We start from the raw sequence: 72,089 nt of genomic DNA on the forward strand, positions 1-72,089 counted from the left end.
TTATGTGTGGTGCTAAATCCCTATGCAAGGTCTCTTTCTCTGTCTCTGTCTCACCCACACACACACATACAGACAGACAGACAGAAACACACATACACACACTCTGATTGCTACAGCGGGTTGGCGAGCTGCTCTCGGGCATCTCCAGAATCCCCAATTATCGCAGGATGCAGCATCAATTTAAGTGCTAATTGTCTGCGTAATGAGAGCGGCTGGCTCGCACCCGGGCGGTGCGTCCATGCCCCCCTCACAGCGCCGGATGTTCCATCCTGCCCAACGGAGCGCCGGTCCGCTAATTAAATAAGTGCATGCGCCGCGGCATTCTCATCTGATTCACACGATGGAGATTAATCGTCTGATGAATATGTTTGACTGATACCACTATTTTCTCATTTCAATGGCTGACCCGCAGCTACGCGGATATTCTCTGTTTCCTGCTATGTCTCTGTCAGTTGCCCTTTCTTGTGTTGTTCGCCGTCTGTCTTGTTGAAACATGGTGTTCTTTGAAAGACTTTAGGCCTACTATTGAAAGAGGGAGTGATAGGGAGTCGATGTCCTCATTACATGAATTCACGTGATCAAAAAAGAAAGCGGCAAGAAATGTGCATCGCGAGAGGCTATGAGCACAATTGTAGAACACTGAAGAAGCTTCGATGGGAAAATAGCTCTTACTTGAGCCAGGCATTTCTCCAAATAACATTCACTAATTTGTGTTTAATGATGTTCCATATTTATTGTAAAACGGTTATTCCAAATTCACTGTTGGTCAGATAACGCAGACGTCTACAGGATAGCCCTAACCCTACATATTTATATTTGTTCAATGTTGGCCTATTGTGCGCAATGGCTTCTGATCTAGGCTATCGTTGATTTTGTGATGTAGGCCTATAGGAATATGAATAAATGATACAAATGAGAATATGTTTTCAATTCCTCTTATGCATAAAAATACTTATTTTAGGGTACATGCAACCTATTCCTTAAAAAAAAAGATCTTGTCACATGTGGCCAGAGAATGTGGGTTATAGGCAGCCTACAATTATCTTTGACGATCTCAACGTGTCAAAACATTTTACTCAAATCTAGTATCAAAATGCGTAGATGTATCATATATGGGTTGTGGCATATACTACATCATATCACGTAGGCCTAAAATAAAGTGTTACGAAACTATTTTTATAATTCAAAACATAGCTGCTTTTTCAATTTGTTTTGAACAGCGCAACATGTCAGTCAGAACGTGGATGAACGACTAATTCTGCAGCGAGACTGTGAGAGCTTGTTGTGTCAGTGCAGTGTCTACAGTTCACGGCTGATGTAACACTGCAGCGTTAAACAACAATAACTAGATTGCCTTTTAGAGAGCAATGCAACCTGAAAGTTGAATTATCAGCATCCGATCCGTGGTCGCGTAATTTGGTGAAATTAATAAATAATTGGCAAAACAATATGCCAAAACTTGCTCCATAACATATATAGTGTTTACTTTATCGATATATCCATTCTTTCAAATGGATTTGAAGACGTGGAGGAGACCTAATGTTAAATTGTTTTGTTGTCTGAAACCGTTTAATCGGCAGCACATTTCCTCATTTATCGGAGGTTAACTGCGTAATTTTGCTATTTCGTGCGCAACGTGCAACTGGGATTATTTTCTCTCCCTCTCGCGCGCCGCAGGTGGATTTCGCATTTAAAACTGGACACCCCATAACCAAAGCCAAGCGCGATGTCTATCCGTGATGAGGATAATAAGATTGAGAAATAGGCGGTCAGAATTAATTTAATTTGGGCCTCAAGTGTGTGTGTGTGTGTGTGTGTGTGTGTGTGTGTGTGTGTGTGTGTGTGTGTGTGTGTGTGTGTGTGTGTGTGTGTGTGTGTGTGTGTGTGTGTGTGTGTGTGTGTGTGTGTGTGTGTGTGTGTGTGTGTGTGTGTGTGTGTGTGTGAGAGAGAGAGAGAGAGAGAGAGAGAGAGAGAGAGAGAGAGAGAGAGAGAGAGAGAGAGAGAGAAACAGAGAGCATGGTTATAGGACGTTTTGAGCAACTTGTTTGTTTCAATTTATTCAAGTAATTTAGCTTCTAAGGTTTGTGAGATTTGTTGTTTCAATGATGCTACTAAGAAAACATTACTAATTCGACTTTACATGTTAGTAATTTAGCAGAGCGACTTTTACAGTTACATTTGAGTTATTTAGCAGATGCTGTTAGCCAGAGCTACCAGGGTTAAATCCACTGCGCAATGGCCTTTCTAGGGAGTTTTTCCTAGCCAACGTGCTTTTACACCTGCATTGTTTGCTGTTTGGGGTTTTAGGATGGGTTTCTGTACAGCACTTTGAGATATCAGCTGATGTACGAAGGGCTATATAAATACATTTGATTTGATTTGAATGGCACACCTAGTCGGCATGGGGCTTCTGGCCCAACTCTCTCAACCACTAGGCAACCTGCCGCCCAGTTAGTGCGTTCCTCTTAAAGTAGCTACAACCACGTATCACAGTCATATTTACATTTACATTTAAGTCATTTAGCAGACACTCTTATCCAGAGCGACTTACAAATTGGTGCATTCACCTTATGACATCCAGTGGAACAACCACTTTACAATAGTGCATCTAAATATTTTAAGGGGGGGTGAGAAGGATTACTTTATCCTATCCTAGGTATTCCTTAAAGAGGTGGGGTTTTAGGTGTCTCCGGAAGGTGGTGATTGACTCCGCTGTCCTGGCGTCGTGAGGGAGTTTGTTCCACCATTGGGGAGCCAGAGCAGTGAACAGTTTTGACTGGGCTGAGCGGGAACTGTACTTCCTCAGTGGTAGGGAGGCGAGCAGGCCAGAGGTGGATGAACGCAGTGCCCTTATTTGGGTGTAGGGCCTGATCAGAGCCTGGAGGTACTGAGGTGCCGTTCCCCTCACAGCTCCGTAGGCAAGCACCATGGTCTTGTAGCGGATGCGAGCTTCAACTGGAAGCCAGTGGAGAGAGCGGAGGAGCGGGGTGACGTGAGAGAACTTGGGAAGGTTGAACACTAGACGGGCTGCGGCGTTCTGGATGAGTTGTAGGGGTTTAATGGCACAGGCAGGGAGCCCAGCCAACAGCGAGTTGCAGTAATCCAGACGGGAGATGACAAGTGCCTGGATTAGGATTTGCGCCGCTTCCTGTGTGAGGCAGGGTCGTACTCTGCGGATGTTGTAGAGCATGAACCTACAGGAACGGGCCACCGCCTTGATGTTAGTTGAGAACGACAGGGTGTTGTCCAGGATCACACCAAGGTTCTTAGCGCTCTGGGAGGAGGACACAATGGAGTTGTCAACCGTGATGGCGAGATCATGGAACGGGCAGTCCTTCCCCGGGAGGAAGAGCAGCTCCGTCTTGCCGAAGTTCAGCTTGAGGTGGTGATCCGTCATCCACACTGATATGTCTGCCAGACAAGCAGAGATGCGATTCGCCACCTGGTCATCAGAAAGGGGAAAGGAGAAGATTAATTGTGTGTCATCATTAATTGTAATTAATTATTATTAATTGTAATTAATAATAATTAATAATGGTATTATTGCTTGTAATACTGCTTATGTTGACATATACTGACAGTGTTGTAGCAGCAGCCCGGGGGCTGTATTTCATGACAGAGACACCGATTGCATAATATAATTATACAGAACGCGTTGCAATAAGTAAACACATTCAAGCTTTGAGATCCAGAGTAAAATAATCTATGCGTTGACAAATCAATATTTTTCTGTTATTAGATTAAGACTACATATCGCTGATATCCAGTCGTGGATTAACGAATTAATATGTTTTTTAAAGGAATGTATAAATCAATAATAGACATACTGTAGACTACAGGCCTAGTACAACTACAACACCATAGAAATGTAGCCTATAATAACATTTACATGTACATTTTAGTCATTTAGCAGCGCTCTTACCTAGAGCGTCCTACAGTATGAGTGCGTACATGTTCGTACTTTTCCTATAACATGTAGTCTTACACAACGTTTAAAATGCCAGTAGCATAAAACAAACAGATTTTGAAATAATAATTTTAAACGATTTGGCTAATAAAAAAACATGAATTAATGGCCATATGATTCAATTCCGGTAAATGAATACTCTTGGATTTGTGTAAAAAGATAAGTAATAACCTAAGGTAAAACAGACAAGAACGATTGGCGCTATATCACTCCATGCACAGGCTACTACGCCCATAATAAAAGGTACAAGCAAAAGGTTGCGGGGCAGACAAATCAATTCAGAGACAAATCAATTCAGAAAATATATATTCTGTAATGTCTTGGCTATGGGCGTATTATTGATCAATTGTATTAAAGTAATTTGGTATGGCACAGCTGCCTATACAAAGGACACTCAATATGTGACAAAAGGAGGGAGATGAACTGTTATATAGGCGTAAATACAACCAGATTTCGAACTAAGCAGTCCACTCAACAACATAGACATAAAATATATGATTTTTTTTTAAAGTCTACAATGCATATGTGCATTGGTGAAGTTCAGAATGATTCTGGTTGGTTTAGCTATGTAAATCACACCCCCGTTAGCGTAGACTCATTTTCCCATGGATAGCCAATTGTGTTTAGATGTATGATGAATGCATACAAGCTCGCCAGACAAAACAGTCAGGTCCGGCCACGGTTTCCTCCAGGTTCGGCTAAATCTGTGTCAGACGTGAAAGTTTCACCCAAAAACCACTTTCACTACGGGTTCCTGTGTATTTCTTTCAAGACTGTCCAATGAGAAAGTCGGTCTCGATACATGCTGACCAATAAGAGCGCGAGTGGCAGTGGGCTGGTCCTGAGCAGCTCGAGAGCGAGATTGAGATAGTTTGGAGACGAAGTCTGGATACGAATTCCACTCGTCTTGCGTCCCTAATTTAGAGAAGTGTATGCGTGGAATTCCGCGAGGAACTGAGACTAAACTAACTGTCTCGAGTGGTGAACTCGCTTCAGGACAGGTGAACTCGCTTCAGGACAGGTAAAATCCCCCGCGGGCAGCGCGAGAGTAGTGAAAGTTAGAGGATCTTTTTATTCGATGAGGTAAGTAGAAAAAAACATCGACAAAATGGGCTAAAATATTTCAATTTTCTATAGGCCTGGTCATTGTAGTAGAATTATCATTCGTTTGTTTCTGATGTATTATTACATATTATTTGTTGCAATATATAATGTATAATTTGTTATCTATTATTGATATTATTAGGCAATTAGTATTATTATTATTTGTTATTATTATTAAACTATATGCTCAAACAGCCACATTGTAATAAAGCAATAATAAAGCCATATTGTCACATGGATAATCCATTTGATTTATTTTTGAAAATAGCCTACATGTTTCCATAGTTTGAAAGTAGGCGTTTTGGTATGACAATGCATTTTGTTGATCAAAAATATATTGGTAAGCCTTTAATGATAGTATGGCTTGTGCTATGCCCTGTGTTTTTCAGTGCATGGAGAAATGACAGTATCAGTTTACACCGTGGACAGGCCCCTTACCATTCTGAGGGAGAATTTATGTCGTGTGCTTTCAAGACATTCTTAATTTACACGAGAAGAACACGGGATATCAACTTATCCATTCGGCGCATGTTTCGGTGTAGGAATTCGGGAACCGTCTGAAGTGCATTGGAAGTGCTGCTCTCATTTCACTTGACCGTGGCCACAGCGCGCGTTTTACGGGTGTTAGTTGAAAAGCCAAAATCATGACAAATAGACGAAACGGAAATCGTTCTATATTCTGGGTTTGATGGACCGACATGACAGTAAAGGAATGATAGCCTAACATTTAACGAAAGGAGGGGCAGAGAGAGAGAACACACAATGAAGGAGAAATCCAAAACTGCTGCAAGGACTAGACGGGAAAAGGAGAACAGCGAATTCTATGAACTGGCCAAAATGTTACCTTTACCCTCGGCTATCACGTCTCAGCTGGACAAAGCGTCTATAATAAGACTGACAACAAGTTATCTGAAGATGAGAATTGTCTTCCCTCAGGGTAAGTATATTTTAAGTTTTCACAATCCAGTCTTCTCTTATATAGGCTATGCCATATGCCATGTATCTGTAGACTATACTTATTTGTATTTTTCTGTGGGCCCATCTCTTATCTGTTTTTTTGTTTGTTTTTTATTTATTCACCTGCATTTTCCTACTGATTAGGTAGTCTATTGTAATTGTATATTATGGCTATTGTGCATAGGTTTATTATGCTACGTTATAGCCTACAACAGCTGTTAATAGGCTATATTGTGTAATTAGATTTATTATATTTATATATTATTATATTTATATTGCGATGACACCTAGCAGCTGCTGTCTTTCTGTTGCAGTCATTGCTGATGTTGTTTTTATCTTATTAGCCTTTTGATATGTTTTTTTTTCATCTACCAGTTATTGCTACAATAGGCTACCATGTTGCTACAGTAGGCTAGTGTAATTTCATGCGTGCGTGTGCGTGCATGCGGATGGTCGTCGCAGATCCACGCCTCGGCGTGCCTACATTTAGGCCATTTTCGGGGTCAGGGGATCAAAATGCGTCGAAGGCGATTAGCCACCATCTTCCCTCGATCTCAACAGGCTGCTATGCTGTGTGACTGACAATGACGGCCGCGTCAATTATAAAACGCCCTGCGTGCCACTGGCATCTGATCACCTGAGGCGCGAAACAGCGGGAGAAGACCTAATTGATCCACTCAGGTCGCTTTCGATTTTTCCAGATAAAAAATGTATAGGCTTCTGGGGTGTGATCTCTTCATACTTCTATTCAGTCATACTCATATCTGTTTTTATCACACACGATAGCCTACTCATAGTCAGATGTACTCCATGATCAAAACCCGGAAGTGCAATTTAAATGCTGGTAAAGCCTAAAGTGCACATTACTGCTGCAAGCACTCAGAGATGCATCTTGGAGGGCATTGTTATGTTCCTTCACTCATTCACAAAGATTGTTCAAAGGTCGGTCTACCACCCCAACATATGAAAATGCACGTTTGACTTATTTCATCCTAGTCAATTGTCAACGACATGGGCTAATTAATAGCCTAATGCATGGCTGGCTACTACTGCCAGCATTTATTTGATCTCCTGGTAGGCCTACTTATGCTACAACATTTCCACAATCAAAATATATGATCTACATTAGTCATTTTATTTTCTAATGGTCTGTTGCTTGGTAAACATGCCTGGGCGAAAATAAATAATAATAGCAAGAACGACATAACAACAGACATAAAGTCAGCAATGGAATAATTATACAGACAGAAAAAGTAGGACTACTAAACAACGGGAAGTAGAAAGTCATAATAAACCCTATGGCCTCAGCAAAATCGACAGAAAATAACTAGATTGAACAACAATAACTAGCAATGGATTCTGATTCACACACAATGTTTGGAGAAGGGGAGACTTGTGTCCTGAGAGGAGTGACTGAGTGTGAGTGAGTACAACAGAGCGGCGTATGTCTGTCTGGGGAAATGAGGGCTGAGAGAGAGCGGCGTGTTGTAATCCAATCATTGCAGCAGGCTCAACCTATACCCCGCCCGTTCCGGTGTTTGGAGGATATGTTGCAATTGCTGTTGTTTGGCCGGAGAAGAAGTCGAGAGGAGCCAACATATTCAAATGATGATTTATATATTTTCATGAACCCTTGTGTGGTGTTCATGTTTTTGTTATTCTCCCAATGTTCGCAGGTCTGATGGACCCGCAACATTATTGGGTTTTTAAAACAATACAGCCATAACAATTAACGTAAAAAATACTTAATACTTCAATGTTGATTTACATCAGTTAGAAGCAATATAGATAGCATACATGGTTAATATTTGCCATTTACCTCTGCTCGATCACCTTTATCAATAAAAGCGCTATTCATTTTATAATCAAGACATGGGTAAAATAAATCATGCTTATCTTGAAGAAATATAAATGACAAGGTTTTCATCAATATAGATGTTTATAAAAAATTGTACATGCAGTATTTTATGGAAATGATAAATGAACCCTGTTGAACACAAAATAAGGCCGGTCTATACACCACATGAGGGACAGAGTTTTACTGTGTGTGTGTTGCACATTTATTTCTTGCACTTGATGCATGTGTACTGTGTCTTCCTGTCCTTCTTGTGTTCACACACATCGCAGTGCTTCTTCTTGTTGCTACCGGCTGCAATTATATATTGATGAAAACACTTAGTTCAGGAATTTTACTAATATCTCACTCACATATACAATTACAGCAGGCCAAAGTAGGAGAGTCAGACACACACACACATGCAACAATATCATTCACACTTACTTCCGGTATTGGAGTTGTTGGTTCTGTGGGTCGGGCGGATGCGGCACCAGCATCTTCCTCCTGAATCCTCCTCACGAAGGCTGCAGAAGCTGGAGTACTTAGGATATGTTGCCTCCTCTGGATTTGAGGTCTTAACAAAGCCTTGGCTCTTTCTCGTGGAGCTGGGCGTCTCCTCTGGAACCTCCGTCTGTTCCAATCTGGGTTTAACGCCATCCAGATGACAAACGCGTTTTACACTGAGATGTCCAAGATGTTGAAGCATAGCATACGGTTCTTCTTTTTCAGCTGTAGCCAGTCACCAGCTTCTCTAAATTGTCCACCCCTCCTTTTGTGGCATTGTAATCCATTATGATTTCTGTTTTTTTAATGTTCCTGTCCACAGATTCTCCCATCCCTATGCAGCGTACTCAAGAGTACCATATTTTTGCCTTTCTTGGCACGTAGGACACTAGGGACGTGTCGGCTGTGAACACAAACTTAAGAGGAATTGAAAGGCCTGTTCCGTGTTTTCAACAGCGGAGGAGGGAGCTCTGGCTTGTTTTTTCATACTGTTCATACCATCATCAGCTTCCTCTTGAGGAGCTCCTGTCCAAGCTTGTGCAAAGTAAAACAGTTATTGCATGTGATGTTGTGGCCACGGAGTCTCTGTGTCACTTCCAGGAAAACCCGCATCCCTTGGTTCTTCTCAGGGGCTCCTCCATCTACACTGGCAAGTTCCACGCATATGAGGAAGCAGCATCACAGGCAGCCCAGATCTTGATTCCATATTTTGCATATTTATACGGCATGTACTGCCTGAAGGGGCAGCTGCCCCTAAATGGCATAAGCTGCTGTGTTGGGTCCAGGGTTGTAAAACAGGGAAAGGCAGTCCACCCACTTGTCCCATACTGACCTGATTGCAGTTAGCTTGTCTCTCTGCACTGACCTGATTGCAGTTAGCTTGTCTCTCTGCTGCGGAGATGGTCTGGTGTCTTGGTTATTGAGGCGGATAATCTTGGAAATAATGTGGAAGTTTTCCCAGAGAACTTGTTGCACGGAAAGGTTCCCTGCCAGTTTCTGCATCCCACAGGGATTCTGTGGATTCCCCATTTGATCTGAGAACACCAGCAAGGATAATAACCCTGAAGTATCCAAGTAAATTAGTTTGGATCTCTGCAAAAACACACCTTCCCTCCAAATCAGTGCAGTCCAGAATTATTTTCTGTATGGTGTCTGGGATGAAAAGTTCAAAAGAAGACTTTATGTCCTCCATATTAGTGACAGCCATCTGCGTCGGCCTTGGTTGCATCCGTATCACGTTGGCATTCATGCGGGGTGGCTCATTCCTTGGGCAAGAAGACCATTAAATGTCTCTTTTTTCTTTTACATCCAAATGTCTCCTCCTGCAGGCTGCTGATGAGCTGGTTGCTGACTGGCTGGTCCTGGGGCTGGCTGAGTGTCAATCTCATCCTATTCTTCCATAACACTGTCAGACTATGAATTGACAGACATAGGACCCTCCTATTCTGAAATTCTTCATCTTCCACACTAGCTCAATGAAAATGCGTTCTTTTACAAGTTCTTCACAGAAAATGAGCCAAGGCCAATGAGTCTCAGGTTGAATTTTTTTTTTTCATTGTATAATTTTTCTTCTAGTAAGTAACCTTTGAAAATGTGTCCCACAGATCCGAACACCACACAGGGTTTAAGAATGTTATTTTCAGGAATCTCTTGACACTATTTCATCCTTCCACAAGATGTCGTCCTGACACGAATCTAGGGTTGTTACCCAAGCAGGCTGGTTGTTCGTTCTATCAGTTCTGTTGGCAGAGACATTAGTTTTGTATCTTTAGACACCACCCAGTAGTTGGTTTTAAATGTCTACTGACTTACTGGCTGGCAACCCCTTACTTGCTAGCTAGCCAACTACGGCTAACATATAGTCGGGTCAAACAGTCAAACAGTGCAGCCATAATAACTACAAAGTAGCTGTATTTGCATTTGTTTCAGCTGTTTTCTAGTGACATTTATTTGGATTCATGCAAAACAATGAGCTAATGATGGTCGATTTCACCTGACATAGAAAATGTGCTCTCTCGCCAGGACACCGTTGTTCAGAGGAGCTAGCCAACAACACAGCTAACACAATCACTTCAAACTGAAGCAGGACATAACTAGCTGCACTTCATTTAGTTGTACCTGTTTTCTATGCTGATTCGTGATTTTGACTGGCTGAGAAAAGCTGCCTGCCTGTCTGTCTCATAGCCTACTATGCAACAGCTGGAGATCAAATTTGAATATTGAAACAATGTTGCAAATGTCGGAGAGACAGACAGCAAGGTTTATACAAATCTCTGCTGTTGAAAACAAAATGTTAGTCGAAAAGAAATGTGAGATAATGTCTAGATGCTTTTTATAGTGGAGATCAAGTCCATTAATTGCCTGGCTGGGCTGATTAAACAGTGGATTGCACAGTCAGATAGAACAGAGTAGGCTTTTTAATGTCATATATTTAGCCAGTGGTAACTTGTGGCATAGACACCGGCAGGAATGCGGTTTTAATCAATCAGCATTCAGGATTAGACACACCCATTGTGTCATGTTTTGTCATTGGTTATCATGTCTTGTCTCTGTGCTTCCCTTCTATTCGTTTCCCTCTGCTGGTCTTATTAGGTTCTTTCCCTCTTTCTATCCCTCTCTTCCCCTCCCTCTCTCTCTCGCTCGCTCTCTCTCCCTATCGTTACGTTCCTGCTCCCAGCTGTTCCTCATTCTCCTTAACTACCTCATTTACTCTTTTCACACCTGTCCCCTATTTTGCCCTCTGATTAGAGCCACTATTTCTCCCTCTGTTTTCCGCTTCTGTCCTTGTCGGATCCTTGTATGATGTTCGCTGTTCTGTGTCCTTGTCTCGCCCTGTCGTGTTTTATCTTCTTCAGATGCTGCGTATGAGCAGGTGTCTTAGTCTGCTACGGTCGGTGCCTTCCCGAAGCAACCTGCAGTCTATGGTCGAGTCTCCAGTCAGTCCTCGCAACTGCGAGTGGATTTAAGTTTTTCCTGTTTTGTTTTCTCCTTGATATATCCAGGATTATTACTTTTGTCATTTACTGGAATAAAGACTCTGTTTTCGTTAAGTCGCTTTTGGGTCCTCATTCACCAGCATAACACATTGTATAAACAGACAGAAGAACTAGCCAAAAGTTGTTTAGAGAACATGGATCTTCACTTTGTTTGAGTGAAAGAGAGATGAGTACTGGCTGCTGAAAATGACTTTTTTCAGATCACAAATAATTACAAAAAATGATTGTGTCATGTCATAATCCTATTTGGAAAATTCTCCATATAGTTACATACTAGTTTTGTTCAAGTACTGGGCACACCCCTACTATCAATCAAGTTATAGTAACTAGCTTGTCTAACTATCTTAACTGCCATGCCTGCTGGCAAGGTTGGTAGACTTTAGAAAATAAGCAATTACTAAATGTAGGCTACTGAATAAGACTCACCATTTTAGCAGGGATGCAGAGGGCATATTTAGTTTCTTAAAGAAAGAGCACCACCATTCAGGAGGATACAGACAGCTCAAGTGGTATGCTTAGATATGCAGAAAAATAAACACATTTTTGACATAGAATTAAGCATAATAATTATGGCTCCAGGCTGCAGGAAAAAGCTCTTTCAGATGTTTAAAAAATGCTTAAAAATGCTTAAAATCCCCCCCAGCAATCCTCACATAATTTGCTCCCCCTAAGATGTCTGGGGTTCATGACATTCCTGTGACTGGCATGGTGAATAATACGTGTATTTGCGTATTTGCTAAACATCTATTGGTTATCTAGGTCTTCACTTTATCTAAACCATAAAGTTTCCCAGTGTTGTGTTTAGGTAAGCTCATGGCAAATGCAAGGAATGACATTGCAAGAATCTAAAAAAAAAGTTGTAAAAAATAAAAAATAGCTTATAGGCCTGTAGCATCTGCCATATCATGTTATGACAGTGTTATCGCAGGTCACCTAAACGGAACAGACACATTGAATTGTTTTCACTTTACGTACACAATTACCGGTGCAAGTTGCAAGAAATCACGAGGTAGGCTACTTAGATGTGATGATACACAGGGACTAATGAGGACTGATGATTACAAAATTATAATAGGCCTATGCTAATTAATTGTATGACAAAGGCCTACTGATACAAAAACCAACACCATTATTTGGAATGCTTTCTCTGGGCTATTTCTAACTTTGCACTACTGTGTTTGCATAAGCCTATAAGCTATCAGCCATTATGTATTAGAAATCTCTGATTATTGCTAATCAGAATCATCTACAATACATTTTTATTGTGACCAAGTAATTGTGCACATTATAATCAATCAGATTATTCTACATCATATCGGACTCTGTACCTGTATTTGAAATAGCAAACATTATATTTGATTACCATTTGTGATTATAAATGAGCCTACATTGTAAAACATTTCCCGTTGATTTTACAGTAACTTACTGGTGACCAGTTACATGTAAGTTACTGTAAAAAGCAACGGTATATTGTTTTTTTCTGGTTTACTGTTGCATTAATTGACTTGCAGTGTCAATAATGCTTATCAAGTTGTTTTATGGTAACAAATACTCTTACCGTGAAGCCTTCTTTGCATATTTCCCAGTGTGCCTTGCCTTTTGGGAGAATTGTACAGTCACCTACCATCCATGGCTGTTAGTGACAGAGACATGGTTCCATCATTTTCAGTCCTGTGGCTTTCACCAAGTGAGTTCCTAGGCGAATGTTATCATGACAATTAAACAATTTTTGACAATACATTATATATCTCATAATAACTTATTTTGATGTCTAGTTTTATCCTAATACAGCTGCCTGAAACTCGTGGTTTACAGGCCACATTAGGCCTGCAAGTAGTTGCAAAATTCCACTCTTTCCCAAAATTCCCAAAAATCCTGGTCGAACGATTCTGGATTTCCTGCTTATTCCTTCCTGTTTCCAAGACACTTCCAACTGGGATTTCTGGAAAATATGGGAATTTTGGGAAGGTTACAAGTATTTTGCAACCCTACCTGCAAGTCACATTATGCTGGGTTGCAGAGTAATGTGTAATTTCTATTGGAATCCAGCCAGAGTTAGGATATCCAACCACTGGAATTTTCATTCACCCACAATTTGCATTGAGATTGTCTGTCACGGTTCAGGATATTGGGAGTAGACTATCTAAACCATTTAAACTGGAACAACCATTTCAATAACGGATGCAAAAAAAATCTAACTAACTAATTGGATTAGTTTAGATTTGTATTTAATTTAACTTTGTGTAGAATGCGTTTAATCAATGAATCAATGTACATGCAAAAACATAGATAAAAAATAAACGATTTAAACAAATCTACCTGCAGTAGAGCATGCTGGGAAGTATGATACAAATTATTTCTAAGACTGCATGGTACCAATTATAATACTGTAGTCTTTTTATGGTACCAAATTATCTTACTGTATTTTTTTTAAACTGTTGTTTTACAGTAGCTTACAATTTTACGGTACCAAAAGTTATAGTATTTAATTGACGGTACCTTTACTGGTATTTAATATATTGACAGGGGTGTGGGAGGGGAGGGAGAAAGTTGTTCGAACTCAGACAAAATTGTTGCAATTCGCCTAATTTCCACAAGGGGCCTGCGTTTTACAAGTAGCTCCTATTTTTTGGGTGCTTGTTTTACCTTTTATGATGGAAAATGATTTATTTTTATGATGTGCCTGATTGTATATTTTATTCTATAATATAAAACAGCATGGCCACAAACAAAGCAATGGATATAAATAACGAAACAGGTACCAATTATCTAAGAATATTGGTATATAGTTGTAATATTTATTTGCTCAAACGTTTTCTCACTTGCTTTTGATTTTGTTGCCCTGTGCTTTTAGTGTGGAATTCTATTTTGAATATTATAAGTACAGTAAGTTACCTGCTATAGTGTACGGTAAAGTCCGAAATGAATTTTTCCCAAAATACAATGTTGTTTATGGTATTCTACTGTATTCAATTTATACAGTATGTTTCTATTCACTATATATTAATTTACTAGGGCAATTACATTTGTATTTTTTTTTACAGTGTACCCATCCTTTAGAAAATCATTATTACGGAAATATGCCTAACTATTTCTTCAGCAGTTGACATAAGTTATCAATTGCTTGTAGAAAACATAGCTGAAAAGTAGCCAATATAGGCACAGGATGAATTATTTTGGACAACTATTGACATGAATTGGCTAAATAAACATTTTGATTAGGCTTGTCTTGAATTTGATGAATGTTTTGGTATATTTTGTATTTATTTTGTATTTAACCTTTATTTAAAAAGTCAGTTAAGAACAAATTCGTATTTACAATGACGGCCTAGGAACAGTGGGTTAACTGCCGTGTTCAGGGGCCTAAGCACTAGACGTTCTTTATGAAAAAAGAAAATGTGCCCAATTAAAAGTCAAAAATGTGTCTAAAAACAGAGAAAGCCCTAAACCGTTGTCCGCCCAAACTAATGTTAGGCCTAATAGTCAACAGAATAATATTTGTTTAGGCCTACCTGTAATGGGTTATTGAAACTGGGGAACAGCTCAGCCTGTCTGAAACCTCGTAATCATCTGAAAAAATATCCCTAGAGCAGAGATGTGAGATGTTAACCCACCGGGCACACACTGGTTGTTTCCAAGTAATTTCAATGAATTGACGTCTGTGCCCAGTGGGAAGTTTCTCTGCTCACATCGACTATTCTATGGTTCAGGGCACTTGACGTCCGTTAAGTAGCACTTCAAACGCCAGGTGCATCTATTCTTTGCCTATTAAGCCTATTTGTAAGACATGTAGGCTAGTCTTATAGTGCTCATTGAGTCCGCGGTTTCGCTTCTCGAATACATCAGACAAATTAGTAACCTGTACATATTGTGATCCCTGGGATATAGTAGCTGAGTTGAATTGCGAGAAAAACAGCCTCTCATCCATGATTGCAGCGGCTAGCAATTTGAATATGACGCATGCAACGAAGGGACAGACATGCACTATCATACTATCTTATATAATCCTTACATTCATGTCAACATGTTTTAAATAATGTGTCTATAAAGCAGGCCTACTTTCGACTGGTCATGTTTTGGAGCTAAAATTAACAGTAAATTGCCAGACAAAAAATATACGTTTTTGCTAAAAGAATAGCATGACCTAATTGCGAAAATATCAAATAGCCTATAGGCCTTGCGTAAAAGAAAAAGGAAACAAATATATAAAATAGGCTATACTCTCCTTGTCCATTATTATAGGCCTAAATCACTGCGTCAAGCTCATTGCAAACCAACGCTGCATGTTGTTTTCAGAGGGAGGCTACTTTGCATGCGTGCAGAATGTCAAATATGTTTTCCACGGCACCTGGGTTAATTTGACTTCTAAACAAATAAGGAGATGAGCTGTGCAAAAGCTATTTCAAATGTTGACCAAATAATTTGTGTATTGTTGTTGAGCTGTGTAATCGCGAAGGTATCGTTTGGACAATATTGAAATGTGAAATGGTGGTGGGTTATTCGAGTCTTTACTCAGACACTGATTGTTTTTGTACGATTAGCATTTTCTATCTGGCATGGCGTTGCGAGAAGAGCCGCTTGTATTTATTTGCATTATCGTGTTTTGTTGGTTCCGTTGAGGATGTCATATGTGTCATGCATTTAAAGTTTTGATGTTCACTCAATTTGTAACAACTTTCTGCAGCATTTTGTTCATCGTACTTTAAAAAAAAATTGGGACACACATTAGCTGTGTGTATTATTATTATTATTATTATTATTATTATTATTATTATTATTATTATTATTATTATTATTATTAATATTATTATTATTATTATTAAAATATATAGGCGTAGGCCGACAGAGAGAACTGGCGTAATAAAAACCAGCATAAAGAAACATTGTCACATGCGTTACGTGTATTATTGCACGACTATATGGTTTGCGAAAAGGAGCTGATATACATACTGGTGCTCTGTTTCAGGTTTGGGTGAAGCTTGGGGTCACACGAGTCGAACGAAAACTTTGGACAATGTCGGACGTGAGCTGGGATCCCATCTTCTCCAGGTAATTCAGGAAGCTTAGTCTACCAATTTAATAGAACATTCACTGCAAAATATGATGGTTTAAATAGCCTACTAGTAATGAAAATAATAATTCTTAAGATGTATGTAGACATGTTGCATTTGATTTGATAGGTTGGATCCCACATCCTCCAGGTAATTTAGAAAGCTTACTAATTTATATTTTCAAAATTACTGTGAAATATTATATTACAAAAAATAATGATTCTCAAAATGTAGCCTATATATGTCTGCCTAGTCATGTTCTGTTACATTTAGTTTGATATTTGATCTCACGAATCTGACTGTAATGCATTGAGTGCTCTTGAATAGGCCTCATATTTCTTTGATCTATGCATTAATTTATGCATTTTTTTCTCCAGACATTGGACGGCTTCATCTTTGTAGTGGCGCCAGACGGAAAGATCATGTACATATCTGAGACAGCATCAGTCCATCTGGGACTCTCTCAGGTCAGCACCTGGTCATAGCCTATTAATCTTAGCCTATTTAGTGTTTTTGTTTTTTCAAGTTTTATTTGGTCGAGTGAGTGGAGTCTTTTTATTTACTATGCATAAGGCTTAAGAGCTCGTGATATCCATATTGCAAATGTCGATATTTGATATTATGGAATTATGTTTGAATGGTTGAGTGATTAATACTGTTTAATTACCGAGGTAATTCTTAACAGGTAGAGCTGACCGGGAACAGTATTTACGAATATGTCCACCCCGCCGACCACGACGAAATGACTGCCGTTCTCACCCCACATCAGCCCTACCACTCACATTTCGCCCAAGGTAGGCTATATGAATATAGGCCCAACTTGGAGAGAATAAAACCCCATATAGAATACATTTTTGTACGTTGGATAATAGACTGATATTTTCAGTCTCCTCTTCCAGAATATGAGATGGAGCGCTCTTTCTTCTTGAGGATGAAATGTGTGCTGGCAAAGAGAAACGCCGGCCTCACCAGTGGTGGATATAAGGTAGACGATTTGCAATGGAAGTATATAGCCTAATGCTGCTTGAAAGTACTATCTATGTTGTATACACATTCTATTGATTTAATAAATGCCAAATTAATTATAACTTAATTAAGCGTAAAGATAGGTATAAGTATAATTTATGGAAATGTTTAAACATTTACAGTGAGCGTAAAAAAAATGACATAAAAAGACTGGACAAAATAGCAACAAACCCCCCCCCCCCCCCCCCAGGTGATCCACTGCAGCGGTTACCTAAAGATCCGTCAGTACAGCCTGGACATGTTGTCTTTCGACGGCTGCTACCAGAACGTGGGCCTGGTGGCAGTGGGACACTCTTTGCCTCCCAGCGCCGTGACAGAGATCAAGCTGCACAGCAACATGTTCATGTTCAGAGCCAGCCTCGACATGAAGCTAATCTTCCTCGACTCGAGGTAGGTCTACAGCAAAACATACAAATAAAGAATGGGTTGAAGGATAGGATATGGAGAAGAATAACTGAATTACATAGTCCTACAGCAGGTGTTTTGATGAGCCAGCCATGACATAAACCAGCTAAAGTCGTTTTTTTGATGTTTTTTCCACTAGTGCTCGGTGACAGTTGTTAAATGACTATTAAGTCCCCAACCTAATGGAACAAAACAGTATTGAATTCACAAACATGAAATGCTACAATATATTCCATTATTTATGGAGTTATAATGGCTTACTGCATCTAAAAAGTATAATGTCTTATTGTTTTAAAGTGGAATCCTGGACCTCAAGCCACTGGGGTCCACTTTACAGAACATTCTGTTCCTTCTCAGCATGAAAACAAGTTTGGATCCAATAGAACTCTGAGCATATAATGATACATGGAGGGAGAACAGCATGAACTTCAATAAATTAAAGTCCATGGCTGAAAGAGAGGACAAAAACATTTGCCTTCTCACCCCTTCCTCCCTTCTTCCCTCCCTCCTCCTCTCCCTAGGGTGGCAGAGCTGACTGGTTACGAGCCCCAGGACCTCATTGAGAAGACCCTGTACCACCACGTCCACAGCTGTGACACCTTCCACCTGCGTTGTGCCCACCACCTGTGTGAGTTAGTTACAGTAGGTTGGGCCCTGCCTCGTCAGACTACCTTTTGCTGGACTTTTGGCTCTTTTCCTTAACTTTATCCCACACATTGAAATACATTTTTATCAAAGGACACAACTATAAACTACACCAGACCTTGACCTCTAACACACATACAGTATTAGCTAGCTGTGCATTTCAACACTCCAGAGGAAATCATAACTTGAGATCCACACCACATGTGGTACTCTGACTTAAAGGGTATTGATTCAAAGTTAGGATTCAGTCCTTTAGAACACACACCAGAATGCTGGTCAGCAGAGTGCAACTGAGTGCCTCAGACCAGAATATCGGCCATCATTATCAATACATTTTCCAACGGTTCGACATGTGGAATCGAGGACAACAGCCACCGCTCGTTGGCACACAGCAGGTGGTCTCTGTAACACACCATGGGGACAGCAAGCGATGGGACGGCCCCCTGCCGCACTCAGTTGTCAATCATTCATTTAGAATGACCCATTATAGGTCAAAACAATCCAAACTAAAATATGTCTCCTCTTCTCCTATCTTCTCCCTCCTCCCCAACTCCCACCCCTTCCATCTCCTCTCCTTTGATCCTCACAGTGCTGGTGAAGGGCCAGGTGACCACTAAGTACTACCGTTTCCTAGCCAAACAGGGAGGCTGGGTGTGGGTGCAAAGCTACGCCACCATTGTCCACAACAGCCGCTCCTCCAGACCCCACTGCATCGTCAGCGTCAACTACGTTCTTACGTGAGTCTCATTCTGTTCAATTCAACTCTATTCAATTCAGTTCCATTCAAATCGATTCAAGCTACTCCATTTCTCTACTTCATCAACATCTGAAGTTGTGGAGGACTAAATATATAAATATATCATCATCATCATCATCATCATTATTATTATTATTATTAATTCAATTGAATTTGATTTGAGTTTATGAAACCCCTCGGGGCAATTAGAATGGCATTGTCAGAGCAGAAGCAACAGATAATTGAATGAATAAACATAACTATCTCCACATACAAAACATGACCTTCTCGTGGCCTGTGATATTAGTGAAATACTGACCTCGTCCCCAGGCTATTGCTGACAGTGCATATAACTATTCAAAGCTGGCCTTAGTGGGAGTCTATTACTAAATAAAGTATTTGTCACACAGGCATAATCATGTCTGGAACGGAAAATCTGGAATGGTATCGAACTCATCAAACACGTGGTTTCCATGTGGTTGATACCTTTACATTGACTCCATTCCAGCCATTATTATGAGCCGTCTTCCCCTTAGCAGCCTTCTGTGATTTGTCATCATTCCTTTTTTGCGAATCACACCGAGGCGTGGCTCTGCGCTTGTGGTGTGCTAGCGTACAGGGAGGGGTAGGGGGAAGGTGTTGTGGGAGATGATTGTTTGGTAGATTAAGCCAAATTAGCCAATGCCTATGCGAGGGAAGGTTCTCCCGACCTTTTTGTATTGGCTAATGTAGGCCAAGTTTGACACATTGGTCCACCAGACAAGTGTCTGGGAATGAGATCAGTGAAATACCAACAAACTTTGTTCATGACCCCAGCTAGACTGATAGTGGGTAGGGCTGTGTGTACCTCTCACATTCTCAGTTTGTTCCCTTTATGGCCACCTCTATTGCTACACCCTACTTTACACAGAACATGTTTTTTCGGGTGCGATAAGACCTTTGAGACCAGTGAGATAAACATTGGGGGGAAATACCTACTTTCATTATTGACCTGGTGTCTAAGGAAAGAAAATCTATATGACAGTAAACCGGAAATCGATAGCCATCTCATACATGCTGCCCGTGTTGGATTTTCATTGTTAGGTTTGGATGATCCAGACCAAGCTCTTTAATCTCTCTCTCTCTGTGTGTGTGTGTGTGTGTGTGTGTGTGTGTGTGTGTGTGTGTGTGTGTGTGTGTGTGTGTGTGTGTGTGTGTGTGTGTGTGTGTGTGTGTGTGTGTGTGTGTGTGTGTGTGTGTGTGTGTGTGTGTGTGTGTGTGTGTGTGTGTGTGTGTATTCATTTAAGCCGTCTGCATTTCAGCTCTTGTGTATTTACTATTGTTATGTATTTACCGCAAACCCCAACACACTCAGAAATAAACTCAATAAGGAGTGAGGCTTCTCTAGTGTATTCATACTGCATGTTTAGCTTATATTCAGGATGAAACACGTTTAGCTTGTATTCAGGATGAAACACGTTTAGCTTGTATTCTGGATGAAACACGTTTAGTTTGTATTCTGGATGAAACAGGTTTAGCTTGTATTCTGGATGAAACACGTTTAGCTTGTATTCAGGATGAAACACGTTTAGCTTGTATTCAGGGTGAAACACGTTTAGTTTGTATTCAGGATGAAACACGTTTAGTTTGTATTCAGGATGAAACACGTTTAGTTTGTATGCAGGATGAAACACGTTTAGCTTGTATGCAGGATGAAACACTGAGTTACACTTGGGTTCTCCCTCTAAAAATGGTCTAAAGGTAATACAGATTAATGTGTTTTTGCGGCAGATGGAACACTTTTTCCCCCTCAGCACTGGTTTGATTGAACCCTGTGAGATACACCAACATACAGTAAATAAACATCAAATACCTTTCAAATACTGCTGAATTTTACAATGCATACTAGACCAGCAAAGCCATTTCATCACCTTAACCTACAGCATTTTATTCCATCAGTTCACATCGTTCCATTAATAAATCATGATTCTGGGATGGAGAGCCAGTGGCTTATTTCAGATGGGAGGTGGTCTGACTTTGACCCCCATGTGGAATTCAGCTAACACAGCTGAGTTTGCACAAAAGCCTATATCAGCACTATTGGCTCTCGCATAGGTCACCAAGAGAACACATAGGATGGAGAACCAGTCACTGCTACTGTACCTGCAAGAGCAATAACCATGTTTGTGTTTCAATTAACACTCTATAGTGCACTACTTTTGACCATGGCCCATAGGGCTCTGGTCAAACGTAGTGTACTATGTAGGGAATAGTGTGCAATTTGGGATGCCCCCTATGTCTCACAAAACACTGACTATCCAAATATTGCCTTTCCCATTGCAAGGTGCCACACACTTAAAGAGCGGGTCATATTAAGAAACATACTACAGCAACTGGTTGAGTGGGGTCAGAGACAGGGAACAGGGGTTTAAAATGCCACGTGCTGGTATTACATACTGCTGATGTGATGAGTTAAGAACAGGGTCATGTTTGCAGAGAGTTTGACACAGGAACCGCTTCATGACGTTGAAGTCTGATAGAGTTCATTCCCAGGACAGTGGGTTAGAATGCTAAGGTGGTAGATGCATTATATGATATGTACATACAGGTGACAAATGAATAGTCAATGTTATGTTATTCAATCTGGGAGGGGGTTGTGTGTGTGTGTGTGTGTGTCGGGGTACATTTTCACCTCAAGAGAATGTAAGATGAGACTGAGGGAGTAGATTCACAACAGGCATGGTGTTGACATTATGGGAATGGTTGTAATTTGTGTGTGAGTGTGAGTGCGTGTGTTCTGACAATGTTTGTGCAGTAGAAATTAATTATTAACTTTGATTCGGGTGTTGGTTGTGTTTCTCAAAAAAGGAGGGTTAATCTCTCAACCTAGTTTATCTTATATAACCTACTCATTTCTAATTGTCATCTCATTAATAAATTAATCAAAACTCCAAAGAAGGTGTTGGTGAATTATGTCTCTCTCACTATCAATAGTAAATATTGGCAGAGACAATGGTATATATATATATATATATATATATATATATACATACACAGTGCCTTGCGAAAGTATTCAGCCCCCTTGAACTTTGCGACCTTTTGCCACATTTCAGGCTTCAAACATAAAGATATAAAACTGTATTTTTTTGTGAAGAATCAACAACAAGTGGGACACAATCATGAAGAGGAACGGCATTTATTGGATATTTCAAACTTTTTTAACAAATCAAAAACTGAAAAATTGGGCGTACAAAATTATTCAGCCCCCTTAAGTTAATACTTTGTAGCGCCACCTTTTGCTGCGATTACAGCTGTAAGTCGCTTGGGGTATGTCTCTATCAGTTTTGCACATCGAGAGACTGAAATTCTTTCCCATTCCTCCTTGCAAAACAGCTCGAGCTCAGTGAGGTTGGATGGAGAGCATTTGTAAACAGCAGTTTTCAGTTCTTTCCACAGATTCTCGATTGGATTCAGGTCTGGACTTTGACTTGGCCATTCTAACACCTGGATATGCTTATTTTTGAACCATTCCATTGTAGATTTTGCTTTATGTTTTGGATCATTGTCTTGTTGGAAGACAAATCTCCGTCCCAGTCTCAGGTCTTTTGCAGACTCCATCAGGTTTTCTTCCAGAATGGTCCTGTATTTGGCTCCATCCATCTTCCCATCAATTTTAACCATCTTCCCTGTCCCTGCTGAAGAAAAGCAGGCCCAAACCATGATGCTGCCACCACCATGTTTGACAGTGGGGATGGTGTTCAGGGTGATGAGCTGTGTTGCTTTTACGCCAAACATAACGTTTAGCATTGTTGCCAAAAAGTTCAATTTTGGTTTCATCTGACCAGAGCACCTTCTTCCACATGTTTGGTGTGTCTCCCAGGTGGCTTGTGGCAAACTTTAAACAACACTTTTTATGGATATCTTTAAGAAATGGCTTTCTTCTTGCCACTCTTCCATAAAGGCCAGATTTGTGTAATATACGACTGATTGTTGTCCTATGGACAGAGTGTCCCACCTCAGCTGTAGATATCTGCAGTTCATCCAAAGTGATCATGGGTCTCTTGGCTGCATCTAAGATCAGTCTTCTCTGGAGAGAGTTTGCTGCACTGAAAGTAAAGGGGCTGAATAATTTTGCACACCCAATTTTGCACACCCAATTTTTCAGTTTTTGATTTGTTGAAATATCCAATAAATGTTGTTCCACTTCATGATTGTGTCCAACTTGTTGTTGATTCTTCACAAAAAATACATTTTTATATCTTTGTTTGAAGCCTGAAATGTGGCAAAAGGTCGCAAAGTTCAAGGGGGCCGAATACTTTCGCAAGACACTGTATATATATATATATATATATATATATATTGGAGAAATTACTTATTGTACATAATTTTATATACTGTATTGCCACAATTCTGTGAAATAACATGTTTTAAATGTGCTCACTACGTGTGCAAGTCACACCTCTGTGAAACCCTGATGAACGTCTATTGAGCAAAATGTTGGTTGAGGGATCCATTGAATTGTTCATGGAGTATTCTGGATTACTATTGTGCCAGAGTTCCATCTTTTTTTGCTAATGTGCTCGCTCTCATCTGTGTCTGTGTGTGTAGAGATACTGAGTATAAGGGAATGCAGCTGTCCTTGGACCAGATGACCCCTAGCAAGCCAGCGTTCCACTACAGCAGCCCCCCGAGTCGTACAGAGGAGAGGAAGGGGACCAAGTCCCGTATGACACACACCAAGGCCAAAATCAGAGTGTCTCCCTACCCACAGCAGGTAAGACACTTGGTACCGGTGTGGTGTACACAGTGATACGATTAGAACAGGTCTGATTATTTCACCCTTAGCCACAAACTCTCTTAAGCCCGGTTCAGGTACAAGAGCCGACATAAAGCGAGACGGTGCCTCTTTACAATGACGTGATACATATTTGATACAAATTTGACACTTGTTCTAGGCAAGGTGTTGTAACAAACTAGTATCCTGAAATACATACACCAGAAATATGTTAAGAAGGCAGACTTTGTGACTTGACAGACCAGAATACATGACTCGTGTGCAACATTCTTCATCAATAATCAGTATAATGTGTCTTTAAGGTAAACATCACAGAAGATGGAGAGGGTGTAACACCACCTTCTACTACTTTAAAACGTAGTTGAAACCTTGTACATTCCAAGTTCCAGTTTCCAAACATGTTCAACTTTTCTCCAGTTTTCAGCCTTTCACCCCGAGCGTTCCGAGTCCGACCAGGACAGCCAATGGGGAGGCAGCCCTCTGACAGAATCTGCCTCCCCTCAGCTGCTGGACCAAGGTGAGGGAGCGGAGGGCGGGGCCTGTGCCTACAGACTCTACCCAGACTCCGGCTCCCTCTGCTATGGCCTGGCTCTCTCCGAGGAGGACCTTACGCACAGCCACACCCACTCCCACCATCCTGCCACTGCCTGCGACAGCGGTGCCCACTGCCAGGCTGGCCGTTACTTCCTGGGCGCTGCTCCCCAATCTGGACGGGAGGCCTGGTGGGACGCAACACGCTCCGTCCTCTCCCTGCCCAAGTCGTCTTTGGATAATGGCGAGGGCTACGACCTCACTTCCTACCACAGCGTGGTCCATGGTGAGGCGTTAGGGTCACAGCCATCTGGTTAGAAAATCATCAAACATCACTTTTCCCTGGTAGCTCCTTTATTAAATAGGCCAAGGGCATTATGGACCATGGGAAGTTGTTTACACTGTTTCTCGCCAGTATGCTGATTGTTACCGTCTGTTTGCAATAATTTGCCACTGTTCAAGAAAACCTATTTCATCTTTCATGTCCTCAAACTGAGAGACAACTCCCAAAGATGCTGCTGCCAGGAATGTACTGTCTATTAGGGATTTACATGACTTGTTCAGTTGTATGCACATTATCAAATATCATTTCACGCTTACTGTGCAAACAATAGTTGAAACCAGCTAGGTCATGTGGATGAATGAATATAATGACAAAATGTAGTCCTCCATTCCAGTCCTATTTTAAGTTTGCATTAAAAACCCCTAGAGTCGATGTCTGCGCACAAGTGGAAAACAAATTAGCATAATACAATCTATCAGTTTAAGATGGAGGTATCTGCATTGGATGTGTCTCAATCCACCGCATCTGCCCGATGTCGCACTTCCGCATCTGCGGTGAAAGGTGACAGAGCCAGAGTCAGATCCTGAGACATCCTGACAATCGGTCTGCTCCCAAAATCGTCTGCAGCATCCGAACGGTTTGGCCTACAAAACCCTCACAAACACAAGGGTGTTCTCCATTTTGTTCTACGACCCCCACAAGCGTCTTGGGACTCGTCTGAAGTCGGTACAGCCGATCTGCCAACTTCTGTCTGTAGCGTCCGTGCAGTTTGGGCTCCACACTAATATGACACATTTTGGAAAGGTGAGACTCTCACAAACATGTACATGTGGGTTGTTTTGCTCGAGGACGACTCGTCACGAGACTCATCTGAAGGTCCCCCCAGTGGAGTGCCAAAAATAATGGGTTAAATACATGTAAAAAAAATCTTCCTGATCTTTCTTAAATCTCTCAGAACAACCTTCCTTTAGATTTCTTTGGTGGGACTATCTGTTGTTTCATGTAGTGAATCTGTTATTCAATGCGTTTTTATGGGCTAATAGCAGTAAGGTCCATTTCATCAAATCATTTATTTAGATTTTTCGGGGATACATCAAGTGGCCTTAACATTCTAAATCAAATAGCTAAATGATCCTCCGTCTTAAAACAATTCCATATAGCTTAGGCAGGGGTTAGACTGTTATGGGTTAATTGCAGTCATAGGCACTAACTCACATGATTATTACATAAATATGCAATAAATCCATGTACTGTGAAAATCATATGTACATTTGAGTTTGGGATGGCTCTAAGAGTTTTGTTGATTAAATGGTGGTATTATTATTGCATACATTTTGAGATTTTAACCTTGGATTTCCAAACGTTGCCACTTTGTCTAACAGGAAGGGGTAACTGGGACGAAGAGAGCGTGGTCAGCTCACCAGAAGGGGGCGGAGGCTCCACCAGTGACTCGGGCGAGCGCTGCCGCGATGGCACTGGCAGTGACCATTTCCGGGCGAGTCCTCAGGAGCCCAGCAAGATGGAGACTCTGATCCATGCCACGCAGCACATGATTAAGGAGGAGGAGAGCCGTTTGCAGTTGCGCAAGGGGCCACTGGACGCCCTGGGCCCAGTGGGGGGCCCCTCCAACAACAGCCCCTGCTCCTTCACCCCCTCTACCCTGCCCCTCCCTCAGGCCGCCATGCCTGGCGTGGTGTGCCGCGGCCCGGGGGTCGCCAACGGCATAAACCTCACCCTCACCTCCGAGCGCCTCTATCCCCGCGTTGATGGCGGCAAGGTTTTGGATTCCCACGGCAACATCGACAACAACATAGCCAGTCCGGCGTCTCTGCCGCGCCTCAGCAGCCCCAGCACCGATGGTATCCCCAGGTCAGGCCTGTCTGTCTCAAAAGACTACCTGCAGGGTCAGACAGACGTCTCACCCCACCACCACCCTCTAGGGCAGCAGGGGAGCCCACTGCCTTACCAGGCCCAGGAGATGCAGCCCCTGGACAGGCATGCTGCCTATGCCCTGACCGGCTACTCCCAGGTGCACCTGTATGACGCAGAGAGCCTGAGGAACTACTCGGGGCTGGGCTGCGGAGGGGCTCAGTACGACATGGTGCCCCACATGAGGATGCAGGCCGACCAGATGCAAGGACACAAGGGCACATCAGTGATCATCACCAATGGGAGCTGACCATACATAACGGACAGATCCATCCTAGTGTCTCAATGATGGAGTGTGTATGTGGGACTTATGAACTGAATCCTCCTCATACAGTTCGGTCTTTTCTTTTTGTTTATTTTTTGCGCCTAACATAGGACTTAGGATATTCCCCATAACACCGGTCTGCTCTGTTACACTTCACTGTGCCCTTGAGAGCCCAGACCCAGCAAGCAAAGCTGGTTGCAATGATGTCAGGCTGGCAGCTTTTGTTATGCCTTAGTCAAGTTGTATACTGATAATAAAAAGGTAATTCTTTCAATGCCTTTTTACCGACCAGAAAAATATGTCTTGACCTGGTTGTAACCTACTGAAATTGTAACCAAAATATGACATCATTAAAAAGACATCGTAACTTGTCATCTTGTTATCTGACGTCTACAAACCACTTTACAACCAGAAACTAATTATGACGTTTCATTCCAAATATTGCCCTCTGGACAATTGAATTCCTACCCCTGCATTGAACTGAGACGCTGCAGAATGACTATTCAAGTTCTCAGTGAGTTTTCAGCTTGGTTAAAGATAAACCCAATGTTTTAGGCCCAACATAGTCATGCACCAGTAAGTAGGTCTATCGGAGTGAACTCTCACATTTTCTCATGGTAGTAGACAATATGCAATTCAATTGCATTTACCCCCTTGACCTCAACTGAGTTAGTATTGCTTAACTTTCTCAGAAATACTTCAAAATTGTATTTTTTTGTTAATGAAATGCCAATGTTTTTCCATATTTATTAATTGTGTTGAATAAAATTATTTTTATTTAATCTCATTTTTTCAAAGTACAACATTTGGTGGCAGGGTTGCTTTAGTTTCAAAGTCTGCATTATCTGTGTACCCCTTTGAAGGATTATATATTATTTGCCCAATTTCCCCTGTTAGTAGAAGTTCTAAAAGGATACTGTGAGATTCTGGCAATGAAGCAGTTTTTCTGCTTACCCCTAGGTGTATGCTAGTGTATGCTACTGTACCTGTAGACTTCCAGTCATTGCGCTAGTTAGCATTGGCTCGAGAAACTACCTCTAACTTCCTTCTTACTGCACGCAGAGGCATACAAATTGTATACACAATTTCATCTGACTCTGGGTAAGTCAAAGAATTCATAGACAGAATCTCACAGTATTCCTTTCAGGCATGACATCAATGTGTATAACTTTAAACCTCTGGTGCTTCTTCATGTGTTTCAATTGAGAAAATAATATTGTTCCGTTTCACTTTTCCTTTCCGAAAATATGTAAAGTATCTCTTGTCTAATTTTATTTATGAAGTAAATATGTTCAGAAATTGCTTTCTTTTTTTGGACAACAGGTCATAAGAGTATTTATTAACTGGGGATAAAACATATTTTGATTCTAAATACAGGTGCAATCAAACCCTCTTTGATGTTGTGATTTTAATTTAGCCTTTAATGTGTGGGAGGACTCGGTTTGATCAAACGAGTGGATACAATTTGTTAAATTGTGCGTTGTGCGGCTCTAAAAGTAACACTTGAAGCTACAGTTATTTTGGTTGTAATTTGTTCCAGTTGACAGTTGGCCTCATATCACTCCATCACAGCACACAGCCTGTGTTACTCACTTCTGCTTTAAAACCTCTGATGTACCCATCCCGTTAGCAGGATCATTTTCGTCAACATCAGCTGAATTGCAGAGCACCAAATTCAAATTAAATTACAAAAAATATTAAATTTTCATGAAATCATAAGTGCAATATAGCAAAACACAGCTTAGCTTGTTGTTAATCCACCTGGCGTGTCAGATTTAAATAAAGCTTTTCGGCGAAAGCATACCAAGTGTTTATGTAAGGACATCGATCTCAGCAGACAAAACATTACAAACAGCTAGCAGCCAAGTAGATTGGTCACGAAAGTCAGAAAAGAAATAAACTGAATCGCTTACCTTTGATGATCTTCGGATGTTTGCACTCACGAGACCCAGTTACACAATAAATGTTCCTTTTGTTCCATAAAGATTATTTTTATATCCAAAATATCTCCATTTGGTTGGCGCGTTATGTTCAGAAATCCACAGGCTCGAGCTGTCACGACATCGCAGACGGAAATTCCAAATAGTATCCGTAATGTTTGTAGAGACATGTCAAACATTTTTTTATAATCAATTCTCAGGTTGTTTTTATAATATATAATCGATAATATTTAAACCGGGACTGTAGCTTCTTCACTCTGTTGGCGCATGCAAAACGCTGCTGGCACCCAGCCATCCAATGAAGTGATGGGATCTTTCTCGATCATTTTTCAAAATAAAAAGCCTGAAACTATGTCGAAAGACTGTTCACACCATGGGGTGGAGGAAAAGGAATCTGGTTGATATCCCTTTAAATGGAGCGACGGCATGCTATGGAACAGAGAGCTTTCAGGAAAAACAACACTTCCGGGTTGGATTTTCCTCAGGTTTCTCATACAATATCAGTTCTGTTATACTCATAGACAATAATTTGACAGTTTTGGAAACTTTAGAGTGTTTTCTATCCTAATCGGACAATTACATGCATATTCTAGATTTTGGTCTGGAGAATTAGGCAGTTTAATTTGGGTACATTTTTCATCCAAACATCAAAATACTGCCCCCTACACTCAAGAGGTTAAAATGTTCTTGCCTTTTCCTCTCACTTACAATAAGACAGTGCCAGGAGTATAAAAGGCAATGCATATGGTATGTTCCTGCCATAGGGTTCATTCTGACTTGCACATTTAAACACTTTGACCTCACTTCAGCTGTAATAGTCCTCTGATGATTTTCTAATGTACTTAAGTTATTCAGATGTAGTCGTCCACTGGCCTGCCTGATTTAAAGGCCTCCTGACTCTGCCTGGCCCCTGAGAGTGGAGCTCCCATCACGCACTCTTGACGTTTGCATGTGATGGGCTGCCAGGGACTGCATGTGTCCCCCGCCAGCCAGCACTGATGTTCCAGGATGTAGAGTGTTTACACCGCTCTCTGTTGTCATCTCCAGATGAAGGCATAAGAAAGAGTGTGTGTGTGTGTGTGTGAGTTCATGTGTGTTTTCTAATGTATCTAAAGGGGGGTTAGGGCTGCAGTCCACTGGCCCCTTGCCTGAAGTGCATTTGAGGCATTCACATGCAGAGCAGGCCTCAACTCCAGCCAAATACTGGGGCCATCGCCCAGAGCCAACACTGCTCCATTAATAACCCATCTACAACCCGAACAGCCACCTCTATCCTCCACACTTCTTTGACATATTCAAACAGCATATCAAATCCATCGGAGCCAAGGACTGATTGTAAATGAACATTTTTTTAAATGTCATTTTAGCGACTAGATAACAACCAAAATATGACATTGCCAGGCATCTCGAATTTATCAAAATAAATATACTGTAGAACTTCAATTAACACAGTCTCAAATAGCTGCCTGTCCCTTTTAATAGCCAGGGAATGGCACACATTTAAAATAAACATCTATTTCAAATAAACGCTGGGTCAAAATTAATTGTTTACAAGGTTAACATGAATGGTTTATGAGGTTTAATCATTAGATTTTATCACCAGTAAGAAACTGTCAGCCATTGGCTGCTAACAGCTGAGAACTGCTAACTAACTGACAAGCACATAAACAGTCAACAACTTCAGAAATATAGGCCCTTTAGTGGCAAAAGTAAGAACTGCTGAAAATGCAGAGCCAAAGCGCAGAAAAAAATATTATGTCAAGGAAAAGTCTTCTTTTTTTTTTTAAATAGTTTTTTCCATCCACAGTTTTTATGCTAGTAAAGTCATTCTGTATAAAAAACAACAACAAGACAGCTGTGATGGAAACACGAAGTTTCTGTTAAATTGTATATATGTCGACAAATCAGTTGTTAAAATGAATTATGCGAGAAACAGCAGTGGAAACGCCTTGATGCGCAAATATTTTTTACAATAAACATCACATTGATGTAAAACGTAAGAGTCATGCAATGATATGGTGTGTGGTCCTTCCACTAAGACTCGAGAAACTATGCCGTTTATGGGCTACAGACTAAATAAATTCTAATGAATTTCATAGGTTGATGAAAGTGCACAGTGACCTTGATTCTCCTTTTCAATGAATATCAAGGGTCTTATTGCGGTGACATGATGATCAATGTTTTACTGCCATTTGACCCCCCAAAATCATCTCGCTATTATCCATAATAATATCATCATGTAGACTTTCCTATCGGCACAACCTACCCATACTGTATCTGCCAGCTGTTGGCTAGAGCGCACGTACCAAGACCAGAATAGGCACATTTGCTATTTAACACAACAGTTTTGTGACAAAATTATCAGTAGAGTTGAAAATGCGATGGAAACACATTGCACTTTTGATTTGTAGTCAGCACATGAAAACTTAAGCGAAAAGTACATTTGTGTACTATGTCATCGGCATTGATTTTTATCCGCACTGATTTTCGTTTGATGAAAACACCACTGGTGGGAAAATGTGCATATTTTCTTTAAGCGGGTTTTTCAATATTTACATGAAAATCTGTCTCCAATTGGATGGAAACCTAGCCATAGAGGCATACTAAGGCAAGAGAAACGTGACACAGTATGCAAATGATAACACATTATTGCAGGAAATGACGAAATGTATTAAAATGCTGGAAGTGAATCCTGGAATTAAACAATTAACTATGCAAATGTGCAAAAGCTGTGTGCATTAAGGACATAGACGCCTGGCTCAAACAGAAGCCTGTCTCTAATAAGCGCCTGGGCTATTAATTTAAGTTTTACGGTATATTTAGTTGGTTGTATTAAAGGTATCTAAAGTCACTTCAACCAGAAAACCAAATTCCAACAAGAAAATGACATCATAATCCCCGATAACAAATATTTATCACATGAAACCAGAAGATCCATTTGTTCTTCTCGTGTTCTCACACATCACAATGGAGTACAAATAATAATAAAAAACACAACCACAACACTGCTAAATGAAATAATTAATCTAAAACAAAAGCATTGTTGTGAATTAAAACCCTGCAGTGTTTACATCAAGAGGGGCAAAACTGAGCGTGCCCCGATTGTGTTAGCGAGGCAGCTAAGTGTGACATGCTTTCCTATGGGAAAGGCTAACAGCTGATAAAGACCCAGACATAACTGCATAGCATGTGCTGTGGTACATATGCCATTAAGTATTTTATGGAAAACTACATTCAAACCACAGCAGAGAGAGTTTCAACTTCTTCCTCTGAAATAGAGGTTGGGAAACGATAGAGGAGAAAGGAATAATCGCCACAGGGTGAGGGAGTGCACAGCACACGGCCGAGCCCAGACAAACCCAACCGTCCACTTGATTGATTTCAGGTCGGGGATAAAAGCACGATTGCATATTCATACCTCAATGAAAGGGTTACTCTAGCGTTTTCTCTGTAATTCAACCTGGCGTCTGGTAAAGCTGCATGCTTTTTGCACATCTTTATTTACCAGGCACAGACCAGCGCTGATATGAAAATGTTTCAGTATCTTAAAGACTACATATGATTAGAATGAAAACACTGCAATGTTGCATCTTTCATCTCTGTGCTGTTTACTATTGGAAAATACCACTAACTCTATCTCATTGAAAAAATGTATGTGTGTGTGTGTGTGTGTGTGTGTGTGTGTGTGTGTGTGTGTGTGTGTGTGTGTGTGTGTGTGTGTGTGTGTGTGTGTGTGTGTGTGTGTGTGTGTGTGTGTGTGTGTGTGTGTGTGTGTGTGTGTGTGTGTGTGTGTGTGTGTACATATGTTCATGTGTGTATGTGCTTGGAGTGCGCTTACTTTAAGACATGAGCAATGACTATCCTGCTGTGAGTAAATCAGGTTTTCTGAAGTTAAAGAATGATGGCTCGTAATGGTTTTATTCCAGGATAAAAACATCACCTCTGATTAGGAGAGACGACCCATCCAGAACCTTAATTCCTGGCCGATTTGCCATCCGTTGACAGGGAAAGTGTGCTTCTAGAACATTTGGTAACCCTTTATGAAGAGTTTCAAGAATACGCATGAGTAAACTATTAATAAATAGTGGTCATTTTAAAAATATTTAACCTTTATTTAACTGGGGAAGCCAGTTAAGAAAAAAATCTTATTTACAATGATGGCCAACACCGGCCAAACCCGGATGAGGACAATTGTGCGCCGCCCTATGGGACTCCCAGTCACAGCCAGTTGTGATACAGCCTGGATTTGAACCAGGGTGTCTGTAGAGATGCCTCTTGCACTGAGATGCAGTGCCTTAGACCGCTGCGCCACTCGGGAGCCCCCCCATTGCTCCTGCAGAGTAGGTTACATACAATTAACAAATTAGTATTTTATGATTTATGGAATGTATAAATAAGCATTATTCATAGAACGCAAATTTGTAGCATTCTTTTAACATTTTCTTAATATTTTCTTAAGCATGTAACCAAAACATTCTAGAGCTTTAGACTAAATTTGCACTATACCATCCACATAGGTGTACATAATATGTTGCACTTATAGATGTATATATATGTTATATAATCATGAACTTTACAGGTATATATTGAAAGGAGACACAACTAAGTCACTGCAGTGATTTTCAAACCTCTCCTCGGGGACCCCAGACATTTCATAATTTGTTGTAGCCCTGAGCGAGCTCACCTGGTTCACCTCGTCAAAGGCTTGATAATTAGTTGACAAGTTGAATCTGGTGTGCTAGCTCTAGAATAGTTATACTACATGGAATAGCTGGGGAATGAAGACTTGGATGCAGTGGAATGAAGACTTGGGAAAACACCCTAGACCAACTAGTTAGAGACACCTTATTAATCTCCAAGCCAGACCTCAATGCACTTGAGCCCATTAGATGTTCTGATTGGCTGGACCAGGAGATTGGGGTCATAATTGGTCAATCTGATTGGGTGACCGTGAGCCAGGAGACTGAGGTCAGGAGGACTGGTTCAAGGTGCGGTGGTCACAGAGGTTTCTATTTGTGTCTAAGTGCTGGAGCACTGTAACAGGAACTGGTGCATGACAGCATGGAGGAGCACTTCCTTTACACACTCTCTACATGCTGATTGGATTATTTTTATCCTACGTGACCTATCCAACACACAATTATACCCTGTTCTTCACTGTTCTTTCACAAACACTAACACATGTGCACGCATGCACCCACACAATCCCTTTTCCAAAACACACCCACACAAACACCATCACTCAGATGGTGTGTGTGTGTGAGTCATAATGCTCCCCAATCACGTGAATTCCTTTGTTCCTGATTTCACGCTATGTTTGCACACAGCTTGAGCCGGACTGGTGTCATCACTCCTCTGCCTTTCACTCCTGCCAAATCTCTCTCACACACACACACACACACACACACACACACACACACACACACACACACACACACACACACACACACACACACACACACACACACACACACACACACACACACACACACACACACACACACACACACACACACACACACACACACACACACACACACACAGATCCCTGGCAACTCTTCCTGGTTTTGTGCCACATGTTGTTTCCTTGTTTGTGTCCTACTCTAACACATGTTGTGGTGGTTTTCTTGTTTCTTTGTTTGTTTGCTTTTCAGTCTATTCTTGGTCCATTCTTGGTTCATTAACATCTCAATGTGAGGAAATGAATGAATCTGAACAATAGAGAGAATAAAGTACACGGCACGGGTCAAAGTTTTGATTTATGACCCTGTGTCCATGATGTGGTCCTTCTGTAGCTCAGTTGGTAGAGCATGGCGCTTGTAACGCCAGGGTAGTGGGTTCGATCCCCGGGACCACCCATACGTAGAATGTATGCACACATGACTGTAAGTCGCTTTGGATAAAAGCGTCTGCTAAATGGCATATATTATTATTATATATTATACATTTACATTTACATTTAAGTCATTTAGCAGACGCTCTTATCCAGAGCGACTTACAAATTGGTGCATTCACCTTATGACATCCAGTGGAACAACCACTTTACAATAGTGCATCTAAATATTTTAAGGGGGGGGGGGGTGAGAAGGATTACTTTATCCTATCCTAGGTATTCCTTAAAGAGGTGGGGTTTCAGGTGTCTCCGGAAGGTGGTGATTGACTCCGCTGTCCTGGCGTCGTGAGGGAGTTTGTTCCACCATTGGGGAGCCAGAGCAGCGAACAGTTTTGACTGGGCTGAGCGGGAACTGTACTTCCTCAGTGGTAGGGAGGCGAGCAGGCCAGAGGTGGATGAACGCAGTGCCCTTATTTGGGTGTAGGGCCTGATCAGAGCCTGGAGGTACTGAGGTGCCGTTCCCCTCACAGCTCCGTAGGCAAGCACCATGATCTTGTAGCGCATGACGTGTACATGTCCAAATATGGGCCTCCGGCCAGGCCATCCTGTTCCTGTGGTCACGTGTTAGAGGGTGTGTTATTTTATATCTATATTGCATCATTTGAAGTAGTCATGCTGATTGATGTCTAGGGACCTGGTTGAACTGGAGGGGGGGGGGTTCAGTGTTTGAACGTGTATGGCCCCCACCCCCAGTTTTATTGCCCTTATGGTTGATATCTGATGAAGCAGGAATGTCCGGGGTATTGGCTGTGGCAGACACATTATAAATAAATGTCCAGAACAAGGCGTGCGATCCCAGAACAGTAAACAATATTTTTAAACATTAATTTTGCGATCAGTGGCAAAGCTGTGATGACTGTAACAACGGAAGCAGGACCGCGGCTGAAACATAGAGAAAGGGCCAAGTATAATGCCGCAATATACGATGCTCCAAAACAGCGGTTTCTAAGTGTGTATAGAAACCAGATACCGCCCGCAACTGCGCTGAAAGATCAAGTGCTGATGTCTAATGGAGAGCAATGGGGGTATCTGTTCGATTACTTGGCCTGTAGCGTTAACCTCTATATGGTAGCCGAAGGAGAAGAATATACCGACCAGACATTAGGAGTGGACTATGGTGTTGAAGACTGATCGGTTTTTCGCCAGGTTTTGTGTCCCGAACTGAGACTTATCACCAAGGGGTATAGCTTGTTCACAGGCTATGAGACCCGTTGGGAAGGTACCCCTGACTCCTCAAGAAGAGTATTTCACAGGGTGAAAACACAAAGAAAGAATGGACTTCCATGTGGCTGCGTGGAGTTCTATATCAGCAACGAGGAAATCCGCAACCAAAACATTCGTGATGGAGGCCTGGCCGGGGGATTTTAGGTTGCGCATGCTTATTCCTTTTAAAAGTTGGGATTTAATGGAATTGAAAATGTTAGAGTTGTTGGACGCTCTGTTTGTACAGAGCCAACAGCGACAGAGCATTGTTCGCCTTTAGAAGTGCATAATATATACGAATCCCGAGGATTATGATTCAAAGGAGCCCCAAGAAGGTACATCGTCAGAAGGGTCACCCCCCGAAGAAAACAAAGTATGCGGCTGCGTTAACCACGCCCTGATATCCCGAGGGCTGGTTCAACAATAAAAGGAGGGTCCTTAAAACATACAGTTCTACACTTATGCATTAACCATGGATATTCCTACCGCATTCCAGAACTCCGAAACGTCATGGGGGCCCGACCCTAAGGATTGTATGCCTCACAGCCCAACATTCTACTCCCCCCCTGGCAAGACCCACGACACCCCCTACATGTACACAGCCTGAGGACGTGTTTGATGGGGTGGTCAGTACTATTTTTGTGGACACCATCAAGGCCTCTGTAGCCACGCTTTTAGATGTGGTGATTGGAGAATATATACGAGAAAAATGCATCGGTTGTGAGATCATACACCCCAGCCAGCGCAGGCATCCGTGCCTATGACCCCCCAAGATACTACTTCTCCAACCATTTTGAGGCGCTGGTGAAAAGACTTTGGTCCTGCAGGTTTATACCATCGCTGGTCAGAGCCCTGGAGTCTATGGGCCTTGTGCCGTCTATCCCCAGAGTTTACGGGGTAACCAAGGCTTTCCTACATGAATTGAAGGAGGCGATCTACATCCACGAGAAACTCAAAGAAATCTGACACACCCTGGTGGACGATAACAAATACAGAGAGGCTGTGGTGGCTGATGTGATGACTTTCTGGCTCAATAAACCCCAAGAGACCGAGTGACATTTTTGTTATTTAGATGTAAAGCAATGGGTATCTATGTGTATATGATGTTAGGGAGAATAAATATTTTTTTTCTGTTGAGAGAACTTACAAATGTTATGCATCAAATTATTGAAAATAAAGTGAACAATGTAGCGTTCTACACAACACACAATGCCTGGGTTAATGTAGAGCGTGTGCTGAAAATGGAACAAATCATGAATCATGTACGACATGCGGGCGAGAGTCTACAATGGACACAATTTGTATCCCGTCTTGGTGGTGATTCTGAAGAACTAGAAAAAACATCTGCATGGTTTGTTCCCCCTTCGCCGTAAGAAAAAAAAAAATTCATTGTGGGGGACTTGGTGCGTATATCCAAGTTGAGGGGTGTTTTTGACAAAAAATATGAGCAAGGCTACAGCGATGAGTTGTTCATGGTTTACCGAATGTCTGCCGTGCATACCCCCGGTCTACACATTAAAAGATTAAGACGGGGAACTTAGAGGGATCTTTTTATGAGAAGGAATTACAGAAGGTACAGATGGGTAAAGACAAAGTCTTTCACGTGGAGGAGATTCTAGATCAAAAGAGAGGAAAGGGTAAAAAATGAGTCAAAAATGGGTGCTGGTCCGCTGGAAAAACTGGCCCCAAAAGTTCAACAGTTGGGTATTAGAGCACGATGTGGTGGAGGCATCGGGGGTTAATTTAAACCCACATGCATGATAAAATACATAATAATTTGTGTGTACACCGGAGTGCATCATGGAACACAGCGGCTTCTACCTGACTCTCCCCAGTAATGCGTCCGCACATATATATCGTAATAATCAGAGTTCGAATTATACAACCAATTTTCCAAAGCCTATAGAGTTATCAGAGGCCTGGGTAGTAGGTCTCAGTGAGATTACATACCCCCATAGCCACGCTTTTTATTTAAAAAGTGTCTGTATCTCCGGCAGTTCGTCTGGGTCACTCACAGGCTTTGATGAAAGGAAATGCCCTTTACCTTCTCCAAAGAATTACCATGAAAACCTTTAGCATACCTGTGGGCAGCCGAATCTGCAGTCAAGAAAACCTATTTCTAGGCCCTTTACCATGATACGTGGTTATAGGTTTGGTTGATCACGCCTCCAATACGGGCAGCTTAAATAAAAACCCATTTAATTTTCTACACTTCAATGCAGAGTATGTAGCTCTGTGTCAGGACGGACGTCAGGTCCCTGCTAAGGCTTTCAACTGCAATTTAATAACAACATATCTGTGTGAGAATTTTACAATCTATTCCTGGCTACCGGGAGGCATCTAAAAGATCTCTCTTTACCTATTGACAGAAATGATTTTGCAGAGGGTTACACAATGTATGCTTTCAATTTATCACCTGATGATGACACCTCAGGAAATCTTTCGGTGGTGTCCCAAGGTAACCTCAGGCTGGAAATGCGTTTCCGTACACCTTTAGCCTGTACCGTTAGCATGATTGTTTATGCATGCTCTGATTCAATCTTGGAAGTGAATAGCCGAAGACAGGTTTTAGTAGATTATTATTAAGGATCATTGAACAAAGACATGAATACCCAAGAGTTGGAAGGGCTCATGAGCCAACTGATTGGAAAACAATTTTGTGGAGTGTTGGCTTGTGATGAATTACCTATGGAGGAATGGACGGAGCGGCCTGCCATGTTTATTGTCAATACCCATCCTAAACACATGCCGGGTGAACATTGGCTAGCTGTGACATTAGAAGAGGAAGGAGGAAGAAAAATCTAAACTTTTTTTGATTCCTATGGCTTTCCCCCCAGTTTTTCACATTTCCCAAAATCTATTAAAATAATTTTTGACCAAAAACTGCTCAAAGATATACTACAACATCAAACAAGTGCAAGATAACCTTTCCAATACATGCGGTCACCACTGTGTATTCTACCTATGCCAAAGAGCCTGGGGAGTTTCTTTTGAAGATGTTATGTCTCTTTATAAGGATGATTTAAGAAGTAATGATAACGTTGTAGCTTGTTTTGCTAGAAAATATCAAAAGTGTTCAAATGTGTATCCTTTAAGACTGTAATCAAGGCGTATGCTCACGTCAAATGTTTCAAGAATGCCACAAATGTTAAATTGCTTAATGTTTCAAATAAAATGTATTGAATTTAATCATAGTCATTCAAAAGTCATTCAAAAGTCTAACCACCCAGAGAGATCGGGATTAGGGAAAGGTCCGGTGGCGTTCAGGGGGGGTAAATGGGTTATCATCATTCATTTCATAGGGATGCGGGGGGGGGGGCATCTTTAGGGGTGCTGTATCTCGTTGAAGGTTTTTGTTTTAAAGAGTGAATCTGTTGACTAAGCTTATAGTTGGGTACACCCAAGAGGGGAATGTTGAGGATGGCCAGGGCCTTAAGAAACTGAAGCCACCCTGGAGGTCTTCTGTCATCAGCAACCTTGTGGGCTGATGTGGTACTTTTAAGCAAGTCAAGCATATGTGAACCCTTGACAACAGTACCCTGAAGGATAAACTCTCCTTTGTCGTTCCAAGTAGCTGCCCCATTTGAGTCTTTTATCTTGTTCATAATGTATCTAATATTTTTCCTGTTACGTGCCGGAACATGGGTTAACAAGTCATGCATAACTTTATCTTCAACAGGCATTTGATCTTCAGACGGTAAGCTCACAGGTACAGGCATTACAGGGGCTTGGCTCTCGCTAGGCTCGTCATCTTTTAAAGGGTCCTGTAGGGAAATAGTTAAATGGCCGGTCTCTCTCTCCCCTTGTTTCACCAAGGCCAAATACCTTTGCAAGAGGTTTGTCCTTCACGGCCTTATACAAATCATTTCCCGCTGTTTGTCTGATATTTTCAGGACCCTGCACTTGTTTTTAAGTCTATCCAACTCTTGTTGTGGCACCAGATACATTTTATTGGCCATCACCCTCTGTGTTCAACCCCCACGTCTGGCAGCAATGAGATCTGAAGAACAGTGACCCAAGATGGCCTTCCGTTCATTAGATGTAGCCCCGACTAGGCTTCTCATGAGGGGCAGGTTTCTTTTTAAAAACGCAGAGACATAGAGGTTATTTTTTAGGAATGTACGCAGCCGGCCACTCCCACGGGAACAGACCTATTCGTAACCTCAGGTTTCTGGAGTATTTGCTTTTAAATCCACGATTAAATAAGAAAATGGCGCTTTGGTAGCATCCTCATAGCTTTCCATAAAGTAGGATTTCCTTCCCGGGTACATCTGCTGAGCTAGAGTGTTAGTTTGTAGTTTGTTTCTAGGATTTTTGAACAAAACCATGTAATTGGCGTTCAAACTGATGGTGCGGATATTTTTACCTTGGTGAAACACATTCTGCACCAAGTGAAGCACGGACAGGTTTCTATGATGAGTATATTGGGTAAACGCTCAGGCAATTTCGGGATGTTCGCTACCTGCAAATAGCATATCGTCCAAAACCAGCAGATTGTTTTTATGAGGAGATAAAAGTTCATCAGACAGGGATTCAGGTATTCCTTTAACAAACTTGATTTTTATTGTCTTCAACAATTCATCATACAGAGGTTGATAACAAGAATAACACCACACAACATTATCAGGCTTTTGAGATAACACATGTTCAGAATTCTCTAAAATACTTTTTACAAAACAAGTTTTACCACTATTAGACGGCCCTGTGATTAAGGCCGAAAATGGTAGTTGCAACCGGGGGTCAAAACCTTCTACAGCAGTCATTATATCTTAAGCTTTAATGACACACTGCGGCTTGTAGCATAAGTCAGTAGCCAAAGGGCAATGTGGTCCCGTCAGGCAAAAGCACTCTCTTGTCATAGACAACCCTGAATCTTTTAATGAGTGGGGCATTCCTCAGATGGAAGCCCTTTTTATCCCTAACAATCTTTTTGTAGGAGCTTAAAATCTCCAAGTCACTATTCCTGTCATTTAGGAACCCCTCGACCAAGTATGTGATTGATTCCAAGTTTACACGCGGGGCATTTTCATAGTTTTGAGTCACGCCTTTGGCTTTCAACACCACGTGATTCTTTTTAGTCCTAAAAGCATAGCTTTTGGGACCACAGGAAGACCGTTCTGTGACATGGTCACCCTCTTCGAGTTCACTCGTTAAGCCACCCAGATAGTTGCTGAGTGGGGGGCTCCAATCCCCCTGTTTGCTTACATAGACCACAGAGTCTGTGTCGTGGTAAAGAACCCGCCTCTGAAGCTGCTCCATGAGTGTGTACAGTTCAAGTCGGCCATAGGCCGTGGTAAATGCTGCAAGAAACACATTTACATTACCCGGGGGTAGAACCCACTTCTTGTTATGTCACCATTGCACCAAGGCAATGTCTTGACTCAAGAATGAAAAATGTGAAATTTCGTATTGGTCCGAAAAAACAAATTCCCTAAATTCTTCGGGGTCTTTAATAATCGACGTTGTTAGCATATTACATCTCCGATAATTTGCCCCAAAGCGAATTTAAGTACAGTTGACACATTTTGTTTGGTTTTGTTGACCTCTATTCTGTCAGGGTCAAGAAGTATGCCTTCTTTGTCGTGATAGTCTTGAATGTACCCGTCTTTGCTCTCTTGATCTGTGACCGATGCAGGATAGCCTGAAGCCATTTGCTTGCATCTCAAGAAGGTCTTGATGTACTCTTTAAAAAGAGTGTCTGATTTCTTGGAAAAGTTCCACACTTCAAAGATTTTGGCCATACAATATCTCTAAAGCATCTCTAAAGCCTTAGAGAATTCAACTGTGACCCAAACCCCTGTCAGGGCTCTTTCTTGATCTGAGTGATCACATGGGGTTTGTTGTTTGTTTTCACTGCAGGTGCGACAAAGGGGAAATACATTTTTTCCTTGAGGGCCCCTGTAAGGCAACACTGGTATAAACAAACCCCTAGCAGGGTAGACAGTTGCTTTGATCAGACCAAAATAGTTTTGAGGTAAGTCAAAATCACGATGAATAATTTCCGGATGCCCCATAGGATAGCATGAGGAACTCATAGAATGAGGATAAAGGGATGTAAAATCTACATATCCTATTGTCTCGTCGGGTTGCGCTACATACCGCAAGGTCAAAGCATTGGTGCGGCCGCCATACAAGGCCTGTCGGGGTTCCAGGGGTTCTGGGGTGTCATAGCTGGAAAGGAAGGCTTGAACATGAGGATCAGACTTTTTGAGGGCGTCCCAGTCATGCTCCCACAAAACCTCCACTTTTAGCCCGTAAGTAGCCTGTAAAGAATCCAATTTGTCTTGAAACTCTTGGTACATTTCCCCAAAAGTATTTTGGGTTAGGACACACATGGCCTGGGGCACAAAGCAAGATTTACAACCATGGAAGAAACAACCATTGTACTCATACACGGTCTCAACCCCGTCAATCTGGGTGTAGCCATCTACATGGTAAGAGCCAAACGCCTTCTCCCCCCGATTCAAAGCATGTTGAATAAAAATGTCTTTATCTTGGGCCACATACTCCAACCATTGAATGAGTATGACTTGAATTGGCGTCGGTAGTTGTCAGGCGAGGGGATAGCTATAGAGAATGTAGGCAGATAGTGTGTACGATAGGTTTTCATGCATGTCGATGCAATAGTTGTACAACTCCAGGGGTCAATGCCTGCATCTTTGATTACCTCTTCTCTGAATCAGAGGCATCCTTCATGAAGTATAACCACATCATTGTCACAGTATGATTCCATCTCTTTATGGAAATCAAAGGTGCCATGTCTTAATGTCTCGTTCCACGTCATGAATCTCACACGCTCTTTGGGAGACATTTGATCACACCCGTACATTTCTGGGATATGATCCGACATAATGTAGATTCTCCTCAGATGTGAAGAAGTGGGGGAACCAGCCTTTCAGAGTTTTCAAAACCCAAGGCCTCTGGCATTTGAGCCAATCGCATGGGTAAGAAGCTTAAACTGTCAATGTATCTCTGGTTGAAGGCTGGGTCTACAAAACACAATATTTTACTACCTTGAGCTATGACACTGGGTGCCACGCCTTGCTGTATCAAGGGGTTCAAAAGAAGGTAAGAGTCGTAGGCTCTAGCATTGTGTGCTATAAACGTGACGTTTCTGTACTGTGGTTTTCTAAAGTGTTTTAGAAAGAATAGTGCACAATTGGATCCTTCTGCCGACCACTTTTCCCCCTTGAAAGTCATGGTAGATACAAAAATAGGTAAATGAACCCCCGATTGCTGATTTGTCTCAACATCATAGAACACATATTTCTCTGAATGTTCATCTTCTGCCAAAGGCTGAATATAACACTCGTGTGGCACTTCTTGAACCACTTCAGCGTCTCTGCTTTTCAAAGGCCCTTTACAGATTGGACATTGTATGATTCCACACACATGCAGTTTAGGGCTATCTATTTTAAGGTTGTAATTGCAATGACATTTTGGGCATTTCTTGTTAATGTCACAAATGCTTACAGATTTACATGCCTTGGGATGTCATGTTTCAATTTTGTGTTTTTTTGTAACAGTAGGTCGAACGATGGCAATCCTCACAGGGTGTCAAGTTTAAGGGTTGCATTGGGCAATCTGCATCCTGACATACTGAACAGTTATAACGGCATGAGTGCCCCCCCTTTCGGGTGTAGCCGGTATGGCAGGATGGACACACATATGGTGCGCCTATGAACGCTGTGATGTTGGTAACGGCGTAGTAATGTTCGTTTTGCACATAAAAGTACAGAATCTGAGGATGCGATTGGGGGTTGTTTTGGAACTTCAAGAGGGCTGCATTAGCTCTACTGTGGTACAAAACCACAATCTTGATATTCAGAAAGTTTTCAAATTTGACTATGTCAGAGAAAGCCACAGCATCCTGTATACCGAGACCCACGGCCGTTTGGAGCTCTCTAGCCTTTTGCAATGCCGTCAGATCAGTACATCCAGGGTTAAGTAAATGCGCTAGGCCTATTGCAAAACATAGCTTATTATCGGGATTGTGAACGTTTATGAGGTAGGCTCTTTTATTGCTGATGATTTCTGACTGCATTAGACGATCAAGCTTCCTTCTCTGCCCACCACCACCCTGGGGTTGACGTATTATTTGCACTACAAGCTCGAGGGTCCGATCTGCTATGACGGCTAAATTTGACTGAACAAGGCGTTCTAGCAGCGCGATAAATTGTTCAAGATCTGCTACGTCATTGGGTAAATTAAGAGAAACTGTGTTATGCAGGCCATCTCCACAAATCTCCAACTGTAAGATATCAATTGGTTCGCCATAATCTCTTGCCGTGTCTAACAGATCGTTCAGAGTGTCAATTATCATTACGTAAAACACAGCATAGTCAAGATTCTGATTCGCCCATAGGAAATTGAAAAACTGTCGAATCTCTGTATTGTTGAATTTATTCCGGTACACAACCCGGACACGTCTTATCAATACCATCTCCCTCCAGATTTATTAGACAATTTTCCAATTCCCCAAAAACATCATGTGGCGTTTCAGACTCCACGGACATTGGCGTTAACGGTTGGGATGTCGCTGTTGGTGTAGCGGGTGCCGAAAATGTCTGACTCTCGTTCATCCGATTAATTAAGGTTATGAGGGCTTCGGGAATCTGTGATAACAGGTTTTCATCGGGCGTCCCTGACTCGTTCATACGTTTAATAATTTCTAGGAGTTCTGGCGGTATCTGTGCTAAGAGGCTTTCAACTGTCTCAACTTGTTTCTGTGGTTCTGGCATTTAGATAATTAAGGATGTGCGTTTTTGGGTATTTCTGGAATGATCCGTGTTACATATGATTTTAGCGCCTGTATTTGCGTTTAAAAAAATAGGTTTGCTGTTTAACATGCATGGAATTGTTCTATGCCAGAATAACATATCGTCTCGGTACTGTCTCTCAATTTAAATCCCCAGTCGTTTGTATAGCAAAACGTTCCTCGATTTCAAAGCCCTGGAAGATAATGTGAAAAACCTTGCTTGTTCTATTTCAGATCCTGATGTTGATGCCATAGAATTGTCGGGGTCAAGAAGGTTGGCCGCATCACAGAATAACTGGTCGTCAACCTCTGAAATGTCATTAAAAACCGGGATATCTTCCTCTTTGGTTGTTTCATTGGGCATGTTCGGTGAGCCGGAATCGCCCAACTCTAGATGCATGTGGCCTTCTGATTAGAGATATCAATGTTTAACCCCTGGGAGTCGGCAGTTATCTGGACATGCCGTATGCATGATAGTGCAAACATTGGTTTTAAACGATTCTCTACAGATAGAATGCTTGGGTCCCCTGTTGAACACACACACCCCCTTTGTTTTTGAAACGCACACACACTCCTGCTGCTCCGTCACACGCACACGCACGCCCCCTGATTTTCCGTGTATTTTTCCTTCACGACAGAGCGGGGTGATGATGTAAAATACATTTTCCCATCATTAAAGGGTGAGATACAGTTTTTAAATTCCTTTTATTGAATTCCAAAATATTTCGTACAACCTTTAAGACATGTTAGAATTAATTACCAAATTTGACTAATCTTTAAACATGCATCACAAGTGTTTTATGTAAAAACCTTGGAGGCCTGCAGTTGTACATTATTACAAACTTTAATAACCAGTAATGTTTATAACATACCATTGTAGGAAAGACTATAAAATACATGCTTTTTTTCAGACATTACATTTCTCTGCGGCAGACCCTGGCGTGAGAGAAAAGACAGCTTCCCCTTTCGTTAAAGGGTGAGATACATTTTCAAAACCAATGATTTAATTCAGAATATTTAGTACATACATTTTAACACACGTTATATATATTTTTTTTTACTATTTCTTACAGATAAAGGGTCCGGTTAGCCCTGACCATTATCCGTTTCCGGATCACTCCAGGGAAAGATCCGCCTTCGGCCTTGTGGGTCCTGGGTATGTCTCAATGATAACCTCGGCTATCGCCGTAATTGTTCACGATTTTCGAAAAGACTTTCCAGCTTATTCATCAGTGTTCGGAAAATATGATAATTGCGCCATTTAAAACTGAACATTGTTGTAAAGTAGTTTACATCCTTGCATGCTTTGGAAAATACATATGAACTGACAGTTTGTCGCATTTGCACTATCAAATTGTTCACATGCTAAAATTGTCACTCTGGAGTTAGGGGTGTACGCCATTGAAACGATTCTTAGGGCCATCAGATCACTTCGTCCGCAGACCAGTTCTTCCAACGCATATCCGGGTAGACTTGAAGCACTCAGGGCCTGTTCAATTTGACACAGCACGAGTCTTATTTTAAGCCATTCTCTCATCCTTAGCGCTGGAGAAAAACGCTCGGGTTCTGCCAAATAAAGGGGTTTGGGGCCGCTGTCTGTGAATCTCTTAACCGTAGATTCCTCAGGTTGGAATATGTAAGACATATGTCCCTCACTCGTACCCAAAACTCCTTTAAAACATTCTGGAGCCTCACGCAAAACATCCTCCAGGCTTTTGTCATTGGGTTCATGACATGAGCTGCAGAGCACCCCGAGAATTGGCCTAGGAGACATATTTTTATGTTTAATATTCTGGGCTCTGTTTTAAAAATTGCATGCTTTGTTCTGGACATTTATTTATAATGCGTCTGCCACAGCCAATACCCCGGACATTCCTGCTTCATCAGATAACAACCATAAGGGCAATAAAACTTGGGGTGGGGGCCATACACGTTCGAAAGTTCAAATACTGAACACCCCCCAGTTCAACCAGGTCCCTAGACATCAATCAGCATGACTACTTCAAAGGATGCAATATAGATATAAAATAACACACCCTCTAACACGTGACCACAGGAACAGGATGGCCTGGCCGGAGGCCCATATTTGGACATGTACACGTCATCATGGACACAGGGTCATAAATCAAAACTTTGACCTGTGCCGTCTACTTTATTCTCTCTCTAACATTAATCTGTCACTTGATTCACTTCTAAGCAGATATACAATGAATTATGCAAGACTAGTTTTACTTACATGGTTACCATCATTCAAGTGACTTTGATAGATACTGGAGGTCTATGCAAACATAAGTATATGTTGTGGGAAACCTGCCTCAGGAGTAAACAGAGAAACCATGCAAATAAACACAAACAAACGTGACATTCAATATCCCAGTGTAGGTTCTGCCCATCCAAGCACTGGCTTAGTGCCATTCACTTGTAAGAAGAGATGTGAGCCTTAGCTCAAGTTTGACATTTCTTGGAAGATCATCTCTCCACTGAGGTTTTCTCACTTAAAAGTGAATTCAAATGCCAATGAATTTGCTTTGTTCATTCATATCCATTAAAAACTAGTTTTAATGAGGATGACTGTGCAACAGCAATGGTAATTGTACATATGAGCCTTCTCATGTTCTTAGTTCTGATCAGATAAACAAATAAAGCACTGCTGGAGCCAGGAGCAAGAGAAAGGAGAGAAAGGGAGAGAGAAGGAGGGAAAAGGATGAAGGAGAGAGCGAGAGAGAGTCCCAAGAGAGACGGTCCCAATGCACAGTAGCTTTTAGACACGGCTTGCATCCCAATGAGGAGATTCCCTTGCAACAGAGAAGCAGGAGGGCCTGTGAACAGACACTGTACAGCGCCAGAATGTTAGTAGAACATTACCAGAATGTTACTATATTGTTACTAGAATGTTGCCTGACAGTCGCACCTGAACCCATTATCGGAACTGGCCACAAACCTAAGGCGAATGTAACTACTGTAGATTTGATAGTATCATTGTGTATTTATAATACACCTGTCCTCCTGTGCTTCTCTCACTCTTCAGTCTACTCTTTCACCCTCCGTCTCCCCTCTTCTCTCTCTCTCTCTCTCTCTGTTCCTCCATCTTCCTCCATATATTTCTCACTTTGTTTTTAGCAATTTATCTCTCTCCTCTGTCCATGATTTCATCCTCTGTCTCCCTTCCCTCCCTCTTATTCCATCTTCCTACATCTACTTCTCCCTCTCTTTCTCTCTGGTTCTCTGGCTCTGTGAATGGCTCTGGTCACAGCAGTTTCCTTCATCTGTCTCCTATTTCTCCCTCTCTTTCTCTCTGGTTCTCTGGCTCTGTGAATGGCTCTGGTAGCAGCAGTTTCCTTAATCTTTCTCCTATTTCTCCCTCTCTTTCTCTCTGGCTCTGTGAATGGCTCTGGTAGCAGCAGTTTCCTTCATCTTTCTCCTATTTCTCCTACTCTGTCTCTGATTGGGCTCATTGGCTGGCAGCAGTAAGAGTGTTAACGTATGCCGGGCCACCTCCACTGTCCTCTCTCTCCCCGAGGAGGATTAATAACTAATTATGTCAGGTCACTCATCCAGATGGGTCTTTCAGATGGGTCCACTGTCTGCTCCTCACCTCCGACAAGCACCTCCGACCCCAAGGTCACTGTCGCCCCTGGCAACATGAAGTCTCGGTTCCAACAGCAGGGGCCTGCCTCTTGGGGGGGGGGGGCGACATTGGGGTTGGGGAGATGAGTTGGGAGTGTCTGTCCATCCGCCCATGACTGGTTAAAACCCTATGAATACAGGAGGATTCTCCCTCTGGGCTGTGGTTGGGTGGTTGATCTCCATGGTCTTGATTTTGGTATTAATAGTTGCATCCTCCTCTCTGTGATCAAGCAGATGGCTGAGCGCGTGGAGACATGCATTCACACACATTCAACACACGCCTCAGCGGCCGGCAGATCGACCGCTGCCACCTTCAATGGACCCGACACAAGCCGATCCTCCCCTTTCTATCTCATTATAACGCTATAGAAACATAAGAACATAATAGGGAGGGAATTAAGTGCCTGCATGGATGTCAAAGGGGGGAGGGGGCGGGTGGTTCAGGGAGGCAGGGAGAGAAAACTGGGACACGAGCTAACAAGCAAAAAGCTTCGCGGCTCACCGACTCCGCTTTGTGTCGTGATTAGCACTCTCCACAGGGGCTGATGGGTAAAAGACGAGCCCTCTGGGATTCGGGGGCTTATAAAATGGGCACTTAAACAGCCAGGCAGAGTGACAGCAGCGATGAAACAGAGACAGGCGTCTGAGCATCTGCCTGATAGGAAAACCTGTGGTGCACCATGTGAAAGGGGATATGGGTTTAGCATATAGATATGGCCAAAGCGAGTGATTGATGTCTGTTTAAAATGTGATGAACCATTCAAATGTAATTGAAATGTAGCGATATCAAAGAAATGCTGAATCACGCCAAAAAATGGACCAGGGCTAATTTTTTACTCATTAGCCCTGTGCAGTGTCCATAGCTATGACAATTATCCTTAATCTGTCAAAATATGGCATGTTACAGAAATAATGATTGATTAATGAATGAATGTGTATCTATTTTCCCTGTCTAATAAACCTAATAAAGGGTTGTGTGACAAAAAAGCATTTAGTAGATTCTTGATAGACATGTACGGTTAAAACACTGAATGCAGTCACGGTTAGCCTCTCCCATCTGTCGAGCCAAAGTGTTTTAATCCGCAAGCAAAGCCCACTAAACTCGAGGAAATAGAGTATTTGCGCAAGCAAGCCCCCATACAACTGTCTCTCTTCCCCCATATGGCATCACCGGTCCTCAGGATCCAACTAGAAGACAAAGCACCTCAGGTCAGAGGAGACAAAAGATGCTCCTCTACAAAGGAATGAAGGGTCATCTCCAAGACACGTCTCATTCTTTTCTCCATTTAGTCCATTCGTCCATCCTCTCTTTCTCTCTCTGAACATAGATAAGGTACTTTCAGAGCCTATCTAGCTAGCTGTTTGTCTGTATGTATATTTATCTAGTCACACTAACAATCATCTAGGTATCACACCAATGCTATTTGAGTAACTATTCACAATAAAGAGTTTTCTGACAATGTGACTACCATTCAGTGAGCTTCTTCCCAGCACAGATTGGTTAGTGACTAGGGTAGCTGCTTTTAGAAATACACTTGGAAAGTACTTCAAACACTCAAATACACTCCCATGCATTTAACCCAGATATTTGAAAATGCTGTCAAATACAATTTGTCAGACTATTTGGTTTGTACAAATAACCATTTAAATACTCAAATGAAAGTACCTGCTTTGTGCTGTGTATTTGAACATTCTCTAATACAGAGAAAAAGTATTTTAAATCCCAGATACTCAAATACAGGTCTGATCGGTGACTTGGGTCTACTGTTAACACCCAACACTTAAATCAATGGAATTACTCATGTCATTGTTAAAATTGGTAGCTATCACTCACTCAATTACAGTAACTGGACTGTTACGTGTGGATAAAGACAGCTAATTGCTCCTGAAAAGGTTCATTATGATCATCCGACAATTACTTTAGTATTGTTGTGCTGTAATGAGATTATCTCTGCTGGTCACGTTTCTCCTCTCCATCTCCCAGACAATGGGCTGCAATTCAAGCTGCCGCTCTCTCTTGCTCTCTGTCTCTCACTGTTTCTGTCCATCTATCTCCCTCCATCTCTTTTTCTCTATTTCTCTCTACGCTTTTCTCTCTCCATCTCTTTTTCTATTTCTCTCTCCATCTCTTTTTCTATTTCTCTCTCCATCTCTTTTTCTCTCTCCATCTCTTTTTCTCTATTTCTATTTCTCTCTACACTTCTCTCTCTGTCTCTTTCCGTCTATCTTTCTCTCTCTCTCCATATCTTTTTCTATTTCTCTCTACACTTCTCTCTCCATCTCTTTTTCTATATTTCTATTTCGCTCTACACCTCTCTCTGTCTATCTTGCTCTCTCTCTTCATCTATATTTCTATTTCTCCATTTCTATAACTCATTTTTCAAAAGTTATTTTTCTTCCTCTCAATCTTCCTGTCTCTGTCAGTTTCACTTTTCCTCTCCATCTCTTTCCCTTTGTCTCCATCTCTTTTAATCTTTCTCCCTTATTATCGGAGTCTTTCTCAACATGCAGTGTTTCGGCAAATAGTAGTTGTGATTCCTGAGTAAAGGCTCAAAGAAGCTGTTTATGCAGTTACTGGCTGCTCAACCGCTATTTGTTTGAAGTCATAAGAAGCAATCCACTACACAACTCTTGTAGGTCTCCTCATTCATATTTATAAATGTACTATATTGACACAATGTTACAGCAGGAATGAAATATTGGCCTCTTGAAGAGCAACCTCACACCATCAGGTAGATGTATTCCTCAGCTGCTTAACGAATCAGGAAAATTAACCTCCATACACACACCTCATTACCCAACACACGCCACCTTTCATTTCACAACAGGCATGTGATGTCATTACCACGCACCAAGGCCTCCCATTGGCCAGAGCCCTGGATTTTCCCTGTTCATATATTAGCACAATGCATTGATTGGCCCATTGATTACTCTATAATCCAATCACACGGCTGTTATTGATCTATTATAGAGCCCCCCCAGACAATAAGCACTCTGCCACAGACTCTGAATCAATAGGCACAGAGGGAGAGGAGTTTCCTCACAGCTAATTGGCTTATGAAATAAGACAAACATTTTGTTTTGTCCGTGCATGCCGGGATTAATGCAGAGTTTAGGTGATCAATTCAAATCAATTGTCTTGAGCCGTACTGTGTGTCTTATTCTATGTTCTTTTGTTCTGATTATTGTGCATACTGCTTTGGTTACTCACTCTCTCTCCATGTCTTCCTAGATTATTGTTGTTATGTTTTGTATTTTCTTTTTCCACTTTCACACTTTCTTTTTTGTGTCTCCCTATTTCTCTCACCTACATCTCCATCAATTTCTTGTTCTCACTTTCCTGCTCTCTCTCTGCCTTTGTTTCCCTCTCTCTACCCTCTTTGCTCGGGGCGCTGAAAATGTGGGATGTCGATTATGACAGCCCCCCGTACCTCTCTGATTCAGAGGGTTTGGGTTAAATGCAGAAGACACATTTCAGTTGAATTGCATTCAGTTGTACAACTGAGTCGGTCTGTCTGGTCTGTCTGGTCTGTCTCAAGGTTGCCAGGTTTGGCGTTCTGGCTCCCAGCTGTGAGGTCACAGGTTTCCAGATTGTGCAGCTGCTGGTCATACATCACTCAGAGTCTTGACGAGTTTCTGGCACTCCTTCTGTCAGGCATGAAACAAAGATGTAGAGCAACAGGGGCTCAGAGGTACCCCGACCGTACTGTACCGCATGACAGAGCACAACAGTAGGACAGCAAAGTGCCATACCATACGGTAAAAAAGCTATACGGATAATTAGACTGTATGAAGTGAATTCAGAGCCCCATGTATATGACCAAGGACGTAGTGACCGCAACCACAGAATGCGACCATATTGTAAAACTGTCATACTGTTAGATTGTCTCAAGTTGGAGCCCCATATGTAAGACCAGGGATGTCTTGCAGTGACCGCAACCATATTGTACCATTTGACCGCACAACGCAACCCTATTATAAATCATACTGTTTAAAGTGAAGTCAGTGTATCCACATGACACAACCTGCTTCAGGGCCGCTAATGCTGTAATTGAACTACTGCATTACAGGTTGACCATGTACCTTACGTGTAATTTCGTATGCAAGCAATTACCACGGCACAGCAGAGGAGGCTGGTGGGAGGAGCTATCGGAGGACAGGCTCGTCGTAATGGCTGGAATAGAATATATGGGACCGTATCAAACATTTGGAAACCAGATGTCTGACTCCGTTCCATTTGTTTCATTCCAGCCATTAAAATGAGCCCGTCCTAAAGCTCCACCCACCAGCCTCCACTGCTACACAGGAGTGCCTGCAAGATGTTTCCAGTAAGGCACAGAGATTTTGTGTCCGAAAATGGATGGATGATAGACAGAGATGTCTATTTATCTAGTCACAATAGGTAACAGAGATGATTGTCCAGAAAAAAAGGCGTACTGTCTGCCTTTGCGCCGTATGCCACTCGTCCGAAAATCATTTTTGACAGACAAAAACAGACAATTGATGAATACATCCCATCTGGTTTGCGCTTAGTAGGACAATCATTTGTCTTGCAACAGGACAATGACCCAACACACCTCCAGGCTGTGTAAGGGCTATTTGACCAAAAAGGAGATTGATTTGAGTACTGCATCAAATGACCTGGCCTGAACAATCACCCGACCTCAACCCAGTTGAGATGGTTAGGGATGAGTTGGACAGCAGAGCGAAGGAAAAGCAGCCATCGAGTGATCAGCATATGTGGGAACTCCTTCAAGACTGTTGGAAAAGCATTCCAGGTGAACCTGGTTGAGAGAATGCCAAGAGTGTGCAAGGCTGTCATCAAGGCAAAGGGTGTCTACTTTGAAGAATCTCAAATCTATTTGTTTAACACTTTTTTGGTTACTACATGGTTCCATATGTGTTTTTTCATAGTTTTGATGCCTTCACTGTTATTCTACAATGCAGAAAATAGTAAAAATAAAGAAAATCCTTGAATGAGCAGCTGTGTCCTAACTTTTGGCTGGTACTGTATATAGAATTGTATCCGTGTCCACAAGTCTCTCTGGCGGTTTATATGGCAACATTACAAGAGCATCGATTTTTTGTAGTGCTTGGAAACACGCGCCATTATGTCAAGATGTGTCAAGGTAACAACAAATAGTGATCATATAGGATGAGCTGTCTCTTGAATGAAGACCGAATTTTGCCCAGCTTCTCATTCCATAGCAAGACAAGCCCTGAAGCTTACCGAATCTTGGGGTCAACCCCATAGATCTAGTCTTGGGTAATGAATCAAGGTGGAGTTTCTCCAGCAAACTATTTACAAGGAGCCACCACCCAAGTAGAATACCAGAGCCCAAAACTCTTTAAAGGTCAACTGCCCCTTATAGAACCAACTTCTCTGGTTTTAAACGGCCTATGTGTCATCAATATGAGTCAGAAACTTAAATTCTAGTGTCAAAATTGACTACAAAGTGTAAATAGCATAATTTGTCATAAAGTCAGTCTCGTCCAAAAGAACGTCAAACTACACCCCCGAGACAACTATTTTGCTTCAGTCATGGCCGCTAGCATTTCTTAATGAGCAATCTTCAAAATGAGGCCATATCAGGAAGTGCCCTTGAAGACGACAGGCTAGATTTCAGTCACAATCCTATACTTTCTATTCCTTCAGGTTGTGGGTATGTACGGGGTTGGAGGGTGCGTGCATGGGAATGTGCATCTCTATGTGTGTGCATGTGTGTTTGTTATTCAGTGTTATCTAAGCACGCCACTATTTGTAATTCAATACCTGCCTCCCATTCACATGGCACCTCATCGTAGGTTTACAGTTTAGGCCTAACCCACACAAGGCAGTGTACTTTCACAGAGATTAGGCCAATAAACTGGTAGTTATTTTACTAGACATTGAATCCCTGGAAAGGTAGAAAGAAAAAGAGGCAGAGAGGAGAGATTGAGTATGTGTGTGTGAGAAAGAAAGAGAGAGAGAGCACTTTAAGACATTTCCCAATATCCATCTAGATACTTGTGTTACTAGTGTTTAGAGGCTATGCAGAATGACAGACTGGAGCCTGTTGAACTACTAACACTATCACCACAACACTGTATGTACATTAAACACAAAAACCAACACTTTCACCCACATACAGTACAGCCTAGCCGTGTTTAAATTTAACTCATCAACACAACTAATTGCTCCTAATTATTTTGTGTAACAGTATGATAAGACAGAGGTGAGTAAAAATAACAGAGATGAGAGAAAAGAAAAGAGCATTAAGAACAAGACCTGAAATAATTGAAGAGCAGGGGAAGATAGGAGACGAGAAAGAATGGGAGACGAGAAGAGAGGAAACAAAAGAAAATGAAGCAAAGCAAAGGGAGATGGTAGAAGAGAGGAGGGAAGGCTTGCAGTTCTCTATTCTGTGCTGTGAGGGCCGATCGATATCTCAGTAATGAAGGTGATATTAGACGGGGTGCAGAGGGACCGGAGCAGGGTAGGTGGATGCAGGAGGCCAGGGTAGGTGAGGAGAGAGACTGGAGCGGATTCCCCATAGCAAACAATATCCTCACAGGACTCATCAGAGCCAACACCTGAGAACAACGCATTTAAGGCCAGATTACCTTCTCTAGTCTTTCTGAATTCAGGATGAGCACACACACGCACACAGAGATGTATACATGCTCACAAGCACACACACCCATGTTCGCATACACACACACACACACACATATGCTCACACACATATACTTGCATACACACCAATATGAACACGCACCCACGCACTTACACACTAACATACTTGCACACACATACCACGATCAATCACGTTTCTTCCAAACATTCAGTGCTGTAACTGTGTTGCACAGCCATCTCCACAATGCTATGCCAAGCTTCTGTCACAGTCCTTCAGCCCTGCGCTGAATGTGTCTGTCATCAATAGGACAAGTCGTAAAAGAAAAGAAGCCTCGCTAATCCGGAGTTAGAAAATGACAGCACTCGACATCACTTTGTTCTTTCAAGCGCAGTTTACCCACCAGCGCCTCCCCACCAGCTTACCCACCAGTTTACCCACCAGCTTACCCACCAGCGCCTCCCCACCAGCTTACCCAACAGTTTACCCACCAGCGCCTCCCCACCAGCGCCTCCCCACCAGCTTACTCACCAGCACCTCCCCACCAGTTTATTCACCAATTTACCCACCAGTGCCTCCCCACCAGCTTACCCACCAGCGTCTCCACACCAGCTTACCCACCAGCGTCTCCACACCAGCTTACCCACCAGTTTACCCACCAGCTCCTCCCACCAGCTTACTCACCAGCTTACCTACCAGTGCCTCCCACCAGCTTACCCACCAGTGCCTCCCAGTAGCTTACCCATCAGTGCCTCCCACCAGTGCCTCCCCACCAGTGCCTCCCCAGCAGCTTACCCACCAGTGCCTCCCCAGCAGCTTACCCACCAGTGCCTCCCCACCAGTGCCTCCCACCAGTGCCTCCGCAACAGCTTACCCACCAGTGCCTACCCACCAGTGCCTCCCCACCAGTGCCTCCCCACCAGTGCCTCCCCACCAGCTTACCCACCAGTGCCTCCCCACCAGTGCCTCCCCACCAGTGCCTCCCCACCAGCTTACCCACCAGCGCCTCCCCACCAGTTTACCCACCAGTGCCTCCCCACCAGTTTACCCACCAGTGCCTCCCACCAGTGCCTCCCACCAGCTTACCCACCAGTGCCTCCCCACCAGCTTACCCACCAGTGCCTCCCTCCAGCTTACCCACCAGTGCCTACCCACCAGTGCCTCCCAACCAGCTTACCCACCAGCTTACCCACCAGTGCCTCCGCACCAGCTTACCCACCAGCTTACCCACCAGTGCCTCCGCACCAGCTTACCCACCAGTGCCTCCCACCAGCTTACCCTCCATCTTACCCACCAGCTTACCCACCAGCACCTCCCACTGCCCTCACAAATCTACTACACAGGCAATTTGGGTCTGAATGGAGAAGACACAGGGATTGTCTTTGGTTGGTCACAGGGGAGGATAAGAGAGAGTGTGTGTATGTGTGTGTGTATGGGGGAGAGGAATGACACAGAGGTACACTCAAACTCAATCTGTTGCATTCTGAATGGGCTCCTTATGGGAGAGTGCCATGTGCTTGGGCCCAGGCCCTAACTAATCCAGCCAGGCAGACCCAGCACAGGGACACGGAAGGGTATTAGCATATGTGTGTTTGTGTGTCCCTCTCAATAGAAGGATCAAGGCGAGGATGGGCCCCATCTCTCTTTGTCCTCCGGTGTTTCTCTCCTTAAACATGCGCCTCCTCCTGGCCGCTGTAGCTGTGGTGGTCTCCTCCGGCTCCACATGGAAACAGATGGTATCAAGGGTAATCAGGGGACATGCAATAGCGTCCCCTATGGGGATGATGTATACAGTGAGCTCCAAAAGTATTGAAATGAATGGTAAATAACGTATTGTGTCATTTGAAGTCACTTTTATTGTACTGTAAATATGAATAGAAAATGTTTCTAAACACCAACATAAATGTGGATTCTACCATGATTACAGATTGTCCTGAGTGAATTGTGAATAATAATGAGTGAGAAAGTTAGACGCACAAATATCATACCCCCAAGATATGCTAACCTCTCACCATTACAATAACAGGGGAGGTTAGCATTCGTATGCAACTTTCTCACAATTCATTCACGGTTATCCGTAATCATTGTAGAATCCACACTAATGCAGAAGTGCTTAGAAACCTATTCTATTCTTATTTACAATAGAAGTGACTCCAAAATGACAACATTTATATTAGGCACATAATAATCTGGAACACAACCAAAACAAACAGCATTTGTAGAGTCATAAGCTTGATGTAGTCATTGCATGCTATGAATATGGTACCGAATACTTCACTTTTCACTACTTTAATACACATACAGTACCAGTCAAAATTTTTTGACCAATCTACTCATTCAAGGATGTTTTTTAATTTTTTAAAACTATTTTCTACATTGTAGAATAACAGTGAAGACATCAAAACTATGAAAGAACATATGGAATCATGTAGTAACCAAAAGCGTGTTAAACAAATCAAAATATATATTTATAGTTTAGATTCTTCAAAGTAACCACTGTTTGTCTTGAGGACAGCTTTGCACACTCTTGGCTTGCTCTCAACCAGCTTCACCTGGAATGCATTTCCAACAGTCTTGAAGGAGTTCCCACATATGCTGAGCACTAGTTGGCTGCTTTTGCTTCACTCTGCAGTCCAACTCATCCCAAACCATCTCAATTGGGTTGAGGTCGGGGATTTTGGAGGCCAGGTCATCTGATGCAGCACTCCATCACTCTCCATCTTGGGCAAACAGCCTGGAGGTGTGTTGGGTTATTGTCCTGTTGAAAACAAACCAGATGGGATGACGTATTGCTGCAGAATGCTGTGGTAGCCATGCTGATTAAGTGTGCCTTGAATTCTAAATAAATCACAGTGTCACCAGCAAAGCACCCATGCTTCAGAGCCCATCCGTTCATCTACTCACCGTCTCACAAAGACAGGGTGAAAGGACAGATTTCCACTGGTCTAATGTCCAATGCTCGTATTTCTTGGCCAAAGCAAGTCTCTTCTTATTATTCGTGTCCATTAGTAGTGGTTTCTTTGCAGCAATTCGACCATGAAGGCCTGATTCATACAGTCTCCTCTGAAAAGTTGATGTAGATATGTGTCTGTTACTTGAACTCTATGAGGCATGTATGTGGGCTGCAATTTCTGAGGCTGCTAACTCTAGTGAACGTATCCTCTGCAGCAGAGGTAACTCTGGGTCTTCCTTTCCTCTGGCGGTCCTCACGAGAGCCAGTTTCATCACAACTGAATGACTCAAACAAATTAAGAAGGAAAGAAATTCAATTACCAAGGCACACCTGTTAATTCAAATGCATTCCAGGTGACAACCTCATGAAGCTGGTTGAGAGAATGCAAAAAGTGGGCTCCCGAGTGGCGCAGCAGTCTAAGGCACTGCATCTCAATGCAAAAGACGTCACTACAGATACCGTGGTTCGAATCCAGGCTGTATCACAACCGTCCGAGATTGGGAGTCCTATAGGGCAGCGCACAATTGGCCCAGCGTCATCCACATTTGGCCAGTGTTGGCCGTCAATGTAAATAAGAATTTGTTCTTAACTCACTTGCCTAGTTAAATTTTAAAAAGTGTGCAAAGCTGTCAAGGCAAAGGGTTGCTGCTTTAAAGAACCTAAAGAAATCAATATATTTTGATTTGTTTAACACATGATTCCATATGTGTTATTTCATATTTTTGATGTCTTCACTATTATTCTACAATGTAGAAAATAGTACAACTAAAGAAATACCCTTGAATGAGTAGGTGTGTCCAAACCTTTGACTGGTACAGTAAGTGAATTTGCCCAATTACTTTTGATCACCTAAAATAGAGGTACTGTGCTGTAATTTCTATTACTGTTCACCCAATACGGATGAAAATACCATCAACTTAAAGCTGACAGTCTGCACTTTAACCTCAGTCACTGTACCATTTCAAATTCAAAGTACTGGAGTACAGAGTCAAAGCAAACAAAAATAGTCACTGTCCCAATACCTTTTGAGCTCACTGTATTTCTCTATGTGAATATACTGTATGCATATTTGTATTTATTATGCATCCCCATTAGCTGCTGCCAAGGCAGTTATACAATTTTAAAGACATTGCAATACATTCACAACAGATTTCACAACATATTAAGTGTGTGCCCTCAAGCCACATCTACTACCACATCTACAACAGAAAGTCCATGTAGACGTGTGTGTATAGTGCATATGTTATCGTATGTGTGTATGCATGTTTCTGTGCCTGTGTTTGTGTCTCTTCACAGTTCCAGCTGTTCCATAAGGTGTATTTATGTCTGGAGTTTATCACATTTTACTGCTTGCATGATTTACTTGATGTGGAATAGTGTTCCATACAGTCATTGCTCTATGTACAGTGCCTTGCGAAAGTATTCGGCCCCCTTGAACTTTGCGACCTTTTGCCACATTTCAGGCTTCAAACAAAGATATAAAACTGTATTTTTTTGTGAAGAATCAACAACAAGTGGGACACAATCATGAAGTGGAACGACATTTATTGGATATTTCAAACTTTAACAAATCAAAAACTGAAAAATTGGGCGTGCAAAATTATTCAGCCCCCTTAAGTTAATACTTTGTAGCGCCACCTTTTGCTGCGATTACAGCTGTAAGTCGCTTGGGGATGTCTCTATCAGTTTTGCACATCGAGAGACTGAAATTTTTTCCCATTCCTCCTTGCAAAACAGCTCGAGCTCAGTGAGGTTGGATGGGAGAGCATTTGTGAACAGCAGTTTTCAGTTCTTTCCACAGATTCTCGATTGAATTCAGGTCTGGACTTTGACTTGGCCATTCTAACACCTGGATATGTTTATTTTTGAACCATTCCATTGTAGATTTATGTTTTGGATCATTGTCTTGTTGGAAGACAAATCTCCGTCCCAGTCTCAGGTCTTTTGCAGACTCCATCAGGTTTTCTTCCAGAATGGTCCTGTATTTGGCTCCATCCATCTTCCCATCAATTTTAACCATCTTCCCTGTCCCTGCTGAAGAAAAGCAGGCCCAAACCATGATGCTGCCACCACCATGTTTGACAGTGGGGATGGTGTGTTCAGGGTGATGAGCTGTGTTGCTTTTACACCAAACATAACATTTTGCATTGTTGCCAAAAAGTTCAATTTTGGTTTCATCTGACCAGAGCACCTTCTTCCACATGTTTGGTGTGTCTCCCAGGTGGCTTGTGGCAAACTTTAAACAACACTTTTTATGGATATCTTTAAGAAATGGCTTTCTTCTTGCCACTCTTCCATAAAGGCCAGATTGCAATTGCAATTTTCCTAAGTCACTCTTTGTAGCACCTATCCACACAACTGAACAGTAGTCTACGTGCGACCAAACTACGGCCTGTAGGACCTGCCCTGTTGATAGTGCTGTTAAGAATGCAGAGCAGCGCTTTATTAAGGACTGACTTCTCCCCATTTTAGCTACTGTTGTATCAATGTTTTGACAATGACCATTTACAATGAATGGTTACTCCAAGCAGTTTCATCACCTCCACTTCCTCAATTTCTACATTATTCATTACAAGATTTAGTTGAGGTTAAGGGTTTAGTAAAAATATTAGCCCAAATACAAGGCATTTAGTTTTTGAAAAATGTAGGACTAACATTTCTTGTCACCCATTCTGAAACTAACTGCTGCTCTTTATAAAGTGATGCAGGCATTTCAGTCACTGTCGTAGCTGACATGTATAGTGTTGAGTCATATGCATACATAGGCACACTGGCTTTACTCAAAGCCAATGGCATGTCATTAGTAAAGATTGAAAAAAGTAAGGGGCCTGGACAGCTGCCCTGGGGAATTCCTGATTCTACCTGGATTATGTTGGAGAGGCTTCCGTTAATAAAGAACACCCTCTGTGTTCTGTTAGAGAGGGAACTCTTTATTATATACAGTGGGGCAAAAAAGTATTTAGTCAGCCACCAATTGTGCATGTTCTCCCACTTAAAAAGATGAGGCCTGTAATTTTCATCATAGGTACACTTCAACTATGACAGACAAAATGAGGAATAAAATCCAGAAAATCACATTGTAAGATTTTTAATGAATTTATTTGCAAATTATGATGGAAAATAAGTATTTGTTCACCTACAAACAAGCAAGATTTCTGGCTCTCTTAGAAATATTTAACCTCCACACATTAACAAGTCCAATACCTCAAATGAAAGAAACACGTTGTCCATCTACCCATCTACATGTCAGATTTTTAAAATGTTTTACGGCGAAAACACAGCACATATATTAGACCACCACCGAAACAAAGACAAGAGGCAGCCATTTTGTCCCAGAAAATATAAAATTATAAAAGCAGGATTAAAAAATAAATCATTCACTAACCTTTTGAAAATCATCATCAGATGACAGTCATGACATGTTACACAGTACATTTATGTTTTGTTCAATAATATGCATTTTATATCCATAAATCACGGTTTACATTGACGCCATGTTCATAAAATTATCAAAAATGTCCGGAGAAATTATGGAAAGCTACGCCAAATAACCGAAATACTCATCATAAACTTTTTTACTAAAGATACATGTTTTACATGTAGTTGCATTCAGAACACTGGTTCTGAATGCAACCGCTGTGTCAGATTTGTTTTTAAAGTTACAGAATTAGTTGACTATGCAATAACCTGAGACAGCGCTCAGACGTAAGCAATATTTCTCCGCTTTGTTGGAGTCAACAGAAATACAAAATTACACGATAAATATTCCCTTACCTTCGATGGTCTTCGATCAAAATGTAGTGGAAGGAGTCATACTTACCCAATACATTGTTTTGTTTCAGTTCGTGTGTCCTTATAGTAGCATCTGCTTCCACTTTCAGCTGAAATGCATCCAAAATTACTTCTGGTCCCGAACAGTTGCGCATCAAAACTTCAAAATTACATATTATATGTCGACTAAACTGGTCAAACTAAGTGCAGAATCAAGCTTTGGGATGTTATAAACGTTCAAAACAATTCTCAATTCAACCGGACAATCATACTTCTTCTCAGGCAAGCTGGAAGAGTCTGTGTCCATTTCGCGCCCTAACGCAGATGTATTTTCTCGCGACATCCACTCTTTTGCCTCCCAAAGGTTTAGAAGCTTTAGAGTGTTTTCTATCCAATAATAATTATTATATGCATATATTAGCAATTTTGGACAGATTCTTTTTCAGTTTATTATGGGCACGCAATTCATCCAAAGGGGACAGTATTATGCCTAGCCTTAACACGTTATTAAGAGGCTCCTCTGTCCTCCACTCATTACCTGTATTAATGGCACCTGTTTGAAGTTGTTATCAGTATAAAAGACACCTGTCCACAACCTCAAACAGTCACACTCCAAACTCCACTATGGACAAGACCAAAGAGCTGTCAAAGGACACCAGAAACAAAATTGTAGACCTGCACCAGGCTGGGAAGACTGAATCTGCAAAAGGTAAGCAGCTTGGTTTGAAGAAATCAACTGTGGGAGCAATTATTAGGAAATGGAAGACATACAAGACCACTGATAATCTCCCTCGATCTGTGGCTCCAAGCAAGATCTCACCCCGTATGGTCAAAATGATCACAAGTACGGTGAGCAAAAATCCAAGAACCACACGGGGGGACCTAGTGAATGACCTGCAGAGAGCTGGGACCAAAGTAACAAAGCCTACCATCAGTAACACACTACGCCACCAGGGACTCAAATCCTGCAGTGCCAAACGTGTCCCCCTGCTTAAGCCAGTACATGTCCAGGCCCATCTGAAGTTTGCTGGAGAGCATTTGGATGATCCAGAAGAAGATTGGGAGAATGTCATATGGCCAGATGAAACCAAAATATAACATTTTGGTAAAAAACTCAACTCGTCGTGTTTGGAGGACAAAGAATGCTGAGTTGCAGCCAAAGAACACCATACCTACTGTGAAGCATGGGGGTAAAAACATCATGCTTTGGCACTGTTTTTCTGCAAAGGGACCAGGACGACTGATCCGTGTAAAGTAAAGAATGAATGGGGCTGTGTATCGTGAGATTTTGAGTGAAAACCTCCTTCCATCAGCAAGGGCATTGAAGATGAAATGTGGCTGGGTCTTTCAGCATGACAATGATCCCAAACACACCGCCCAGGCAACGAAGGAGTGGCTTTGTAAGAATCATTTCAAGGTCTCCAGTCTCCAGATCTCAACCCCATGGAAAATCTTTGGAGGGAGTTGAAAGTCTGTGTTGCCCAGCAACAGCCCCAAAACATCACTGCTCTAGAGGTCTGCATGGAGGAATAGGCCAAAATACCAGCAATAGTGTGTGAAAACCTTGTCCAACGTTTTCTGTAAGTCTTCACCTCTGTCATTGTCAACAAAGGGTATATAACAAAGTATTGAGATACACTTTTGTTATTGACCAAATACTTATTATCCACCATAATTTGCAAATAAATGCATTAAAAATCCTACAATGTGATTTTCTGGATTTGTTTTTCTCATTTTGTCTGTCATAGTTGAAGTATGACGACAATTACAGGCCTGTCATCTTTTTATGTGGGAGAACTTGCACAATTGGTGGCTGACTAAATACTTTTTTCCCCCACCGTACATTGTTCCAGCAGCAGACTGATTGATAACATCAAAAGCTGCAAAGAAGTCAAAACAGAAAACAAAACAGCCCCTCACAGTCTAACATTCATTTATCTCAGCAAATCAGTCATTTGTGTAAGTGCTGTGCTGGTGAATGTCCTTTCCTATAAGCGTGCTGAAATGCTGTTGTCAATTTGTTCACTGTAAAAATGCATTGTATCTGGTCAAACTATTTTTTAAAAATGGTTTTACTAAGCGTTTGTAATAGACTGATTGGTCGGCTATTTGAACCAGTAAAAAGGGGCTTTACTATTCTTAGGTAGACAAATGACATTTACCCCCCTCCAGGCCTGAGGGCACATACCTTCTAGTAGGCTTAAATTGAAGATGTGGCTATATCATTCACTCTTATCCTCAGTAATTTTCCATCGAAGTTGTCAGACCCCTGTGGTTTAAAATGTTTGGGAGCAGCTTATTGATGTCCTGGTGCAGGTTTATAATGTTTGGTAGTAGGTTATTGATGTCCTGATGCAGGTTTATAATGTTAGGGAGCAGCTTATTGATGTCCTGATGCAGGTTTATAATGTTTAGGAGCAAGCTTATTGATGTCCTGATGCAGGTTTATAATGTTTAGGAGCAGCTTATTGATGTATTGGTGCAGGTTTATAATGTTTGGGAGCAGCTTATTGATGTCCTGATGCAGGTTTATAATGTTTGGGAGCAGCTTATTGATGTCCTGATGCAGGTTTATAATGTTTGGGAGCAGCTTATTGATGTCCTGATGCAGGTTTATAATGTTTGGGAGCAGCTTATTGATGTCCTGATGCAGGTTTATAATGTTTGGGAGCAGCTTATTGATGTCCTGATGCAGGTTTATAATGTTTGGTAGCAGGTTATTGATGTCCTGATGCAGGTTTATAATGGTTGGTAGCAGGTTATTGATGTCCTGATGCAGGTTTATAATGTTAGGGAGCAGCTTATTGATGTCCTGATGCAGGTTTAATATTTCTGGGAGCAGCTTATTGATGTCCTGATGCAGGTTTATAATTTTAGGAGCAGCTTATTGATGTCCTGGTGCAGGTTTATACTGTTTAGGAGCAACTTATTGATGTCCTGGTGCAGGTTTATAATGTTTGGGAGCAGCTTATTGATGTCCATGTCCAACATTTTTACTCCAGCGACTGCGATATTTCTCACCATTGAACTGTCCAATACAACAGTCAGAGAAGGGACTGTCCAATCCTACCCCTAACACAATTCGTTGAATTCGGCTCCACGAGAAGCAGGATAGCTTAAGCCCGCTGCTCCCAGCGAGAAGGAAAGGAGCCGAACTCGAAGACGAAGCCACTGCTGGAGTCCGCGTAGTTGGAGTCAGTACAGCCTTCGCAGACAAAGGCAATCCCAGTGATGAAGGTGCAGGTAGATTGGGCACCAGTGCAGCGAAGCTGTACCTTATGTCAACCTGCACCGAATCCCTCCATGTCACTTTCCACAACTTGTGACCAGTGCTGATTGGAACATTCTTCTTGCTGTTCTCCATCTATTTCATTACAGGATGGAGAGGATGGTGTCCAGCCATAGGAGTTGAGAACGAGAAAGTTGTAATTAGCGTTTTCCCCATTTGTTCGCTAAGCACATCCACCTCATTCCTATAATCCTCCACTAGCAAACAATTGCCACATTGGAACTCCGGATTGTCCATATTGTCCCAGGCAAGAGCATAATAAAAACAGCTTCTATCGCGCTGGAAACGTTTGTTAGCTATATTCCAGGTGAAGCGGGCTACATTGCAACCTAGCTAGCGATCTGGCTTTTGGTAGCAGGTGTTGACAGAAGTATCCAAGTTGGTGAGTTCGGAAGTTTTCAGTGTCGAGTTGGTGTTCGCTGACAGCAGCTGGTGCGGTAAACACAAGAAGCACAATGAGGGACTATACTGATCACAATTTGAAAACTCACTCACACAATCGAAATAAGCACTTTCCTTTAGCTAGTGCTATTGCGAGCAATGTACAGGTTCCCTTCGGTAGTCTGGGTTAGCAAAGACTGGCTCGGCTGTCTCAATGAATGCGGGTGTGGCTGTTAGTGTATCAGGTTTCAGTAGGGGTTAGTGGTGTGGAATTCATACATCATATATTCGGTTGTCCTTATACGTAGCTTAGCACCTCACCCTAATCAAGACTGGAGGCAGGAAATCTGTTTGTCCTCAAGTTCATTGATGGGGAAAGGTTGAAACTAAGAAAAAGCGACAATAAATCACTCAAATTTCCTTAAAGCTGGAATCCTTAATGGTGAAACTGCTTTGTCCGTTTGCGAAATTAGACAAACAAAGAAGTTACTGTAAACACTGAACACTGTTTTTTCCCCCTTGGCCATCACTGCACGCTTGACAATAAAAAAAATCCTGACGCGCGATGCTCCTCAGCTCTGTAAAAAATAAATATAACACTGGTGGTGGGGTGGCCAGTGGCGCTGTTTTCCACTACTGTAGATCCCATCTTTAAAGGTCAATTCCACCAAAATAGTCTATGCAAACGTTAACCCTTCCACTTTCGTTTCCAGAGTTTTCCCCGGTGTGTCTCGTCAATAGAGGTACTTTTGGATAACCATTTACACATACATGTAAACTCAGCAAAAAAAAAAAATCCTGTAGGATGAGCCTACAGGAAGTGCACCACATGAGGGAGGAGGATGTCTTCCCTGTAACGCACAGCATTGAGATTGCCTGCAATGACGACAAGCTTAGTCCGATGATTCTGTGACACACCGCCCCAGACCATGACGGACCCTCCACCTCAATCCCGCTTCAGAGTACAGGCCTCAGTGTAACGCTCATTCCTTCAAATATAAATGCGAATGTGATCATCAACCCTGTTGAGACAAAACCATCACTCGTCAGTGAAGAGCACATTTTGCCTGTGCTGTCTGGTCCAGGGATGGTGGGTTTGTGCCCATAGGCAATGTTTTTTGCCAGGTGAGGACCTGCCATACAACAGGCCTACAAGCCCTCAGTCCAGCCTCTCTCAGCCTATTGCGGACAGTCTTAGCACTGATGGAGGGATTGTGTGTTCCTGGTGTAACTTAGGCAGTTGTTGTTGCCATCCTGTACCTGACACGCAGGTGTGATGTTTGGATGTACCGATCCCATGCAGGTGTTGTTACACATGGTCTGTCACTGCGAGGATGATCAGCTGTCCATCTTGTCTCCCTGTAGCGCTGTCTAAGGCATCTCACAGTTCGGACATTGCAATTTACTGCCCTGGCCACATCTGTCGTGCTCATGCCTCCTTGCAGCATGCCTAAGGCACATTCACGCAGATGAGCAGGTACCTGGACATCTTTGATTTGGTGTTTTTCAAAGTGAGTAGAAAGGCCTCTTTAGTGTCCTAAATGTTCATAACCGTGACCTTTAATTGCCTACAGTCTGTAAGCCGTTAGTGTCTTAACGACCTTTCCACAGGTGCATGTTCATTAATGGTTTGTTTCATTGAACAAGCATGGGAACCAGTGTTTAAACCCTTTACAAATGAAGATCTGTGAAGTTTTTGGGATTTTTACAAATTGTCTTTGAAAGACAGGGTCCTGAAAAAAGGGCCGTTTGTTTTTTGACGAGTTTATAATGTTTACACCTATAACTACTCCAAAGCTGAATCTAGCTAGTCAGCCAGCATCATTCAGAGCTTCGTTACAGTAGCTAACTAGCATCAACAGCCTTATTGCTAGCATCATAGACTGTATCTAATGTTGTGTAACAAAGCAAAAGGTCTATGTACTTAGCTTGTCATTTGAGTTCATACTAAGGGCTCGATTCAATTTGTATTGCTGAAGCGTTACAGAATGCGCAATCAACATTTTACGGTAATTTCCGATTGAACAGACATTTACCATGAATGTAGTCTCGCTAACGAGGGAACATTCCTTTTAAATTTGAATTTCAATCACACTTTAACACTGAACTTCCACACTTCAGATTGAATCCAGCTCTTACATTAGTTAACAAAATTATTGTTTGCTCCTGTGTATATTTGATTGGCTTTACTATCTAGAAAGTGTTTGTATTTATTTTTTACCTGTATTTATCTAGGCAAGTCAGTTAAGAACAAATTCTTATTTACAATGACGGCCTACCAAAAGGCCTCCTACGGTGGCGGGGGAATAAAAATAAAATAAATAAAAATAGGACAAAACACACATCAAGACAAGAGAGACAACACAACACTACATAAAGAGGTTGACCTAAGACAAAAACATAGCAAGGCAGCAAAACATGACAACACAGGATGGTAGCAACACAACATGACAACAACATGGTAGCAACACAACATGGTAGCAGCACAACATGGTAGCAACACAACATGGTACAAACATTATTGGGAACTGACAACAGCAAAGGGCAAGAAGGTAGAGACAACAATTCATCACGCAAAGCAGCCACAACTCTCAGTAAGAGTGTTCATGATTGAGTCTTTGAATGAAGAGATGGAGATAAAACTGTCCAGTTTGAGTGTTTATTGCATCTCGTTCAAGTTGCTTGCTGCAGAGAACTGAAAAGACGAGCGACCCAGGGATGTGTGTGCTTTGGTAACCTTTAACAGAATGTGACTGGGAGAACGGGGGTTGTATGTGGAGGATGAGGGCTGCAGTATATATCTCAGATATGGGGGAGTGAGGCCTAAGAGGGTTTTATAAATACACATTAACAAGTGGGTCTTGCTACGGGTATACAGAGATGACCAGTTTACAGAGGAGTATAGTGCATTGATGTGTCCTATAAGGAGCATTGGTGGCAGTCTATAAACTACATCTCCCCATAATCTAGCATGGGTAGGAAGGTCACCTGAATCAGGGTTAGTTTTGCAGCTGGGGTGAAAGAGGAGCGATTACGATAGAGGAAACCAAGTCTAGATTTAAATTTAGCCTGCAGCTTTGATTTTTGCTGAGACAGTTCACCATGAGGCCAATTGTGACTTTGAAACAGTTACGATTTTAATGGCTGTGATAGGAGAAAACTGAGGATGCAGCAACAAAATTGTAGTTAGTCTACAATATTAACTACAATGCTAACATAAATCTCAGCGTGAAAAGAAAGACTTGACAGAATAAAATATTCTAAATCATGCATCCTGTTTGCAACAAGGTACTAAAGTAAAACTTTTCTTTTAAAAATGGTGCCTTCTAGTTTGCTTACATTAAGGATTTGAAATGATTACTTTAATTTTGATTCTTAAGTATATTTTAGCAATTACATATACTTTTGATACTTAAGTATATTTCAAAACAAATACTTTTACTCAAGTAGGATTTTACTGGGTGACTCACTTGAGTAATTTTATATTAAGATATCCTTACTTTTACTCAAGTATGACAATTGGGTACTTTCTCCACCACTTGGTTATGGGTATTCTTGTCATCGGCAAGGACTAGGATAAAAACAAATGGAATAGAGCTAAACACAGGCAAAATCCTGGATGAAAACTTGGTTCAGTCTGCTTTCCAGCAGACACTGGGAGACGGATTCACCTTTCAGCAGGACAAAAACCTAAAAACACAAGGCTAAATATACACTGGAGTTGCTTACCAAGACAACATTGTATATTTCCGAGTGGCCTGGTTACAGTTTTGACTTATATCAAGTTGACAATCTAAGGCAAGATATGAAAATATCAGGACTCAGAATAAGACCCAGATGCAGACAGTTCGAATCACAGATGTTTACTTACAAAACAGGGGGCATGCAAACAATAGGTCAAGGGCAGGCAGAGGTTGGTAATCCAGGGCAGAGTCAGTAAGGTACAGAACGGCAGGCAGGGTCAAGGGCAGGCAGAGGTTGGTAATCCAGGGCAGAGTCAGTAAGGTACAGAACGGCAGGCAGGGTCAAGTCAGGCATAGGTCGGTAATCCAGGGCAGAGTCAGTAAGGTACAGAACGGCAGGCAGGGTCAAGGGCAGGCAGAGGTCGGTAATCCAGGGCAGAGTCAGTAAGGTACAGAACGGCAGGCAGGGTCAAGGGCAGGCAGAGGTCGGTAATCCAGGGCAGAGTCAGTAAGGTACAGAACGGCAGGCAGGGTCAAGTCAGGCATAGGTCAGTAATCCAGGGCAGAGTCAGTAAGGTACAGAACGGCAGGCAGGGTCAAGTCAGGCAGAGGTCGGTAATCCAGGGCAGAGTCAGTAAGGTACAGAACGGCAGGCAGGGTCAAGTCTGGCATAGGTCAGTAATCCAGGGCAGAGTCAGTAAGGTATAGAACGGCAGGCAGGGTCAAGTCAGGCATAGGTCAGTAATCCAGGGCAGAGTCAGTAAGGAACAGAACGGCAGGCAGGGTCAAGTCAGGCATAGGTCAGTAATCCAGGGCAGAGTCAGTAAAGTACAGAACGGCAGGCAGGGTCAAGTCAGGCATAGATCAGTAATCCAGGGCAGAGTCAGTAAGGTACAGAACAGCAGGCAGGGTCAAGTCAGGCATAGGTCAGTAATCCAGGGCAGAGTCAGTAAAGTACAGAACGGCAGGCAGGGTCAAGTCTGGCATAGGTCAGTAATCCAGGGCAGAGTCAGTAAGGTACAGAACGGCAGGCAGGGTCAAGGGCAGGCAGAGGTTGGTAATCCAGGGCAGAGTCAGTAAGGTACAGAACGGCAGGCAGGGTCAAGGGCAGGCAGGTAATCCAGGGCAGAGTCAGAACGGCAGGCAGGGTCAAGGGCAGGCAGAGGTCGGTAATCCAGGGCAGAGTCAGTAAGGTACAGAACGGCAGGCAGGGTCAAGGGCAGGCAGAGGTCGGTAATCCAGGGCAGAGTCAGTAAGGTACAGAACGGCAGGCAGGGTCAAGGGCAGGCAGAGGTCGGTAATCCAGGGCAGAGTCAGTAAGGTACAGAACGGCAGGCAGGGTCAAGGGCAGGCAGAGGTCGGTAATCCAGGGCAGAGTCAGTAAGGTACAGAACGGCAGGCAGGGTCAAGGGCAGGCAGAGGTCGGTAATCCAGGGCAGAGTCAGTAAGGTACAGAACGGCAGGCAGGGTCAAGAGTTTCAGTGGGAAAACATCTTCTGAGAGAAAGGCACATTCCTTTGATGAATTTGTGGAGGGAGAGCTCAATGTTCTATCCTTGATTTACTACAGGGCATGAGTTGTTAACCCCCACCAGTTCCCTCCTCCCCCTCTGCGGGTGAGAAGGGGTCTGGTTGAAGTTATTCATTGCAAACCTGATCGGACCTATTTGGATCCTTACAGGACAGACTTGACAAGGGGTACTTCACTTTGTGAAGTCACTGTGTATAGTCACAACATTCAGACAGGAACAGGAGTGATAATCCAGTTATAAAACCGTTTATTATTTTCAAATACTTGTGTTGTCATTGCTTGAATTCAGGCAAATTTGAACTGTTTTCAATGGCAATAGATTAGCACTTACCCCAGCTCCAGGATTTTCAGTGAAAACCCGGGATAAGTAGTGTATAGCTATCCAATGAATCAAGTATACAAAGCTAGTATGGTCTTGCATAAACAACAAGTATTTATATAGAATCAGCATGTAAACCAATAGAGGCATAGCTAGCTACAAATGAAAATTATACCGTTGTCACGCCCTGACCTTCACCTGACCCCCTCCAGGTGTCGCTTATTTCCCCCAGTGTATTTATCCATGTGTTTCCTGTCTCTCTGTGCTAGTTCGTGAAGTCAACCAGTGTGTTACCCCCCATACTCCTTTTCTAGTCTTCCCGGTTTTGACCCCTGCCTGACTCTGGACTACTTTCCCACCTGCCTGATCATCCTGCCTGGCCTGACCTTGAATCTGCCCGCCCTTCGGTACCTATTGGACTCTGAACTGGTTTTGACATTTTGCCTGTACACAACCATTCTCTTGCCGACCCCTTTTTGGATTAATAAACATTGTAAGACTCCAACCATCTGCCTCCTGTGTCTGCATCTGGGTCTCGCCTTGTGCCTTGATAACCATGAAATTCAGAAGGTCTCTATTTTTTTATGGGTCCTCCTATGTAAAAAAAGAAATTATGGGCCCTATAGTAAAGACATGTCATTTAACTGTATATATTTTTAAAGTATATTTTCATTTGGAATGAACACAATGGATGCCCATCTATCTACCTACCTCATCCCCATATGGGTATTTTTTAATTTGCTCCTTTGCGCCCCAGTATCTCTACCTGCACATTCATCTTCTACCGATCTACCATTCCAGTGTATAATTGCTATATTGTAATTACTTCGCCACCATGGCCTATTTATTTCCTTAACTCATTTGCACTCACTGCATATAGACCTTTTGTTTTCTTATGTTCTACTGTAATATTGACTGTTTTGTTTATTCCATGTGTAACTCTGTGTTGTTGTATGTGTCGAATTGCTACACTTTATCTTGGCCAGGTCGCAGTTGCAAATGAGAACTTGCTCTCAACTAGAGAGAGAGAGAGAGAGAGGAAAGACAGCAGAGCAAATAAACTTAGACTTGAGTATTTCAACAACTCTTCTCTTCCAACTTGTTCGGCAATCATATAC

At 42.2% G+C, this 72,089-nt stretch overlaps 1 protein-coding gene across 2 annotated transcripts; it reads left to right on the forward strand.

Moving 5' to 3' along the window:
• The first annotated feature begins 4,785 nt into the window (after positions 1 to 4,785).
• On the forward strand, positions 4,786 to 28,358 carry LOC123995701 (single-minded homolog 1-A-like). 2 transcript variants are annotated; one of them, XM_046299369.1, is made up of 12 exons: positions 4,786 to 5,050; positions 5,461 to 6,008; positions 16,332 to 16,414; positions 16,794 to 16,883; positions 17,102 to 17,210; positions 17,316 to 17,401; positions 17,633 to 17,832; positions 18,369 to 18,475; positions 19,082 to 19,229; positions 23,816 to 23,981; positions 24,420 to 24,819; positions 26,199 to 28,358. In XM_046299369.1, exons 2-12 carry the CDS (start codon positions 5,834 to 5,836, stop codon positions 26,993 to 26,995), a joined length of 2,361 nt encoding a protein of 786 aa, XP_046155325.1. In that variant the 5' UTR covers positions 4,786 to 5,050; positions 5,461 to 5,833; the 3' UTR covers positions 26,996 to 28,358. The 2 variants fall into 2 exon arrangements, with proteins under 2 accessions (XP_046155325.1, XP_046155326.1); XM_046299370.1 differs by lacking the exons at positions 4,786 to 5,050; positions 5,461 to 6,008; positions 16,332 to 16,414 and adding an exon at positions 16,428 to 16,566.
• Positions 28,359 to 72,089: the final 43,731 nt, after the last annotated feature.

The sequence above is a fragment of the Oncorhynchus gorbuscha genome, linkage group LG14 (genome assembly GCF_021184085.1).
Source record: "Oncorhynchus gorbuscha isolate QuinsamMale2020 ecotype Even-year linkage group LG14, OgorEven_v1.0, whole genome shotgun sequence".
Lineage (NCBI taxonomy): Eukaryota > Metazoa > Chordata > Actinopteri > Salmoniformes > Salmonidae > Oncorhynchus > Oncorhynchus gorbuscha.

What these genes read in the sequence shown, in the direction of transcription:
- LOC123995701 (XM_046299369.1), top strand. Translation starts at nt 5,834, where the DNA reads ATGAAGGAGAAATCCAAAACTGCTGCAAGGACTAGACGGGAAAAGGAG. An exon ending in TGGGATCCCATCTTCTCCAG is followed by an intron (nt 16,415 to 16,793) that starts GTAATTCAGGAA and finishes TTTTTTCTCCAG; the next exon opens with ACATTGGACGGCTTCATCTT. An exon ending in TGTCTCCCTACCCACAGCAG is followed by an intron (nt 23,982 to 24,419) that starts GTAAGACACTTG and finishes ACTTTTCTCCAG; the next exon opens with TTTTCAGCCTTTCACCCCGA.